General features: G+C 46.0%; 1 protein-coding gene across 2 annotated transcripts; it reads left to right on the forward strand.

The window, feature by feature from the left end:
- The first annotated feature begins 3,688 nt into the window (after nt 1-3,688).
- On the forward strand, nt 3,689-49,564 carry LOC119401794 (uncharacterized). Of its 2 annotated transcripts, XM_037668767.1 has the most exons (8): nt 3,689-3,843; nt 10,102-10,250; nt 20,118-20,180; nt 30,228-30,352; nt 41,978-42,006; nt 43,365-43,473; nt 47,513-47,578; nt 49,408-49,564. In XM_037668767.1, exons 1-8 carry the CDS (start codon nt 3,771-3,773, stop codon nt 49,493-49,495), a joined length of 702 nt encoding a protein of 233 aa, XP_037524695.1. In that variant the 5' UTR covers nt 3,689-3,770; the 3' UTR covers nt 49,496-49,564. The 2 variants fall into 2 exon arrangements, with proteins under 2 accessions (XP_037524695.1, XP_037524696.1); XM_037668768.1 differs by lacking the exon at nt 41,978-42,006 and having other exon boundaries at nt 20,118-20,197.
- The last annotated feature ends 22,525 nt before the right edge of the window (nt 49,565-72,089 follow it).

The following is a 72,089-nucleotide window of genomic DNA, read 5'->3' on the forward strand; positions in this document are numbered from 1 at the left end:
GAACGCTTTCACGGTTTTCGCCGAAGGTTTACCACACTCTTACCTTCAAAACAGGCGGACAGGGATGGAAGGGTATCATGAACATTTCATTCATTCACCCTTGCGCCACCACGCACATCTTGCGGCTAGTCGGAGAAGGAGCACCATGCACTCCCAAGGTGAAGCGGGCGATACGACTGGCATTGAGAAACGTCAATATAATTTCATGGTCTTGGATGGTACTGTATTCTACGGGGCCACACGTGAGTAGAAACTTTTATTACTAGGTATGCCGCACATATCTAGAATGGCGACTTTTTTGGCGAAATTTGTAAAAAAAATGGCGACTTTTGGCGACTTTTTGCTCGTCGTTTGGCGACATTTAATCGAAAGTCAGTGGCAACCCTGGGCACCATACCACAATATCAAGAATACTAAAATATAATACTGTTCTGATCCAAAACTCAAAGCGAGGAGTTGTTTGTATGTAAGTGCGTTCTATTGTTTTGCTTTGTTTTTCTATCTTGCTCTAGCCTATATATGCGGAAGGTGCTTCATAAGGGCAATCCTAACTTGAAAATTTTCTTATTTTACTTCAGAAATGCCGTGTTCCGCCTGACCCATTTATATTATAAACACTTTTTGACCACGTCAGCTTTATATAGAGAATCTAAGTTCACGTTTGGGCTCGACTCTCGCGCGGCCGAGCTATGCGTTACTAGGAATAGACGCTGCCGGCGGAGGTAGTTTCTCGCCGGATATGGCAGCGGAGGCGGCAAGGACACGTGCGCGCATGTGGTCCTCATTCTGCCCGGAGCTCTGCTAGTCAGCAATAGTTACGTTGTGACGCACCATAGATGCAATCCTAGAGCTTTGAGCATACGCGGAAGCGGGGCGCAGTGTTGTAGCGAAAGGAGACGCGCCGGGGATGTTCCCTGTTACAATAACAGCAGTGGCACAGCTCGACACTGCTTTGGAAGCCTATATTAACGCGATAGCGTTAGAGAGCTCGTGTCGCAGAAATTCCGGTGTCGGCGTCAGCACCGTTGGTAGTGAGCGAAAAATCGTCCGTGACCGAAAAATCGAGACAGAAGCAAATAAAACAAACAACAAAAATCTTCGGTTCCACTGAGGATCGAACCGGGGCCGTTCGCGTGGCAAGCAAGTATCCTACCACAAAGCCACCATGTAACTTGCAGCTGCTTCGGAAAAAAACACTACATAAATGCCATGTAGTGGAAGGAGTCTCCTTAGCGCATTTTGTTCGGCAGGTGTCACGACGAAAACGAGCCCATTCGGCGATTTGTAGGTGCATAGGCGAGGCCATCAAACTACGTCGAAAAAGGCCGGGATAGTGCAGCCATCGCCGCTAAAAACACACGCGAACTTTCAAACAGCTCTAAAGATGGACAACTATGTCCATCTAGCGGAAAACATTTCAAGCCAACGCCAGTTTCTAGAGGAGGCGTTGATCAAGAAAACAGCAAACGCTTGGTAATGTGCTGCCCTCTGTGAGGCATTGTGGGAAATATGCTCAACCCTTCATGGCTTCCGAGATGGCGGACATGCGGCGCATATCTTGGAGGCCATGCGTCTCGTGCTTTAGATCAAAAACTTGTACCATTCGCGCGCGCGCGCGCGTGTGTGTGCGTGTGTGTGTGTAACAATACACATTAATAAGTATGCACTTAGTGGTTGAAGTGCGCACTAGGGGCCGAATTTCGCTATCGCGTTCAACTCTTAAAGGCGAAGCTTAAGGGTCCCCCAATTTTTAATGGAAGAAGGCAAACAGTGATGTTCCGCACATGCGCGGCTGATCGCAAATTTTGTTGTGGCTGAAGGTTTGAGAACCAAAAGCTCCACAATGCGACGAGCTGAGTTGGAAATGAACAGCTAGACGACGCGAGTGGGTATTCTTGAGCTTGCAGACCTGTTTTGTCGATAAATTGCCATAACAGTAGTGCGAATGTTCAAAGAGGCCCAAGGAGTGAAGAGTTACGGTATTAGAGATGAGATTTGGGGTGCTTGGTACGAATTACTCACTTGATACATATCTAATGAGGGCAAAAAAGAAGTAAGCAAAAGGCAAAGGACGTAGCACGTATCGCTTCCGCCTGTATAGGCCCTTTTACTTGTCTTTTATTCTTTCTTGCGCTAATTAGATATGACGAGTGACGTTTTCCGTAAAACCTTAAAGACCCATACGAGTTGTTCTTCATGATTAAAATGACCTACGCTGATGACACAATGCTCTGACCGCGAGTGTTCCATAGGCACAAAGCGTTTACAAGCGGCCGAAAAGAACTCCAGAGGAAGCAATGCCCCGGAGTTGTTATTATAGATTAGAAATAACAACGGTCCAAGAACTGATCCTGGTATGGTGCACCTGATGACACAGAAACAGTTTTTGAAGTAGCGTATTCAAAGAATAGAAATTGTTTTTGATTAAGCAAAATGACCTTGATCCAACAGGTAAGTGGACTGTTACCTAAGACTGCTTCAAATGTTACAATTAATTTGTTATGGTATGCACTATCAAATGCTTTTGAGAAATCTATTTTAACCACTTCTGACTGCGGTTATTGAGGCTATATGTAAGTTCATGTACAACTTCAGTCAACTGTGTAATAGTTCATAAACCATTGCGAAATCCGTGCCCCGGTTGGGAGACAAAAATGTATTCTTTTAAGGAAAAGTGTGATGTCTTTAAAAATAATATGTTCTAGTAGTTTGGGTGATGTGCCTCCCAGAGATGTAGGCCTATAATTTGACACCACAACTCTTCCTCCGGATTTATGTATTGGCGTGGTTTTAGCTTTTTTCCAGTCCCATGGTATTTTAGCGAGCTGGGAAGACTTCATGAAAATTAGACCTAGATTTTTGCTATTCCATTCTAATTACCTTTTAATAAACTCGTTCGAAATGTTATCAGGACCACCAGATTTCCTAGGGTCAATTTTTAACTGAAGGTTCATGATACCGAGATCTCTATCATCAAGGCTTACGGTAATGCGTCAACTGACCGAGGATCCGTGGTTATTTTAAGTTGTGAATACTGAGTGAAAGAAACATCGTTGGAAGAATCAGCTCTTTGTTGTTTTTCTTCTACAGATAGATGTGTCACTGCTACCTTTCCACTGAAGTGTTTCCAAAACATACGAGGGTTATTTGCAAGGAAATTCGGTAGAGTTAAGTTAATGTACGTTGCCACCCTGGAAAACGATGTTTTTTTTTTTAAATTAAATTACACCATCTCTCACTAAAGGGAACCATGTAGGGATGCGAAGCAGCGCATGGGTCGACTTAAAGTTCCGTTCATCACGGGCACCTTGCCCGATGTTAACGCGTCCTTGCAAGTGGAGCACACCATGAATTCACTGTAGTTGCTGTTGCTGTTGCAGTCTGAAGGCGCGCCCTGAGCGTGCGTCAAGGGATCGCGGCGTCGCTCTGTTTGTACGACGAGAATGTTCCCTCACGCACATTGCTCTTTGCTCTGGAAAACAACTTTATCTTCTTAGGACGCTTCTGAAAGGACGCTAGCAGCAGAAAGAGAAACAAGTAAAAGTCAGTCGCAGTAAGCTCATTTATGTGTCTATCGAAAGCACTTGCTTGTATTCTCCTGTCGTTTTTAAAGGACAATATACCGGGTGTAGCTAACCAAAGAGCGGACGTGCGAAGAACTCTAGCATACGTTCTTTTATACCCTTTCAGTGTCTCACGTATAAATACGTGCCAATCACTTACAAGTATACTCACGCCTGGAGGCTCCCTGGATATACGCGTTCTACAGCATGTTTCGCCTGTGCGTTGTTCTCCTGTGTATTTTTTCGCAACAATGCATCGGCGAGAACTCATCGAAAAATGGTAAGCGACGTTTTCTTTATAAATAGACACGTGTATTTCTGACGGCGATCAGCATGTGTTGAAGCAGCGAAAATGCTGTTGACCTGTTACACATGAAGACATGGGTTCGGTCCGCTGCCATAGGGCCCCATTTTATAATGAGTCGAAAAAAATGTCCGTGCACTTAAATTTAGATAGAGTTACAACCTCCAGAAAATTGAGGTCATTCTAGAGTCCCTAACTAAACGAATCTCTAACTACAACGTGTCTCATAACAGTATTGTTTTCGGAGCTAATACTAGACTACCAATCTTGTTAAGATTCTGACGACTCACGGCTGAGCAATACCTAATTTAACATGATTGCTAAGACGTGTGCTACGTATATACCTGAAATATAGCTCTCCAATTTCGACATCTCTCAAAATCGGCAATTGTAAAAATGGAAAATGCATCTTAAGGTAAAATAATCGCAAGAAAACTCATCAATGGTGTCACAGACATACGACAGCACCGTTCACCTAATCATTTTTATTACGCACAATGTCTCGTAATTTTAAATGCATTATAAAATCTAATTTTTATTAACGCAGGCACTCCTTTGTGCAGAGGATCTACTTGAGATATTCATCATTTTTGTAAAATCAAACAGAAGTGATGTTGCAGATGTTCTGTTGAAAGATCCTGATGAATGCACCATGTTGGTCAAACGTTCCCAGGCCGCGCTCCCATAGGATACTGTGCAAAGAATTTTCGACTACCCCGGTACATCAAGTCGTCTATGTTGCGACACCTGATTCTATATATCCGCTTGGAGTGTCTTTTTGTTTATAATTGAAAATCCTGGCGGATGTGTAGCTTTTATATTGGATATCGAAGGCCTTCATTGCTCTCTTCCTCGTGGCGGGTTGTAAATTTCTGTTAAATATTCTTTTAATTAACAAGTGCAGCAGACGGTTTTCACACACAATCATCGTGCTTGAAAGAGTCTTCTTTGGCATTCTTTCAAATCACACGAAATCAACGCTGACTGAGGGAAATGGTGTCTGGACAGAAATGAACAACTTGCATTGCTTCTAGATCATATCCTTATTAATTTATTCCCTGGCAAGCTCGATAAAGACATAATGGGCGCTTGGGTTAGCTGGATCATTAGCGTATCTAGTCACACAGACGAATACAGAGACATGATACAAATATGTTTTGCACTCGGGAAGAACTTTAATTCATTGCTACTCCCGTGAGCGAAGTATGAGAAGGAAACACACGAGATCATAAGGTTAATAAAAAATAACATTAATAAAGGGTAAAATAATTTTGTGGTATTTACGTGACGTTTTAGGAGTACGGCCTGTGCATCATACTCCTCTAGAGTTTCAAAGCGGTTAATAAAATCTTCGTCTGTGTACTCTAATGCTGTAAAAATAGAATGGTCTTGTGTCTTAAGACAGCTCTCTCATTATCGCCTGCACAGGTTATGAGCGCCAACATCAATGAGCAGGTTACACGTTTCTTTGATGTACCTTCTCATCGGGTTGCAGCAACATTATTTTATGAGGATTTAAAACTGTCCAACACTTTGTCCAGTCCAGGCATGGTCTTATAAAGCAATAACAAGTAGAGAGTCGTAAGTATTCCTTACAGGAATTACTTATCCTAAAATACAGGAAATAGGCACCGCGTTGACTCTGCTTTCACGGCTGGCAAAAAGCTGAGGAATATATGGCCTAGGTTTCAGGAAAAAACGAGCTGGTTAAAGGCATGTAAATTGTATGTGAGAGTAAAACAATGAGGTGCTGTTCTAGCACCGGACCTCAATGCCACCTCCTTTTCTTTACTTTCTGAATGCCAGTGCAGTATGTGCTCTCACGCTGGTCGTGGCATGAACCATCCTTGCCACCTTTATTCGGGAGTTCGCGTTGATGCAGCAGCCGCTATATAGCTTTGTTTAACCATCTCATTGTGAACGTAAAAATGGTGACCAAGTTGAGGAAACTTCTGTGCTGACGCACAAATGATCAGGGTGCGCCAGAAAGGTGAAGCAGACGGGTGTAATGTCTTGAACTAGGATATCGGCCAACCACATTGCTCAATTGGGCGCGCGCTATTTAGTGAACTAAGAATCATTACCTTTGCGTGCGACGAATCCTGGCATCATCAAGCGGCGCAGGATGTGAACTTGGTGTTGCAGCGTTCACAGGACTCTAAGTGTCAGCAGGTAGGTTCTGGTCATCCCTAACTTGCTGGATGTCGGTCGATAATACCAATTTAGTCGAGAGAAACCTGATTTATCGGGGCTTGCGTGCCCACGACTCTCCACAAAGCGCATACGTCAAGAGTTTGTGATCCATGAAGATGTTGGAGGGCTGGCCCTCAACGATATGGCGAAAGTGTCGGGTGGTAACGTACATTCCAAGCAACTCTTGAACGAAAGTGATGTAGCCAGCCTGGATTTATACATTTCAGCGTCATCTGGAGTTGGGTAAGCAAACATTGAAAAAACAGCTCATGTGCGAGAAGCCTTGTCCGTGGTGGAGGCGAATAGGTCGACAAGATTAAACCGTCGTCGCAGTAACTGGCTTGGGCGTTCGTGGCCCGGCCTTTCAATTGTGAGAGAAACATTTGGATGCCGGATATATTGCTGAAAAACCAACAATAAATTGATCGTAAAAAAAGCAATAAAACATCCGTCAGGCCTGCGAACAACGCCCAGCATAGTCACAGCGTCAGGTGGCTGAGCCGTCATCATAAAGGCCGTTATAAACTTTCTTAGGGCGTCTACTGCAAGTATAGTAGCAAGGCGCCCACTACGCAACAAGTCGTCACCTTTTGCGAAGAAGCGAAGCACCCACTCGGTGTTTTTCTGCCAATATGCGCACCTGCGTATCTGCACACTGTTGTTTCTGTGGTGAATAATAATGAGGATGCTGAACTGAGGCCGAGCAGTTTGTAATGACTGGGAAGCTTTGGACTACCCATTCGTTATTCAATTTGTCTGGTGTAAGCCTTGGAGTGATTCTACTTTTCTGCCACGCAATATTACATCGGTTAACCTATTTACTAGTCATACATCACGCTTGTATAAGTTCTTTTTTCTAAAGAGATTCCAGCGTTCGGTTATCCACGTTTTCGTGACGTACAATCAGAAATAAATAAAAATAAAACTTGGAGGACGCTTGACCATCGCCTTCAAAAGTAGAACGCGATAGCTCAATCGGGCAGTGCGCACACCGCCTTGAGCCGTACCGCAACGAAAGGGACGTTTGTGCGCGTAACATTGTCAGTTTCAAACTATCCTAGAATGCACACTGCAAGTGGAGGTATGAAGTGTCGATAACGCCATAATTCTTCCTTTGCTAATTGTCGAAATACGCACTACGCATCTATAAGGTGCCACGCGCACCTACAAAGCTGCACACCTTGTAATGGGTGGGCATCTATAAACCATCCACTCTTTGTGCAATTCCCATTATTTGACGCCTGGTGATATTCTGAGATTCTGCCACGCCATATTACATTCGTTAACGAGACTCCTCCTAGCATATGACATTGTTATAGTGTTTTTTTTTTCCTTTTTTACGAAGCAATTTCAAGCACTGGCGTCGTTCTATGGTAGCACACCCGCTTGCCACGCAGAAAAACTCTGGTCTATTCTCACTAATTATTATTTATTTGCATCTATCTGGAATTTTCGCTCACGGACAACGCCGACTTTAAAAATGCTTCCGAAGCTCGGAATCGAACCAGCGACCGCTCGCTCCGCAGCGCGTGTCGCTAACCACTACGCCACAAAGCGCAGATTCTTCAGGTCGCTAACGGCGAGCGTTATATACACACCCTTTACCGCTGGCAGGACTCAGAGACGGCAGGCGCTTGTAAGCGTTTCTTTATTGCCAGCGAGATGGCGCGAGGAGCGCAACGGGCGCACTTAAAAATCGTCGGCCAGCTCGCTCGCTTCTTCGAATATTTGTGCAGGGAGAACCTTGCCCTTCCGCTGTCTGCTCGCGCGGTAGTTGCTGCCGGGGGGCAGATCTTTCTACAGCGTAGCAGCGCATCTATCCCGGGCCGCTTTCCTTGCTATTGCATTCATTGCTTCGCCATTGCGGCGAAACTGTTACTTTTTTTTTCTTTATCTGGGCGATAGCGCGGCGGCGATTGGCGTCTTTGGCGGCTGACAACTACGCCAAGAAAATGGGCTGTTGTTGTGAGCTCACAACAGCTGAAGCTGTAAAAAAAAGAAAAAGGAACATTCGCGCAGGCACGAACCGATCAGTGTCATAAAGTTTCCATGCGTAAATCGAGGAAGTCTCGTTTCAAAACTGCATGTACTGCATAGAACTAGCACGCGCAGTTCACAGCTGTTGCTTCAATAGGTGCCAAGACGACTTCATGTTCAGAATTGCTTGTCCCGCAAGCGAAATTCTCATTGCCAACTTCGTGATCCTCTTGGATAATTGTTGAATTAGCAGGTGAATGAGCGTGTGGAGTCCAGCGCGCGATTTTTCCCACAGTAGCTTCTTATGTAAGCGATGTTGTTTTATGGGTCAGCTATACTTGTTCATGGCGGAATGCGCAATTTAAGCCCGACATGAAGCATACACAGGCATCAACAAACGTAGGCATATGCACCAGCACAAAGGAAACGACATCACTTGACGAGCAGCCCAGGCCAAACCATTGCTTACGAAATATGACTTAAGCCAGCAAACTCGCATGCTTTTTTTTTACTTGCGCGACACTGATCAACACTATGTTCAGTTAGCGAACACGGTAAGAAATATATGAACGAAACTTTTTCATGCGAAACACCCACACTAATGCGCCACTGCCCTTTCATACGCGGCTGATCTGTCGCCTTCTCCTCACAGCGGCGCCTCTAGCAGCAGCTTTCGTCCCTATATACAACTGCGGCACTTGTTCCGTAAACAAAAGAATAGGGTTGAAAGACCCTGATCATACGAAGCCCCGAATGGCAGTTAGAGGCAATGCAGGGCGAAAGCAAGTGCGTGTTACCTTCATTTTTTAATAAAAATGCGTACTATCCCGTTTGGTCGTTGACATCTAACCGATGCAGGTTGCCGGTTTTGTACGTTGAAACACGAGTTCTTAGAGGCTTTTCACAGTAAACAAAATTAATTCATAAATAATATCTACATCTGATAAAGGCCAGGCTCTGAACGAAACGTTGACTAAATAAACAGTCTGCTTGAAGTGCCACCTCTCATATTATATATATATATATATATATATATATATATATATATATATATATATATATATATATATATATATATATATATATATATATATATATATATATATATAGGAAAAAGGTATACGCTTCTAAAACGTGTTCATTTGTCGACTAACATGACAGTTTCGGCGAGTTGGTAGTTCATCGTAAAGGAAATTTCAACAGCGCGGGAATAAACATGAATGCACGAAAAGAGTCCGTGTCAGCTCCCCGATTGCTTAAACCTAGTTGAACGTTAAAAAAACATAGGTAGTCGAAATTTATCGGGAGTGCCACGCTATGGCCTTCTACAAAATGAAATCGTAGATTTGCTACGTGCCAACCTCCGGCAAAGATTAATATTATTATTGTCTTTAAAAAATTCTCATGACTATCTCCGCTTTTTTTGGTTTTCACTTGCGACGCATATCCGCATACCAAGAGCTTGGGTACACAAGTATTCGCCGCACATGATTGGAAGAAAGGGTTTCATGACGTACACGACATCCACGTAATATTCATGTCGTGACCTCTACCTAATGTTCCTGATACACTCATGTGCTGCGATACCAATTTCGGTATGTACCAAGTTAGAGAGTCAATCGGGAGAACATCCATGCGAAGGTGGCCGAATAGATAGATAGATAGATAGATAGATAGATAGATAGATAGATAGATAGATAGATAGATAGATAGATAGATAGATAGATAGATAGATAGATAGATAGATAGATAGATAGATAGATAGATAGATAGATAGATAGATAGATAGATAGATAGATAGATAGATAGATAGATAGATAGATAGATAGATAGATAGATAGATAGATAGATAGATAGATAGATAGATAGATAGATAGATAGATAGATAGATAGAAACGACGAAAGTGGCTTTGGTTCGCTAAAACGCACTTAGATTTAGGTGTGCGTTAAAGTGCCCCAGGTGGTCGAAATTTCTGGAGCCCTCAACAACGGCGTCCCTCGTAATAATATCGTGGTTTTGGGATGTCAAAAGCCAACAATATATATTACAATGTATTTCTGAAGTTTCAGATACTCGCACCGCCAAAATTGGCAAAGGCGTTGAAGTAAAGGCATACGTTGTGTATGACACGGAGGAATATGGCAAAAAATACCAATCTCAAGAACCCCGGAAAAAGGGCGCAATGTGGTACTTCCTAGACCTGTTTGACGAGGTAAGACGTGTGACACCTTGTTCACGGCTGCCCGTTGTTTGCACTACAAATGTGTAACACTGAAGAAATTGTTTCCAGTATTCTTAAACGAAACGAATCCTGTTGCTAAATATTGGCTATGCGTCGTATGCGAATGCAACGCAACACGTTATCCTTAATCCAAAATTCAGGGCTTCACTATCAAACAAAAATCATAGTTTTACCTGAAGGGCGACGTAATGAATGCGACAGGAACAAATTCGAATGCTATACGAAGTTGGTCTAGCAGATAACTCTTTTTGTATCCCACCGGCTATACGCTGGCGTGGCGTAAGCAAACGACCGCTGCAGATAAAGAATACCCTCATGCTTGCAATCGCTTCAACGGAAACTAAGCGGCGAGAACACAGCACGTATGTGCAGTCGAGCGCGATTGGAAGGTTATCGCGCGAGCGTCGACCGGCCTGGCGTCCCCGGGGCCGAGCGGCGCGTTTTGGAACAGTGAAATCGAAGATTACACATTCTCCTCTCCCTCGTTGGGTCTTCCATGCTACAACAGTCGCCCCTACAATGAACACTGCACCCTCTCTCTTTGTTTTAAGATTTCCATTCGTTGCGATCAAGCGTATATATACTTCGTTGGTTCTTATCTCCGCGTACGACAGCAAAGTTCATAGGAAAGATATAGTATCTTGTCATTGCTTCATTTTAACGACTCGCTAAGCTGCACAAATTATGTTGTATTGTCACAAAAAAATGGAAATCCGCCTTCCTCAGACGGCCGTGATCGCAGCTTAAGGAACAGCAAAAAGAGTGAGTGAAGCTCGCTTGATACCTCCCTCTCCGCGAACGGGTATTCTGGGACGTGGCGCTGTCGTAGTTCTTGGTTGACGCTCGCGCGATAACCTTCAAATCGCGCTCGATTGTACATGAGCCGTCTACCTATGTACACGAGCACGTATGTACACCGTACCGTACGTATGTAGATGAGCCGTCAGCTGATCTCTGTTAAGATATTCAAAGTACGCTATTTCTGCCAGGTGCACACAGCACCAGCGAAGAAAGACAGCCGGCGCGTTTCCTCTCCTCTTGAACCGTGACTGTAGGTTACCGTCACGAGCTTTCACTCAAGAATAGAGGATGTGAGGTGCGGATAGTTGCTATCGCCCTTGAGACATATACGGAACCCCAAGGCGTCGCGGCAAACATACGCATGGAGTGTTCATATAATTGATATAGCAAAAAAAGAATAAAATTGACGTGGTTCTTCTTTGCAGTGAGCAACTCTGATGCCACAAGCGTCATTCCTTAACGCATCTACACTTCGGCCACTAGATATCTTGTGCGCTACTTACTTCCTAACTCGTATCGTCTAGACCTTACGAGTTAAAGGCCCAGCTCGCATGGTGTAGCTTGCGTGGTGTGGACCATACGAGCTCAAGGCACAGCAGCTGCTTGCTAACGTGTCCCCCTTATTGAAAAACTTTCAGCCGGTGGTCTTTGATAACGCTTTGTCGGCGTCATTTCTTTTAACCGCTGCTGTGCAAGTTCTCTCTGACTGCACGTGGCGGTCATGCTTTCTGTCCGTGTGGCTGCCGCGCACTGCTTCTCTTTCTTTTATACATTCTTCAAGCTTTCACGCAGCGCGTGCGCTATGTCAAGACGAACGTTCTAGCTCGCGTACTACACGTTCTATCCCCTCGCGCAGTGTTCAATGGTATCAGCCAACGCTGTGCAATGTGCACTCCGCGTGCATGCACCGCGGCTCGGCATTTTCCTCTGGCTGCCGTGAAGGCAGCACTGCTTCTCACCCTGCAACTCATTTTACATCATAGGACAGAATAGAGCGGGGGTAGATAAAAATATACACACTCTAATTTTGAGGACTAATTATGGCACGCATAGCAGCATCACAAAACAAGAGTACGTACAGCAAAGTGACCGACTCCATAATTCAGCTTCAAGGCTCTTCGGCTAGGCCGCGTGACATACCGGTTTTCTGCTAGTCTCAGACACGATTTAAACAATTCACCGACGATTACGATAGTGCCTCATGCGAATTCTGAGCGTAGCTTCGTGTTGGGGCAAGGTCAACTGTGTTTCAAGTTTTCGTTTTCCGCAGGGTTACGACTACACCATAAATCATAATTTTTGGGAAGTAGGACAACACCCACTACGCCATTATTCGTCTTTCTGTGGATATGGGAGGTACCCTCTACACATCTGTGAGGTATAATGGGCACTTTGTTGATGCTTCACGTGGCCGATGACGATGAAGAATTATGGCTGAGCACTTTGCAGTGAGTGGGAAGCATTAAACCAAACACTCGTAGTGCAATTAGCATTGTGTGATGACTGGTTGTTATTTACTCTTCTGCCATGCTGTATTACAAGGTTAACTCGATTGCTTGCCCAACATTGCGCCTGTATAGGGTCTTTTTACAAATGAATGTCAAGCGCCAGCGTGGCTGTGGCGTTGCTAAGGGCACACTCGATGGCTAACACAACGTGCAGTAGAACAGTGAGAGTTCTTCACATCGTGTTATACAGGGAAGGCGATGAGGCCGAGCACCTCACCAAGATGGTGTACCAGTCCGGTCTAAAGTCTAGGTCGTCATAAATGTCCTTTAGTGATAGCTATTCGAGCGAAGTGTATGCTTGAAGGAATGGTGTGTTCTGCGTTGCGGTCTTGCATACGTGTCTTCCATAAGCTATCCATGCCCATAAGGAAAAACGTATCATATGGCACTTCATCAAGCGATGTTGGTATAAGATAACGTATGGTGTGAGAATTATTGAGAGAGAGAGAGAGAATTAAACTTTATTGTCTGACCAGGCGCACGTTCTCTTCGCCCAAAGGTGGGTGACTTCCTTATTCCAGGTAGCCATGGCTTGCAGCTGATGCCAGAGCCCTGTAGTTAATGAAAAACTTTTTTTTTTCAGTGCTCGCTGAAGGACATCCCAGAACAGAATAGCGTCTTTGTAGCTAACAAAGCAATGTTCTATTGTTTCCGGCACATCACATAGACGGCAGCTTGAGCGCTCATTGTCGCTATGTGATTGTACTTTTGTTTGTTTTATTTGTGCTCTTATTGTGCATTGTAATACTCAGAGTAATAAATACCATAAAAGAAAGAAAAAAAAGAAAAAAAAGCCAGCGTGGCTCTGTGGCAGAATACTCAACTGCCACGCAGTAGGCCCGGGTTCAAATCCTATGCGATGCTGTTTTTTTCTCATTTTATTTTTTCATATCTATCGGTTGCGCCACCGACGGCGACGCCGCTCAACCCAGGAACGGGCACCTAAGCGCTGCGCTCTAAAAATATAGATCCCATTCACAGCGCGAAAAGTATGCTGGAATGTGTTACTACATTTCACTGTGTTTTCATTTCTGCCAGAGTCTAATGACACGTTTTGGCCAGTTGTCGACCCTTTTAAACAAACCTAGTGCCCTTGCCATTATCGGCATGTCATTGGTTGCCTGCAGCCGTTTGTCGTTAATAAAGAAGCACGCTTTAATTGGAAAGGAAGATTGCGTCTTTCTTGAGTATGCAGCATAAAAATATGAAACGGAACGGTGGGTTACTCTGTTTATTAGTCTTTTTACGCCCTGGTCACTGTTTCAGCATGGCGCAGTAGTAGAGTTCTCGGTTGGCTGTCCGGAGGTGGGGCGTTCGATTCTATTTCTATTTCGCTTTCTCAGCTCAATTATTTATGAATGGTAGGTACGCACTATATTTCAACGCTCTAGAGCCATTCTGCGCTCCGCCATCCAGCGCCTCCCATTTAGGCTCTGCTCCGGCGTCCCAGTATCCAGCGCGATACTGGGCCCATAAGCAACCATGGCCCTATACGCTGGTACCGATTGGCCCTGGGTTATGCAATGAGGGTAATGGACAGGGCTGTGCTATGCTCTACCTTACCCTTCCTCTTTGACCACCTCACCCTCACGTCACTCCTCCTAACCCTCACTTCTCTTTCCCACGCCTTGCTATACTGTACTAAACATGGCTGTGCTGTGCGTTGGCCTCCCCCTCCTCTTTTCAATACGCGCTGCCTTCTATGGCGAACCTACAGAGAAAAGCTGTTCTCCAGAAGGTTTACACTAAAGTGGATAACGTCCATATGATCAGCCAGGTAATTGCGAAATTTGCTGAGTACAACAAGCCCCTTCATAATGCATTCATAGACTATACGAAAAGCATTTAACTCGGTAGACACCAACAGTCTTGGAAGCCTTACGCCAGCAATGAATACTTGGGCTATCTATAAAAGCAATAAAATTGCAATAGAGAAACGCGTCAGACAACGAAATACGAGCTGGCGTTCCAAAGTGGATCCAGTGTTGGCCACTCCATTGCTCCTTAAGTGTTAAAACGGCTAGCTCAGGAAGAAATTTGAATGCAGTATAACAGCGTTGGTACGATCCCGTTTCGTACGTTTGCGATATTGTTATGAAGCGAAATTCGCAATGAGTTATTTTATTTCAATTCGTCCTTTTCATTTTCTTGTGCTGTCGTTTGCCGTTTTGGTAGGGGGCGGAGCGTTGCGGGGTGATCCGGGACAACTGTGATGACCAGAACAAAAGCCTTCGAGATCGAAAGGCTTGCGGGTACCCTACCACAGCGTTTCCCGACTTTCCCACTAGGGGAAAGGTGCATGTGCCGTGGCACCGTGAAAAAAGGCGGCTTGTACGTTTTCCCGGATAGTACGTTTGTCCCCACATTTTCTTCGTAAAGGTATGAACGCGTTCTACTTCAAAATTCGTGGAGAACATCCTACTAATCTACGAATCGCAGGTGATTTAATGCTCTTCGGCACTAATTGCGACAAATTACAAAAAAACAATACTTAGAACCTAAACCGACAAACCACTAAATTAGCGTTAATTATGAACGTGCAAAATACGATTATAGCAATTATCTGCCTAGCCCAACAACACGAATTCATGATTGGCAAACAACATCTGCAGTGTGTACTATTGGGCGCGAGGACATACCGTGGCGCCGCCATGCGGAGGCGTCCGTGTGACGTGCAAGGTTGGATTGCTCCGGCCGCCCTCTCCCGCGCAGCCTGCAGCCGCTTTGGCGTTTTCCTTCTTATTGTTGTTGTTGTACTTCACTTTGACGAAATTAGTAAAATACTGTTGTGGCTTCGTCACTGACTACGAAATGCGACAAAACTGCTCCGAAAAGAAATATTACGTTCCTCAAAATGACTGACACCACCTTGGCTGCCGGCGTCGTCTGCTACGGCCACCGATGTGGAAGCCACAGGAGGCGAGCGCGCTGCTTTTGTAAACGGTAAACAACCATATTGTGTTGAAACTTAGCATCTAATGCGCTTTAGCGTTTCCTTGAGACAAAGAAACATATATTCGCTCAAGAAATGCGTGAAACGTGGCCACCGTATAACTTGATTCAATGTGGGTTCGCATCTAAAGACGGGTCGCGGTTGGCACGAAAAAGAAATGGCATGAGCTAATTTGCACTGCTGTTTAATGCACATGGTCCTATAGTATAAAGCGTGACGCGAGCGGTTTGTCCGCTTTGTGGGAAGCATCCCAACATGCTTACTTCTGCATGCAGCCGCAGCCTTTCTCAAGGCATTGGAGACAAACGCACAAGAGCTATATGCACACGCGCGCCTCACTCAGGGTTGTAGCTAGATATTATTTTACGTAAGCACAGGTTTTTAAATGCGAAGCATTTCTTAGCGAACCTCAGGCACTTTGGGCGTTTCTATCTACGTATCTATCTATCTATCTATCTATCTATCTAGCCGCCTACGTCTGGGCGCTCTCCTGGTCGTCTCCATAACTTCTAATGAACCCAAATTGACATAGCAGGGGATCAGTGTATGACGAACACGATTCACTGGTCATGGCATGAATAACGCAAAATACCTGTTGCGTACGTCATGAAACCCTTTCTCTCAGTCACGTGTGGCACATACCCGCATACCAGAGTTTGTCATGCTGGTATGTGCCACAAGTGATACAAAGTCTCAACCAACTCAGTAAACGCGAACACACACAACGACACGCAAGGAAAGTGATAATAATAACAATTATTGGGGTTTTATGTCCCAAAACCACGATATAATTATGAGAGACGCCGTTGCGAAGGGCTCTGGAATTTTGACCATCTGGTATTCTTTAACGTGCACCGAGATCGCGCAGTACACGGGCATCTAGCATTTTGCATCTATCGAAATGCGACCGCCGCGGCCGGAATCGAACCCGCGACCTTCGGGTTAGCAGCCGAGCACCGTAACCGCTACACCACCGTGGCGGACATAAGGAAAGTGAGGAAGCTGAAGACAGAACACCACTCGGAGACGCTCAACTACCATGCACTCATTCACGTGGTTCCCAACGTGGACCACGTGGATTACGCGAAAGCCAGCGTCAATGCTTCCTACAATAAATCTGCTGAGAGAACTAGGCCTCTGATCATCACCGGTGACTTCTACATTGACTTATTAAGACCCAACAACGCCTGGTCCTTATACTGCGTGAAACGCGGCTTTAATGTAGACACGGCATCAAAAGACCTCGCTGCCACGTGTAGGACAGGAGGCGCCATATATCATTTCATCGCAACAGGCATCCAGGATCTTCACCAGCTGTGCTATACCTGGCACTTCACTACACTTAGACCCCTCGTAGCTGCGATCGCGAAAGGATCCGATTAACAAGCCCGGTCCAGCTGCTGGTGCTCACTGATCACGGTGATGATGACCTTGTTCAAGAACTGTCAAGGACCCCTTCTACACATACACACGGGTTAGTGAAACGCACGTGCATTCTCCGTCATAACGGACAAGTGCAAACATAACAACTGTAACGCAACTGTCATAACTGCATCTGTTACTGTAACGTACGTGCAGTGCGCCTGCGCGATCCACTCAGCTGCGTGTATATCCAGAGGAACTTTCCTGAATGAGGCTTAGTTGCGAGTAACGCCTGTCCTGTGCATTTGTGTTCCTTTGCGCTCTTCGGATTCGCGCTATCCAGTATTGAAGAATTTAAGCACTACATATCAGCCTACCGCGTATGGTGTTGGTAACACCAATATTGGTGTTGGCATCGTTACGCAACTGTAAACAACTGGTTATATAATACATATGCGACTCTTCAGTATATATGAGTGTGTTTATACCACTTCCACATTTCTCTAGCGTCATTTCGTAAACTTTCGCTCAACAAGAAAAATTATGCCACAATCACCACCCCGCGCATGCTTCGCATAACATCGATTCCCACGGTACGTGGGATCTGCCGAACTTTTTTTCGGCGGCACTATTTTAGTATTTATCTGTTACACCTTATTGTGCGAATTGTCTACGGTTTGGACACGATGCATTTTCGATCGCCATCGAACCAGATCGGGATGAAAACTTTCTACGATTTACTCCGTTCTGCAGTTGGCACAAAGGGGCCAATCGCGATCGAAATATACGGTCCCGATAGGGCTAAATTGAGAAGGTAAATGTACCGTGGGCCAGCCGGCCGCATTATATTTCGCTCATTTGAATGCACTAGCTTGCTGCGAGAGGTGGCTTACTGTGGCCTAGATGGAAATTTTATGCTTTTGAAGGACGAAAAACACAGGACGAAGCAGACATACACACAGGACAAACACTTGTCCTGTGTGTATCTCTGCTTCGTCTCCGTGTTTTTTTTTTTTCGTGCTTCATAAGCACGAACCCATTCCAACTAAATCAGATAGCTGTGTTCGCAATTTTATGTGTTAGTTAAAATACCAGTGTCCAGCATTTACAACTTAATACATAAGCAGTATGACACTTCGCGGCTGCTGTTAGAAGGTGAATCAATGCATGAGGCCCGTGTACTCGAATTTAGGTACTCGTACGGGTCTCAAGCTCAATTTCGACTCCATGGAGGTGTTCGAAATTTATATCAATCATATTGCGGTTTTGGGACGTGAAACCACAACAATTGTAGAAGGTGTATCAGTGTTTGAACCTAGGCATGTAAAAAGAACCTAGGCATGTTTTTATGCACGCAACATAAAAAGAAGTCACCCTGGATGGGCTCATTCTACAGACATCCTCTGTAAGCAAGTAACCCCATGAGCTGAAAATAATAATAAAGGAATGTCAGGTAGAAGCGGTATCACGCTCTTGCAAAGGAGGGTAACGATGAAAGTGAAAGCTCACACTAGGCTCGCACTGTGGCACGGAGCAGTATAAAGTACCATGCCACCGATAACTCTGACTGGACTTCCCACATTGTGTAGCCTCAAGATGTCAGCACACATGAAGTGAAGCGGGAAGCGGAAAACGCCAGAAATCGCGGTTAAAAGCAGCGCGTTCAACCGTCCGCTTCCCTTCGCCGGAGCAACGTGAGATCACGTGATCCAACCCTGCACATCACAACGATCGCAGCGCCCGCATCTCCAGTGGTGGGCCTTGCCTCCAATAGTATGTATACCAATCGCAATTGCTGAGAGAGGAGCCAGTCCGCGAAAAGGAAATCTAGCGAACAATAACAATGGGCTGGAGCGCTTGCTGTAGATATTTACAAATAATTACAGGCAACTTGCCGCTGTTCCTACAACAGAATGTGTGCAACCGTTGTATATCGCCAGTTCTAGAGTACGGGATATAGATTGGTGTGTAACAAAGAAATCCGAGAAGAGCCGTGCAACGTGCAATGGAACGAAAAATAGCAGACATAATATTGACAGACAGGAAGAAAGCAGAGTGGCTTAGAGAAGAAACAGGGGTAGCAGATGTTCTAGCTTACGTTATGAAGAAAAAGTGCAGCTGGGCAAGTCACGTACTGCGAAGGAAAGATAACAGATGGGCACTTAGAGCGACAGAATGGATACCAAGGCATGACAAACGTCGCCGAGAATAGTAGAGGGCCAGATGGAGTTTAAAAAAGTCACAGTTTCGCCGCAAGGGCGAAGCAATGATTGCGATAGCAAGAAAAGCGGCCCGTGATGGACGCGCTGCAACTACCGTGCGTCCATCCCTACCCGGCAGCTACTAGACAGTTTTAATTTCACGTACGTTGGGACTTCACGTACGCAAACGTGAAAAGTACACGTACGTTACGTGCCCGACATCTGAAACGCTTTTAGCTACACGTACGAGACGCGCGGTGAGAGCTACCACGTAGCTCCATCTGCTGGGAATCATGAACACTGCGGTAGTTTGTTCGAGCGCCCGCGCGAGCAGACAGCGGAGCGCAAATATTAGAAGCGAGAGAGCTGGCCGACGCCTTTAAGTGCGCCCGTCGCGCTCCAAGCGCCATCTCGCTGGTAATGAAGAAACGCTTATAAGCGCCTGCCGTCTCGGAGGACTGTAAACGGTAAAGGGTGTGTATATAACGCTCGCCGTTAGCTACCTGGGGGATCTGCGCTGTGTGGAGTAGTGCTTTGCGCACCGCGCTGCGAAGTGAGAGGTCACTGGTTCGATTCCGCGCTTCGGAAGCATTTTTCTGATTTCTTTTTCTTTGGGATATTGATGTATATATACATACTTATACATATACGGCGACGGCAAAAACGAGCCGAGACTGTCCATATAATTGCTATCGCAATAAAATCATAAAGCCCACAGGCGTAACCTTGAACGAGCTCACACAAGGCAGAGTAATTTGGAGATTATTGGGAGAGGCTTTCATTCTTCAGTGGACAAAAGACAGGCGGAAAATGATTATGACGGCGATTCTTGGGCACATAATCACACGACTATTGGTTTTCAATTCTATAAAAGCATAGATTGTATAAAATTTTCCTTTGAAAGAAATAGATGGCCACACAGAAAAACACTAAGATTTCTGTAATATACATAATGAACAAACTACCTCAGAAATGCTCAGCTGAGCTTTCTTGTTCATTTATCTCTTCTTAGGTTGAAAGGTACTTCCACAGTCGGAATGTAATGGTAAACTTTAGCGTCATAGCCGTTGAACAGGTAAGTATTGCCAAATGGTATGTGCCTTTTTGTCAAAAAGCGTATTTCAAGCAGAATCGCTACGAACATTTACTTTCAACTAAACCTCGAACGTTGAAAGGCAAAGTGCATTAGCGCACTCTCTTGAATGTAGTGACCGTTACGAGAAGAATCATTAGTTCATGCAAATGACATGTGCTTGAAAATTGTGAGCTTCCACTTCTTAAATTATTTGAATGACCACTGCCGATGGCTTGAATTGTAAAATTTTTTTATTAAAAAACACAATATTCTTGGTAAAAATGTCTTGTCTTAGAAAACATTTTTTACAAAATATGTGCAGCACAAAGCCACAAGGAAATCGGTGTGAATTTCTTTTTAGCTTTGTCCTACAACACAGATGGCTATCAATGTTTCCTTTGAAAATGTCTTTTTTTTTGTCACGGGGATATTTTCTGTTACATCGACATTACCTGGGAGCAACGCGAACGAAAACGACAATCCCTCGTCAAGACATTGTGTTGGTTACTACGACGCTTGCATGTGCACTTTTCGGCAGTTCGGTCTCCATGACGGCGCAAGACTTATTGTAGTGTCCATTGGTTCATTTTACGTAGTGTCTCTGTTAGCTTAGCAGACATTACCACGCCCCATGTTTGAGTACAGTACACTATGGCATGTATAAAGAGTCGTTGACACAATTGCTTGTGACACACGGTCAGCAATAAACTGTTTCACTTTGGCGTCCACACAAGCTATGCGCACGGAGACAACGAATGGAACTGCCTGTCTGCAGGGCGGCTCTGGATGCCCATCTGGAGCTATCTAGCACGTCCAATGCGACTTTCGGCGCGCCGCTACAATGTAAGCAAACGTTAGCCAAAATTGGGGCTTTTTCCGGCCCACTACCTCTGAAACTCCCTCGCTCCTAAAATTACTACCTCATGTTGGAGTAGAAGGTGACACATGACATAGTTTTACCACCACCTCTGAGGAACGTAGTAAAAAGATGTCACAATTCAATTTTACTACGTGGGGAGCTTTCTGTTACGGGATTTTTAAAGGGACCCTGAAAAGGTTTTGACGATTTTCGTCGAACACATTGGGCCGGTAGAGCAAGCCCTAAGGGTCCTTTACAGACCGATTTAAGCTGGGTGCGTAAACTGTGTAATTTATTACAACGCTTTAAAGGTGCGAATCGTCACCGATCACAGCGGCTCAGCCAAACGCGTTTTCAAACCGCCCACTTCCAGTGCGCATCGTCTTGGAAGCGCGACGTCACGCAGGTGGCTGATCTGATTGGATATGTCCAGTCCACGTCATTGAACCTCCTGTGGTCAGCGAGCGTCGTCTGCCTGTGTTTCAACGTGCTCCGTGTTGACGTGAGCTGAGCGACAATGTTTATCTGTACGTGTGGTATTGTATGGTATCTGTATCGTATGTGTGGTATGTGGTACATATGTCACGATTGCTACATATGTGGTACACAGCACGGCTAGGGCCGTGCTGTGTACCACATATGTAGCAATTGGTGACTTGTAAAGCTGCGACATCGTGCAATGTTTGTGACGCACTGGTGAGCGGAAACCCTTCAGCTCGTCGCTGCAATGAGCGTCGCGCTCTCGCTATCCTTTCAACGCCAAGATCCACGTGTCTGCGGCTGTAACTTCACCCCTGAAGACACAACCACATTGCCCGAGTTTACGCTTATCGGCGATCGTTACGGAATTCTTTTTGTTTGTCCGCATACTTTTGCGAGTGTCGCCGTACAGGAGAATAAAAGAAAATCTGGTGGTAGGGTGGCGCCACTTGTTGGAGCAGATTTCGACCACTGCGCGAGCTTCGTCTTTGTTGCCAGACGGCGTGCTGCCGGGCACACTGGGCCTCCGAGATTGCGCGCAACCTGTCGGCGCGCAATATTGGAGGCCATGACTGAGCGAGCTCAAACCGTCGAGTGCGCTCATGAGAGCGCTGCGATCGCCGGCGATGCCAGCGTGTCTGTGAGTTGAGGGTGCAAGGCATTGGTGAGGAGGAGGGTATAGCTATAATTGACCGTAGCTGCCTTGGTACGCGGTGCGTCGCTTAGTTTCTGGTGCGAGTGATTTGGGGATGCTCCTGCCTAAATGCTGACAAAACTTCAAAAAAGCCGTTTCAGGGTCCCTTTAACCATCGTTTCAGAGTTTATTACCATGTGACATCAAGCTCCCCCCACTCCCCCTCCTTCGGCGGCTTTTGTCCGCCGATGAGTGCCCTTCCAGTTCCAGTTAAGGTGTGCGAACATCACAATTATTTTGTTTCTTTTTTCAAAGCTGGTATGGCATTGTCGCGCCTCACGTTTGACCCACAGGCTACGCACTTTCACTGAAACTGCAGCTGCAGAGGCACAACGAGTGAGACAAGCAGCCTGTGAACGAAAGGGCTTGCTCGAAGAAAAAAAAACCTGCCGGAAAGCCGCATTGCAGATTTTCGCGTATCGCTGGCGTATGTTGTCTAGTGGCCCTGGAGACAGGCGAATGTAAGAAGCTTGCGCTGTATATGTCTGGTTGCGGTGATGGCAAGTTCAACTCACGCCGGCGTCTGGCTGCGCACGGCAGGATGGATTTCAGGTGCTTCTATCATCGAGTGGCCGTGCGCGTACGAGCTCAAGCCTCCGAGCATGGACGCCGCGGATACCTCACTTCCGTGCCGAATCGCGAAAAGCTACGAAGAACACTCCCAGCGGCAACAAAATCAAGCTGGTGTGATCGTCCGTGGCTTCTTCTGGAGTGTGACCGGCTGCAACTTCGAAGCGATAAGAAGGCTTCGCTACGTCGTCGGCACCGAGCCGACCAGCGGCCGGTGTGAGGGCGTCGCCGGAGAAGGTGAAAGAAGCGTCGCGTAAATTTTGTTTCACAGAAAACAATGTTTCCTGGAACAAAGTGTAGTCCGAACTGTGTATTTCGCTCCATGCGGCCACCGCTGTGAAAGATCTAGCTCGAAGGCGAGCCCCGATACGAGGCAGACGGAACCAACGTGCGGCCGCCGGTGCACTGCGGGTACGAGCACCGTGAAGATCGGAGCTGCGAACCGTCTCGTTCGTTGTAAGTGCATCACTCCGTAAGACGCCGCGAATAGCGGACGCGTATATTAAATTTGTGTCTAAACCAACGACGACGAAAATTGCACAGGGGATGCATTCTGTGATCGCCAGCTGTCGCTCATCGCACAGCCGTGCTCCTCGAAAAGGCCCAGCGACGCCGTTGGTAAGAAGCCGGTACAGGCGCGGCGCCGCTCTTCTTCACCGGTCTTCCTGTATCTGTGCTGCTACTGTGTTTGCGAACCGTTGCTAAATGAAAAAAATTGGCCGCGTATCTGCGTGCTTCGCTGCAAATGTCGTCGAAAGACGACAGTCGCCTCCGGCCGCACTACATGAGTCCTGGTCTCATCCGCGGCCACCCGTGACGCTGTTCCCACGGCCCCTGCCAAGTGGCAGCACCATTTCATCGGCAGAGGGCTTTTTCGTGCTTAGCGTATGTGCAATGCGCCTGCGCGCGCCACTCGTCTGTGTATATATCTACGGATCCTTTCCTGAATAAAGCTTAGTTGCGAGTAGCGCCTATCTTGTTCATCTGTGATCCTTGGTAGCCCTGGTCGATTTCACGCTATCCAATTTTGAAGAAGGTTGATACGTGTAACAGGGAAGAAACAGCTCCCAATTCTTACGGTACACAAGACGAACAAGGGACAGCAACACTGCTGACGTAAAACTAATTGTATTTTTCGTCATGTCGGCACATATACACCATGACAGTAAAAAAATATATAGAGAACCCTAACATTTTTGGTGCCCCTATCCCTCGTCCACATGTATCACAACTAACGTAAAATATCGCCACGAAGCGACGTTGGCGCAACTACCATGTGTGTAGCTTGCGTATGGTCAAAGTTCTTCTTATAAATGACTCCATTCCTGAAAGAAAAGGTAAACTGGATTTGCGCCCTTCGAGCTAGTCAATAAGCGGGCAGAGCTCCAATTCGTCGAGCGATTGAGGCAAATCGGTCGCTGAACAGAGGAAAGAAAAGCATTGTGCTCTTCGCGGTCAGCGATGGCACTTCCGACTGGTGCACATAAGAGACCGTCAGCGTCGGTGTGCTTGCGTCCTAACTTGCGAACGATGGTAACGTCAAATTCTTGCAGCCGAAGGCTCCATCGTGCCAGACGACCTGAAGCATTCTTCAGATCGGCGAGCCAGCAGGAGAATTGTGGTCGCTGACTACCCTGAATGAGCGGCTGTACAAGTATTGCGGAAACTTTATGGCCCGAACAAGGGGCTAAGCGTTCGTTTTCTGCTGCAGAGTAGTTTTTCTCACCAAACGATAATATTCGGCTTACATAGGCAATCACATGCTGTACGCCATTTTGCCACTGAACAAATACAGCTCCAAGTCCGACGACGCTGGTGTTGGCGTTTAACTGTGTCATCGTTCCCGTCAAATTGACCAAGTGCCGGTGAAGCCTGGAGATTGTTTGGAAGGTATCGAAGGTATGACGCTTATCTTGACCCTAAACAAATGGGACGCCTTCTTTCGTAAGTTTGTTGAGGGCTTCAGTGATTTTGGAAAAGCCTTTTATAAAGCGTCGTTAGTATGCACAGAGCCCCAGGAATCGGCGTATATCGCGCTTGTTTGTTGGTAGGGAAATGTGGCGACGGCACTCGTTTCCTTGGGATATGTGCTGATACCAGTGTGGCCAAGCAATTTCAGTTCCTCATGCCCAAAATGACACTTCACAGGTTTGAAAGAAAGTCCATCTGTTGGAATCGGCTGAAGAACAGTCTGTGGCGCTGAATATGCAGCTCAAGCGTGTCCGAGAAAGCCACCATCGCTGTCTAGTTAGACATGATTGCCATTTCAGCCTAGAAAGAACCCTATCTATCATTCTTTGAAAAGTTGCTGGCGCCGAGCAAAACCCTAAATGAAGGACCTTAAACTCGTAGGGGTTGTCAGGAGTAATAAAAGTGATCTTTTCGCGGTCACGCTCGTCAGCTGCGATTTGCCAGTAGCCACTACGTAGGTTCATGGAAGAAAATGATCGCGTTCCCTGTAAGATCCAAGCAGTCATCTCTTCGGCGCAGACAATGAACATCTTTCTTCGTATTCTTGTTCAACTTTCGATATTCCACACAAAAACGCAAGTTACCATCTTTTTTTCTTTTAGTAACACAACTGAGGAAGAGGGACAGTTAGATGGCTGGATGGCGTCATCCTTGAGCATCTGCTCGACTTGGTGACGTATAGCGTCTTGTTCTTTTTGCGACACTATATAGGGATGTTGTCGAACGGGTCTCTCGGTGAGTTCGGCGATGATACGATGCTTGGCAAGCGGCATCTGGTTAACCTTCAAGGTCGTAGCGAAACAATCTCGAAATGAATCGAATATATCCAAAAGACGTTCCCATTGTTTGGAAGGTGCACTCTGGTTTACGTCGAGAATGCTCATGAACGCTGGCACGGCGAAAGGGCCGCTCTTGTTGACGGACCCGGGACGTCGGCAATATCCTTGAATTATGCAATGGCGGTGCATCTGTAAAATGACGATATTCCTCTGCGAAGTTCGCGACCAGTAGATGGGTTTGTCTCTTTCTAGGTTGAGTAAATCCTCGGGCAACGCAGATTTAATATGCAAGGAGGTACAAATTACCCTCCGCGATTACAGCGTCGGGGGACGCCTTGTTAGCATTGAACGCTGATAAAGAGGCTGCTGCTAGGAGGCACAGTCGTGGATTCAGCGGCAATGCATAGGGCTGTGTTCAATAATTGGGTGTTTTCATATTCAAAAGGAAAAGGGTCCTCGAACGACACCAGCAACTCACGTAGGTCAATTATTGCGCCGCAGTCCATGCCCAGGATGATTGGACGGGAGCACACAGGTAATACGGGGAAGTACGCCGTCATGTCGACGAGGGCAGTGACAGCACGATTATCAACGAATACGGTGATGTCGACAGAAACAATATTATCACTCTCGACAAATAACAAAAAATCAGAACTGACATCGTCGCATTGTTCGAGGGAGGCTTTTTGACACTTCGTCGGAAAGGGACTTAACCCGCAGAAGCCGCTGTTCTTAATGTCCCCTACGGGGACTCGGTGAGCGGCTCCTGAAAGGAGAATAAGACGAGGAGGGTAAGCTAGGTGACGTAGAGCGGCGATGCGATGGTGATCGCGATAGCCGGCACTGAACAATGGAAGTAATTTGCTGGCCCGTGAGGTGCGCTTTGATTCCACGAGGGCGCTCACCGTAGCGTGGGCACTGAGCATAAAGGTGGAGGCCACGGAGACCTAGTTCGCGGTACTGACAGGTGCGATACAGTTGACCCGCTTCGCCACAGTGGTAGCAGAGCGGACAGTTATCCAGCCTGCGCCACACGCTTGCCTTGCTAGCCTTCTGTTTTGAAACAGACGGCAGATATGTGTATGCGTTCGTAAACCTAGGTCTTAGGGGTGGACTCAAAGAGATGTCCTGAAATAGATGAGGAGCTTGGTCCATAATACGCATAGTGGGACCTGCAGCTGCTGGTGCAGGTGATAGCAGGGCCACCACACACGCCAGGACGAGGACTTTAGGGCCCGTATTCACAAACCAACCTTATCCTCATCTTTTGCCCTCCTTACCTTTTCGGCACCTTAACGCGTTTCATAAACAAACCTTATGCCACAATCTAACCTTTCCTTAACCTTATCGCCGTGAAAAGGTGGCGTTCGATAAGGTAGCCCGGCAGGTACCTTAAGGCGCCACTTATGCGGCGCGCAATGGCTGATTACGCAAGAAGCTTTGCAATGTCATTAAAGAAAAGGTGACGTATGCGATCGGCGTCCACATGTGCAATTAACGCTGCGAGTGCTCGGCAACCATCAACATTCCATGGAATAGTTCAGCGACGATGTTCTGCTGAGGAGATACCGCTTCTTGAAGCGAGGACTTGATGTCCCCGACCTTGCCGCTGGAAACGGCCCCCACTGCGTCGGTTTTCCCGTGCCACCGCTCCTTCAGCTGCTGGTGGTACTTTGTTTCTACGGCGCAGGCACTTTCCAAATTGTAAATGGCGACTTACACATTGCCCCGCATTATTAAACGTGTGAAAAAATCAGTCAGGGTACGGGGCGGAAGCCGACGCTTTTTCCTGCAGGATGGAATACTTTTTACCCATTTTGCACTCACGTTGCTGCTGCTCTGTGCGCAGCCGCACGTCGCTCTTGCTGCTTTGAGCAGCTCGCACTTTCTCGTGTTGTACCTTCACAAACACCGAGTGCTACCACAACTCAACGCTTTCACGTCGATGAGCAGCGCTGGATCTTCAGTGAAATTCAATTTTCGCGTTTCTGTCGCACTCAATAACAAGCCTATGTATGATCCACGTAAACAGCCACACACGCGGGCAGACGGGCAAAAGCCGCTCGCAACTTCGTGCGCCTGTCGGTGCTCAAACCAGCGCTTCGTGGACCGGCGCGTCTGACTCCGCATGTGCCGGCGCTTCTACGCGAGCCGCCGGTTGCTATGACAACGGAAAAAAAACGTTAACAAAGAAAAGGAGCAAACGGCGCGGCCAGACGAGGCGCGTTCGTACCGAAACTTGCGCGGGTATGCGTTCCTGGATTTTTCATATTGTTTTGAGGAGCATGCAGCTTTTGTTTTTTCTTGCTAATAAACCAACAATGAGCCAGTAAAAGTTCATAGCCTCGCTCCCATGCTCTTTCCTTATGACGACAAGGCCGCCTTCCGCAAGGCTACCTTAAAACCGAATTAGGCGAGCTTATGAAACGCACTGCGCCTTTTCTTATCCTTACACTTTTCCCTTCCTTACGAAAGGCCGCCTTATAGCGTTAAGATAAGGTTGGTTTGTGAATACGGGCCTAGGTCTTAGGCCCGTATTCACAAACCGACCTTATCCTTATCTTTTGCCCTCCTTACCTTTTCGGCACCTTAACGCGTTTCATAAACAAACCTTATGCCTCAATCCAGCCTTTCCTTAACCTTATCGCCGTGAAAAGGTGGTGTTCGATAAGCTAGCCCGGCAGGTACCTTGAGGTGCCACTTATGCGGCGCGCTATGGCTGATTACACAAGAAGCTTTACAATGTCATTAACGAAAAGGTGACGTACGCTGCCTGCATCCATATGTGCAATTTATGCTGCCAGTGCTTGAGAACCGTCACAATTCCATGGAAGAGTTCAGCGACGATGTGTTGCTGAGCAGATTCCGCTTATCGAAGCGAGCACTTCATGTCCCCGACGTTGCCGCTGGAAACGGCCCCCACTGCGTCGGTTTTCCCGTGCCACCGCTCCTTCAGCTGCTGGTGGCACTTTGTTTCTACGGCGCAGACACTTTTCAAATTGTGAATGGCGACTTCCACATTGCCCCGCATTATTAAACGTGTGAAAAAATCAGTCAGGGTACGGCGCGGAAGCCGACGCGTTTCACTGCAGGATGGAATACTTTTTACGCATTTTGCACTCACGTAGCTGCTGCTCTGTGCGCAGCCGCACGTCGCTCTTGGTACTTTGAGCTGCTCCCACTTTCTCGTGTTATACCTTTACAAACTCCGAGTGCTACCACAACTCAACGCTTTCACGTCGATGAGCAGCGCTGGATCTTCAGTGAAATTCAATTTTCGCCTTTCTGTCGCACTCAATAACAAGCCTATGTATGATCCACGTAAACAGCCACACACACGGGCAGACGCACAAAAGCCGCTCGCAACTTCGTGCGCCTGTCGGTGCTCTCGTTGAAACCAGCGCTTCGCGTCTGACTCCGCATGTGCCGGCGCGTCTACGCGAGCCGCCGGTTGCTATGACAACGAAAAAAAAAACGTTAACAAAGAAAAGGAGCAAACGGCGCGGCCAGACGAGGCGCGTTCGTACCGAAACTTGCGCGGGTATGCGTTCCTGCATTTTTCTTATTGTTTTGAGGAGCATGCAGCTTTTTATTCTTGTTATAAACCAACAATGAGCCAGCAAAAGTTCATAGCCTCGCTCCCATGCTCGTTCCTCATGACGACAAGGCCGCCTTTCGTAAGGCTGCCTTAAAACCAAATAAGGCGAGTTTATGAAACGCACTGTGACCTTTTCTTATCCTTACACTTTTCCCTTCCTTACGAAAGGCCGCCTTATAGCGTTAAGATAAGGTTGATTTGTGAATACGGGCCTTAGTAGTGCGAGTGCTGTAACCGCCTCTCTGATTTCAATTCCGATGACATCCGCGAGTGCGGTCACAGGCGGTTGGGATCTCACTGCTTGGAGTTGTCGTAGCTCGTGTTGCATGACACTTCGTATGAAGTCTGTGAGGGCCTGCCTGTCTCTGTCAGACCAGATAGAGCATGCAGTGGCCGGGATGTTGTGGCCACATGCCATCATGTATGAGCCATCTGCCGTGACATTATTATTTGCTGCGCGAGAAAAGGTAATATTTCTATAAGGGGGCCTATAGAAAATGCACAATAACATTGGTAACAAGGGGGATCAGCTTTGGGCCATCCAGAGCGACCACGATGCGGCGGTCAGGCTAAGCCTTCCCGTCCCAACGTGGGAGAAGCCCACTGCGCGCTAGTCGCGTCTCTCAGGACTATATTTAATAAAGTTCCACCATCCATTGATAGCGTGAAACTTTAATGCTCAATTGCGAAGTCGATAACAAGATAACCGCTCACTCAGGGCAAAGAAATCACCGCTTCATCGAGCACTTTTGCTATCATTGCTAAAAACATGACGTCGTCGGCGCGTGTTGGCACCGACGACGTCATTAGTTATTGTATTCAGTGAATATGTCACCAAAAACCTTTCGCGATCTGTCGCAATTTTTGGTACGCGCGAAAACCGCCACGATACCATAAAACTTGAACGTGAAAGTTACGCATGCATAATAAAAAGTATTGCGATTTGTCTGGCTCATGAAAGACTGATTTGAATTTAGATTTGCGGGGTCGAATTATGTGATATCTAATTTTGTAAAAATTACAGCGATTCATCATCGGCAACACACACCAGCGGTCCGTCTAGGTATGTACTTGGAATGCTTGATATATTTTACAGGAAAAGAATATATGGGTCCGAACGAACGATACCCTCGACACAAATGCCACATTGGAGAAGCTGCAGAAGATGCACTCATCGAATTATAGTAGACCGAACGAGACCATTGTTTATCTATTCACAAAGTAAGAGTATGTTTCTTTTTTCTAATAGTATACTTTGAGACGCAGCAGGCTGTTTAACTCTCATTATTATGTATTGAACAGTGCTATCTTTTGCTTTTTCTACGTAGTTCAAGCTGAATATGCGTAGGAAAATTACTTTCAAGAGCTGTTCATGCGAAAATTTAATTACGATTGAATGTAATGTAGTGTCTGTAATCAAGGTTTCTAGAATAGCTCTCGTGGAATCGCATTTAAATAGTCAGCAATCGCTATGGTTTCGTTTCGGGCCTTAGTACTCATAAAGAGTCTGGAGATTTGATTAGGTATAAACCCCGCACACTATTTCGATAGTATCAATATTAGTGTTTGACTGATAGAAGCGAGAACGGCCGGGTTAGCAGTGTGGAATGTTTCTAAGTGTTATGTAAAACCAAATGAATGGAACAGACAATTAGGCCAATTGTTGTCTTCGCCATAAGTACACTACACTTAAAAAGAACAATTAACGTCATCTATGCTTTCACTGGCTTAATTGTCTGTTCGATTCATTTGGCTGTGTGTACCGTATGAACGAGCCCTTCGGAAAGGAAATCTCCGTTCTTAAGTGAGCCAGATAATAGCCCTACACTTGAGACATAAAATAAATGCATTTATTCACCTTTCTTACTGCGGCAAATGCATTCATCCACGAGATATTGCAGCTGGTCCAAACGCGCGCGACAAACTCCCGCGCAGAGAGAAACCTGCCGGTGGCTCCAACGGGAACTGCTCCGCCGAGTAGATGGTTGCGTCGGAGTCACTAAAACTTTTTCCAGTTGATTCTCAAGCATTACTCTATATGTAGCGACCACCTCAGGGTGGCGAAATTAGGTGTCTTGGCGGTGGAGGTGTTGAAAAGTAGTGGGAAAAATGAACCCTATGGGCTTTAAAGGGTTACCCACTGTGCTTAACATGGTGGGCAATAGAGATCGCTACCGCAGCTGGTGTTGTATGACACAAGGCGTCAAATTCCTCGATATTGCGTATAAAGAATGGGAGATATTGCACACGTAGTACGAGCAGTAAAAGAACTTAAATCTCTTTGGCTTTCGAATCAGATAACCCAAAAGACGTTTGACCTTACTATGCAATACTTCATTAGTAACCTGAAAGCGTCAGTGTATACTCGACGAGTTTTTTACAGCATAATATCTAATCTCCAGTGGTTTCATTTAGCTTGAGCTAAATATGTCTACAAATGTATCTGTTAGTAAAATTCGCTACATCATCTCCAAAAAGTAGGAAACAAGAGAATGAGGCACAAATTAACATACGCATATATTTATTTGCGTTATGGTACATTGTCGAACGTTCGTAATTGTCAGCGATAATCTCATCTTTCTATTTACGTACTTTTGGCGGGGCTATGAAAGCTTCCCGCCATCATTTTTGAGTCCTCGAATAAATTTATTTTGAAAGCGTAGCTGTTTGGGCCGCCGTTCCTTCGCAAATTTGAAGTTTGAAGTTTATTTCACCACAGTGTTACATTATTTACATTTTTACAGGCACGCATGCAGAAACTCGGGTGGGTATGTGCCACCGAACTTTGGCAAGCCCCACTACCGAGTACAGCAGGTGCTGAAGCACCGAGCCGGGAAGGAGGAGGGAGGCGAACGTTAAGCGAAAACTCTGCTCTTAGAAGTGGAGAGGAGGAAGGAAAGGAGTATAATAGGAGAAGTGGAGAGGAGAAAGGGAAAAACAAAGTCAACGAAATGAAAAAAATTACAGCATATCCCCGGGTGAAAGATGAAGAGCTTGGGCGAAGCTCCTGAAGCAATCGTGGTCTCGGGATCCGCTTCTGGTTGAGCCCGTTTCGCAGCGGCGTCCTTGGCGCACACCGTCTCGGGATCCGCCTGGCTGCCGCCGCCCGCCGCTGCGCTTCGTCCATGCTCCACCAACGATCCGACACGTACGGCGACGATCCAGGAGAATGAGAGAGGCGCTCGCTGCCCGCGCAGCCCGCGCAGCAGCCCAGCGGAGGGCAGCGTAGAGTGCCTCGATGTCCTCCTCGCCAGAGCGGTTGTCGAGGAGGACATTGAGGCACTCTAGAGCAGCGGCACTTCCAGCGCCATCTAGCGTCAATTCACACAAGCGCTATATTGCACACAGTTCTATTGAATCAACGCCATCTAGGAAATGAGACGAGAAATGGTGATGACGACACAGATTGTGTACAGCGCCATCTAGAATATCGTCCCTGAACTGCAGCTTGTATGTACTTCTAAGAGACAGCGCCATCTATTATACTGTTCGGGAGATACTGCCGGTTACGCCGGACGCATGACAAGGTTAGCCTAAGAGGAGCTACGCCCCTAAAATTAGCACACCTTGCACGAAGTCGCGCAAGGCTGGGTCTCAGCAGAGCTGGTGGGCATCTAGCTGGTCACTGCTTAGCTGAGCTGTTATCCTCTCATCTCTTTCCCATCTATTGCTATACTATACTATGCTATACATGACTGTGCTTACTCCTTTTTCTATTCTTTTTTAGTCCATGACTTTCTATCTCTTTTCTCTATGGCTTTCTATCTCTTATTCTTTCTCTTTGTTTTGCTCTATCTCTTCTCTTTCCTCATCTCTTTTTAGGGGCGTAGCTCCTCTTAGTCTAACCTTGTCACGTCTCCGTTGTCCGGCGTAAACGGATCTCCCGTATGATGCAATAGATGGCGCTGTCTCATAGAAGTACATACAAACTGCAGTTCAGGGACGATATTCTAGATGCGCTGTACACAATCTGTGTCGTCATCACCATTTCTCGTCTCATTTCCTAGATGGCGTTGGTCCAATAGAACTGTGTGCAATATGGCGCTTGTGTGAATCGACACTAGAGGGCGCTAGAATTGCCGCTGCTCTCCGATTGGCTGCTGCGTGGGCTGCGCGGGGATGCGCGGGGAGCGAGCGCCTCTCTCATTCTCCTGGATCGTCGCCGTACGTGTGGGATCGTTGGCGGAGCATGGACGATGCGCAGCGGCGGGCGCTCGCTCGGCGGCAGCCAGGCGGATCCCGTGACGGTGCGCGCCAAGGACGCCGCTGCGAAACAGGCTCAACGAGAAGCGAATCCCGAGATCATGATTGCTTCAGGAGCTTCGCCCAAGCTCTTCATCATTCACCCGTGGATATGCTGTAATTTTTTTACTTTATTTTTTCTTCCTATGTCTTTTTCTCTCTCTCTTTCTGTAGTCGTTCTCCCCTCCTACTTTCCCTCCTTCTCAGCTTCACATCTGCCCTTCTCACCCTCACTTACCTTTCCCATCCCCTTGCCCTACTATACTATAAAAGGCTATCCTATGCTCTGCTGGCGTGCCTAGATAGCTGAATGGTTACGACGATCGCCTTGGGATTGTTGGGATGCGGTTTCGAGTGCTGCCTCGCCGAGAAATATTTTTCGGCGAGAATTTCTCTACTTCTTGATTTTTCTCTTCCTTTTACTCTTTCTTTCTGTCTTTTTTCTCTCTCTCTCTCTGTACTCATTCTCTTGCCCATCATAGCTATTGCATTCCACGCCAGACAAATCGGCGCACATGTTCTGGGAAAGAAACAGAAGAGGCAAAAGAGGAAGGCGATGAAGAAGAGGTCAAATAGAGTGCGTGCCGGTTCATGATGATAACTTTTTATCTACGACACACGACAAACCCCGACCATAAGAGCTCTGCTGTAAAGTTCTTGCAGAGGCGGAACTCGAAACCGGGTGGCCATGGTTCGAAGGCGAGCGTCATGACCATTCGACCGTCCAGGCGCGGTAGCTGAACAAGTATTTATGGGGACCATAGGAATGCGTTGCTATGGACGTGAAAACGAGAAAAAGATGGAGAGAAAGAGAAATAAAGAATGAAAGACAGAAAGAAAGAGAAGCTTAGAGAGATAACTAGACAGCTATTGAAAGAAAGGGATAGGAATAAAAAGAGAAAGAAAGCATAGTATAGCCATGTACAGTATTGGGGGTGGGAAAAGGAAGTCATGATGAGAAGGAGGGAAAGGAGGAAGACAAGGCCACAAGCTCCGCTGCTACCACAGTTATTGAACCACCGGCGCGTAGTTGCCTCGTTTTTTTTTTTTTTGCGTGCTTCATTTATGTGGGTTAAAACATAAACCTTAACGAACAGAATCATGTTCGCACAAGACGTTCTTAGCAGACCCACATAATTCTTTTCCACTCTGCACTTTTCTTCCTTCCGCGGTCTGATTCGTACCTTGTCTCCTGTAGAATCTGAACTGAAGTCGAAGAGACCTCAATGACGAAATCAGGAGGGATACATAATTTCCACTAGTTAGTAGGGGCGGGAAGTGCTGGTCTTGTTTGGTGGTTTTTCTCTTCTTTGTTTTGTGCTGTTGGCTACTATAAATTAATGCAGCCTCGTTTTTTCGCCCCTAGCTCATGAATAGCTGCCGGGTGCGAAACCTTTATGAAAACCAGCAGATTATGATGCGAAGGAAGGTATAAGAAACGTTAACTGTATTATTTTAGGTGTATTGTAGTAATTATATATGTGAAGAAAGCAAAGTGGACGAAAAAAACTACTTGCCGCTGGCAGGAACCGTACTTGCAGCCTTCGGATAACGCGCCCGATGCTCTACCAATTGAGCTACGGCGGGGGTTGTCCCCTCAACCACTTTATCGGGCATTTATGTGCATTCAAACCTGGGAATGTTAGTCAGCACGGCTCGGAGCCATGACAGCCAGTGTGTAACACTTTTGATTGCGATAGCAATTATAGGGACAGTCTCGGCTGGATTTTGCCGTCGCTGTCGCCGTCGCCACCGTCATGCACTGTATATGTATAAGTATGCATATATATATATATATATGAAAGTCCCAAACAAAAAGAATTCAGAAAAATGCTTCCGAAGCGCGAAATCGAACCAGCGACCTACCGTTCCGCAGCGCGTGGCGCTAACCACTTCGCCAGAAAGCGCAGATACTTCAGGTAGCTAACGACGAGCGTTATATACACACCCATTACCGATGGCAGGAATCAGAGACGACAGGCGCTTATAAGCGTTTCTTCGTTACCAGCGAGATGGCGCGAGGAGCGCGTCGGCGAGCTCGCTCGCTTCTTATATTTGCGCAGGGCGAACCTTGCCCTTCCGCTGTCCGCTAGTACGGTTTTCTCGTGGTGAGGGGAAGCGGGATGTTTCACGCTTTCACCGTGATGTCCGCGCTCATGTTACGGAGCGTACGAAAGTCACTCGAGCTCAAGGGACGCCTAAACGAAGCAACAGAAGATTAGCGCGAAATATCAAGTGTCACAGCTCGACACTTGAAGCACGCTAGTTTCCTTCGCTGCTTCGGCCGCCTTTGCAACAGGATGGCTGTTCAAACTGAGAGTATCCATTGGCGAGCATCATTTCATAATGTATTACAGTGAAACCTCGGTGATACGAATCTCATGGGACCACAAAAAATATTCGTATCATCCGAAATTCGTATCACCAGAAAGCATGAAAAATTAGCATGCAACAAAAGAAAGCTGGCGTAAATTTTCATTTATTGTTTTTCAGGGCAGCAGCAAACGTCAGGAAGAATCCTGAATGATTTTCAGTTAAATTTTTAGATGTTCGTCATCATACTACGCTCGGAAAGATACGGCACGTAGGCGCGTATTTACTTTATGAACCAGGTGCGTTGTGACCCGCGACAGCAGTAGCCCCTTCCAAATTTTTAGTATGTCTTTTTGCATGACACGGAGTCTTTGGAACCACGGTCCTGTGTTATGAATTTGTTATTGCGTAGGTGTTGGGGATGATTTTTGGGAGATTTACGACCGTGCCAGCACAACTGCGACCTCAACAGTCGCGCATGTTCACGTTGTGAGGCCTGACTGCTTCGCCAAGACCGCCCTCGCCTTCTTTCGGTTATTGTCCACCTTTAGAAGAGTGTTTTTCTTAAACCGCGATTCTGGCAATTTCGCGGTGCGGCCCGCATGCCCGCGCTTGCGTTCCCGCGCTCGCACGTGCTTGGCGCGTCTTTGCGACAGCGCGGACAGCACCTCTTCGTACCTGGGCGGTAGCGTATGTTCATATCAAACGTCGCTGGGTGAAAATCGATTCGCAACAACCATACTCGATTACATTGCAGGCCAATGGGCCTTGGCCGGGACCAACGAAAAATTCGTATCACCCTGAAATTCGTATGAGTTGTGATCGTATCACCGAGGTTTCACTGTAGTTTCTTGCTATCGCATTCATTGCTTTGTCCATGCGGCGAAACTGTGACTTTTTTGTTGTTTCTACTGTGGCTGTGGGGGGACCAGAACTACATGTTCTTGGGGACGCTCTTGATTTAATCCCCCGTCGTTTTGGTTGGAAGGTGTGTCCACCTGCGGCCTGTAGTCCTCATATCTGGTCGCTGCACCTGCCGGGGAGAGCGTGTGTGAGACAGGGCTGGGCAGTATCGCGATACAAGAGTATCGCTATCGCGATACAAGAGTATCGCGATAGTATTTCGGAGATACTTTTGAGTATCTGTACTTCTGTATCGAGATACATTTGAAAAATGTATTTGTATCTCAGTAGTGAAATACTTTTACGATGTATCGCTTGTATGGCGATACAATGCAGGACACGGGTATCTCGTTACATTTTCTTTTTGTCGGAAATGAGTTGACGCGTGTTTCTAAGGGGGTATGACGTTTTTTTTTTTTTTCATTTGTTTTTGTACCAAGACCAGCAAAGGCGCGCCGCCGGTCGCCGACAGAAAGGGCAACGATGGTTTCCCCTCAAGCACAGAATGGCCCATGTGGTAAAGCGCGCGACGCCGCAGACGGCAGAATCGCGGAGGCAGTGTTGTCGGCCTCTGCCGACGAAAGTCGATGTCTCTCAAGGCCAGTGTAGCTCGCCTAGTTTTTTTTCGGGTGGCAAACCATTACTTCGTGACCACCCGCGCGGATACCGCCTTGGAATAGAGGCCTTGCAATGCTTCGCGGACTTTCAGTTCTCAAAGCGGTGGCACTTCTAAAAGCAGTTCCCATAGTCACGGCGGAAGCGACTAGAAGATGGCTATCTTTGTCGCGCTTTCAGCCACCTGTCCAGCGTGTCAGGGTGCATTCCTAGTTGATCCCAAGCGTGAAACGGTCTTTTGTGGTACCAGGCTCCGCCACCGCCGGAGACGACTTCGCCTGTTGTGGCTTGCTGAAATGGGTGCTGGTAGCGTCGGTGGTGGTGACACCTTTATTGAAGAGTGACCCTTTCGGCCCAGGCGACGAGTGCTTGCTGTAGTTTCTGATGGCGTGCTCTGAGCAGCTGTCCCTGATTCCACGTCTGTTTAGAGAGCTTCCAGGAGCGCCTTGAGAGGGCTTACACCCTCTCACCCCCAAAGAACGTGATTTTAGTAAGCCAATTTTCGGATTGTGCAGTTTCGACATATTGGGCTCCATTGCGCGTATGTAATTATGACCGGTCTATATGGGCAGCGGAATCATGATTCGCCTGACCCTGCGCCGACCGGGCCAGATGGCTGAGGATTCTGAAGATGGGGGCCTACTTGGGCTTCTGAGCGGTCAGAACAACCCACGTTAGGGAGGAAGTGTTTCGGTATCTTGATGGCCCGAGAAGAGATGTTGGCACGCTCTAGGGCTATCCGGCTATGAAGGCGGTATTTATTCACTATAACACGAATTTGTGCCCATCTGAAGCACTAGATAGACTTTTTTCTTTCGCGAGTCTTGTGCTGAGGCCGAATCGACGCTGTCTAGAAGACAGCCTGCTTCAGAAGCTCACACAGCAACCTACTCAGCAAAGCCGATCTTATGTGCAAAGTAAATGTATACTTTTTCTCAATTCACCGGTGTTCATTAGTGATTTGAGTGATTTGCTTACACTATGCTATTTCTAGCATTGCTCATTTAGTTGTCACCAAGCATGTCGATGTCGGTTCCCAATGCTTGTTAGTGTTGCTGTGAAATAGAGTACTTTTTAATGCGATTGATATGTGTAATTATGTCATTATTACTAACTATGTACTTTGTAAGCCGCCACCCTCCCTCTGTGATGTCTTAATGGCACTGAGGGTACTATAATAAACAAATAAACTAAAAGTTTCACTGCACTGCAACTTTATTTACACCATTATGCTGCACTTATAAATGTCCTTGCGTAATACGAGCATCTTTGAAATAAAAAAAGAAGTCTTTTAGTATCTGTATTGCAGTATCTGTATTCCTGAATACTTTTTTCGTCATTTTGCAAAAGTATCTCCAAAATATCCCGTTACGCTAAATGCAAATGTATCTCAGTATCTGTATTTTCGGCTTCCGCTCCATGTATTTCGATATCTGTATTCCGGAATACTTTTCCGAGTATCTCTGCCCAGCCCTGGTGTGAGATTTCTATTTAGTGTTTGTGTTATCATTACGTTGTGTTTGTGCGTTGCTTTCCGTTAGCGCCGAGTGAACGAGTGGCGCCGACGTTGACGTTAGAACTTGAAAAAACAGCGCAAAGACAGGACGAAGGAAAGTGATACGAGGACCGTTGACGGCCTGTCTTTGCACTGCTTTTTCAAGTTTTCATTTATATAGAAATTGCCCGCCTTTCGCCACTTCTCCAGTTGACGTTAGAACTCATCTCAACGGGAGCGAAGCGAGAATGGCGGAAGCCGACCGAGCGCACGCGCTTATATACACATGAAATGGGGGAGGGAGAGGAGAGAGTGGGTTAGAGGTAAGGTGAACTAGGATTACTCTAGTGGCACGACCGGCCGGGCTCCCGCGTCCTCTTTTTACACGGATGCCGCGAGATGGCGCCACTGATGCATTTCCTAGCAGCTTTGGCTGCGTTGACGGGCCGTCGCGGGCCCCTTCAGAGTTGTAGCTGCGCTTAATTCTAACGCGTGTTTGCTTTCTGGTTCTTGCAAGCATACAACAGCCAGATTGCTCACTGCATGGCTCAGCGGCTTTATTTTGGCCAAGTACACACACTTTTTTTTTCATATTTACCGCACGCGCCCAGAACATTCGCTACACAGCGATCGCTCATTATGTGCATACGGCCCTATTTCATTATAGTTGTGGTGCAGGCTTATTATATAGGAGTTCATGGTAGAGGACACAGTGCTGAGATCGGAAATAAAAATGCACAGCTATTTATTAATTGCGATGATTAAAAGATGCCTAAAAGATTACAGGAGGAGGTCCCGAAGTCAAAGACTGGAATGGAACATTATTTTCAAACTATACATAAAAACTATGCTACAGCAGTTTATATACGCCGAGTACAAAGCACAATAGCTCGTTTTTTGACATAAATAATATAATTGGGGAATATAAAATGTGCAAATAATAAAGATACAGGAAGCGTTGCGCGATAGTGAAGATTTATAAACAGTGCAAAAATGACATGAAGTACAAAAATTAATTTAGAAATGCATATGAATGACGGATAAAATAACAGTATAAATCATGTGGCATACATATACGGGAAAGGACATTTCCATGACAAGGATTGTAAACAATGTAAAGTTTTACAAAACAAAGAGGTTAAATCAGACTAGAGTAAATTATAGGACACTGAAAGTATAGTAATTAATATATGGGCTACGCATTAGTATTGGACAAAAGAATTTTTTTAGCCAATGGCGTCGTCAGTGGGGTGCAAAAGGGGCACTTTCACCCCCACCCCTCCTCTGCCCCCTGAAAGCTGCACCAGCGGTTCCCCTACCCCACCCCTATCCAACACGGGCTCGCACCCCCCACGGAAAAATGCTTCGGACGTCTATGCTTTTAGGTGTTTCTCGAATTCATGGATTATAAGTGCTTTGATGTCCACAAGAAACGTGTTCCAGAAAGCGACAAGTGAGAAATGGGCGCGCTGAAGAGAAATGAGGAGATGAGGAATAGACGGATGCAGGGTACCTGCGGATCACTGGTGTCAAGAACGGCAAACTAGTCAGCATTAGATACAGCTTCTAACAGTGAGTTGTTATAGAAACCAGAGTGTAAGATCTGGAATAAGAATAATGGACAGATGTGTAGTGCGCGCAATGGCGGGGAAATGGTCAGTAATGTCAATTTGTCAAGACTCCAACGTGAGATGGACAACAAAAGATTAGACAATGCACGATCGATTACAGTGCTGGAGCCGCCAAGAAAGAGCAAGCAGGGATATTAATAAGACATTCGTAACTAAAACCATGAAATCAAGATGAATAACTAACAGAGTTCAGGGATGAGTCCATTAATTTATGTATATAACCCATGCTTATCATTTTTTTGTTATCTGAAGATAACCTCGCTGTTATTTATTCGTGAGAAACATAAAAATGTGAACTTGAAGAAAAAAGTGATCGGTAAAGGCAACCAAACATGAAATTTCCGTTATCGATGTTGAGAAAGTTAGATTATATAAAATTTCAACCAAACTGATTCGCAGCTTTGAATATTTAACGCGAGGTCATGTCTTTGTTTGAGCGGGTTACCCCACAAGATACAGACAGCTGCTCCACTATGGTCCGTGCGAGAAAATGCAACAGAACACTCCGGTACTGGTAAAGTAATCAAATTGTAGCCGCCGACGAAGCGATTTGCGAGATCTGGGCAGCCGCGCTGTAGCGAACCACTGTGCTAGGTGACACGTGCCGCGCGGCCGCTCCGCCGCGCCTAGGAAAATGCGCAGTGGCGCCACGAGAAATCCTAGCGGCGGTCCGTGGCGTTTCGGACCGCCGAGAGAGGCGGCGCGGCCTGCCGGTCGGTGAGTTCACTATAGTTAGAGGCGTATTTGGCTGCGGCGCGGCTGCATCACGTGGGAGGAGAGGCTGCGCCGCGGCTGTAGCGCGGGGGAGGACAGGCGAGAAGGCGACCGAACACCTGCGTAAAGAAGAAGAGTGGGAGAGAGAGTAGGCGCATGCACAGGGGAGCGTGGACGCCACCACCGCCGCCGGACTCAGCCCCGAGCAAAAGCTGCTTGGCGTCTAATAAACGAGCCCTCAATATTTACTCCTTTCATTCATTCATAGCGATGGTCTCGTTCCTGCAGACTTGATACCTTCAGGTGGTATGCGAGGGCCTATTGGTGAGCTGTCAGCTCGCTCAAGCATCACGTGCTACGTGACTCCAGCTCGCAAGAGAAAGAGAATTCCACACTCGCTGCCATGGCTGCGAGCGGCGCTGACTGACACTCCCAGGGTTTGCATCCACAATGTTGCCCAACCCAACATGCCATGAGTCGGCATGTTGGGTTAGGCAACATGCCGACTCTTGGCATAGGATAGGCGCATTGAATAGGGACCTCCAGTCTTGTGTCATGTCATCATGTAGGTCAATCTTCAATCCTGGGTCATATGGCGACCTAGGATTGAAGAATGCTTTCTACCGACATGTACACAGATAGGCTTATTAGGGTAGAGAAACAAGTCTTCACAGCCTACAGACTGTGGTTGATAGATAAGGAAAAGTATTGCTACGGTTCGATTGAGGTTAAATGTGTTTATTTACAGATGAAGTCAGGCAATGATAGGCGGTGATGGCTTCCATAGGTAGAACCAGCTGAACCTCCTCTTCTTCTCTCGTGGCTCATACCCTGATCCGGCTCATACCGTAGCAGTATATTCTCACTGCACTGAAGCATGAAGGGACGCCATTTTTATAGCTAAAATATTGTAATAATAGCTTTTTTTTGCAGCAAGACACTACCTGTCCCAGGACAAACTGGTAAGAAATCTTCCGTTAAGCAAAATCAAAATGAGGGACTTCAGATTTCATGGTGCAGCTACTTCACTTTCAATGCTAAGCAATATATCCTCCTCAATCAAAGTATCTCTAAGTATGCGTAAGCAGCATACTTTAGTGGGACAGCAGTTAAGTGCTCGCACATGATTTTGTCTTATGCCCACAGAATTGGTCGTCACTGACGAGAAAACCACTACAATTTTTTCGCTAGTCAGGGCAGCTTGTCACACCTAGTTGAGCGATTGCACCGGCGCCAAAAAAATAAAAATAAAAAAAGAAACACCAGGCATGCACGGAGCATGCAGCACAGTCACAGCCAAAGCTGCAAGAGTGGCCTTTCTAGAGCCCGTTGTAAACTTTGTTGGGCAAACTAATACAAGTACATATGCAATGTATTCAAGCCACAAATCATAATTTTTGTGAAGTAGGGAAGCCCTCACTATGCCATTATTTGGCTTTCTCCTTATGAGCGACGTATACCTACGCATCTGCAAGGCATTATGTGCACTCTGCTGATCCTGCATGTGGATGATGATAATAAAGAATTATGGTCGAGCACTTTGTAGTGGGTTGGAAGCTTGAAACCACACACTCGTAGCGCATTTAGTGTTGTGTGACGCCTGGTTGTTATTTTACACTTCTGCCACGCTACATAGTTCCTTGCCCGACATGACGCCTGTACAGGGTCTCTTTGTAAATGAGTTTCAAGCACCAGCGTGGCTCTGTGGTAGAATACCCGACTGCTGCGCAGAGGGCCTGGGTTAACATCCCATTTATTTCATTTTCTCTTATTTCGCGCTAAATTGCTTACGGGCACCGGCGGCGGCGGCAACGGACTGTTACCCCATTGCCGTTGTGATGTAATGTCAGCTTTCGTTGTAAAACCAGAAGACTCCTAATTACTGCTTCAATAGTCTTAATTACAGAAAATAATCGGTTAAACAGTGTTACCGTTGCTTTCCTAGTACATAACGCTTGATGGAGTTTGACGTGTCAAACCACGATGTGATTATGAGGCACGGTGTTGTGAAGTAAACCGCAAATATTGATCAGCGAGGTTTTTTTCACGTGCACCTAAGTCTATATACACGGGATGAAGTCTATTATTTAACCTCCATCGACATGCGGCCGCCGTGGCCTGGATCGAAACCGCGACTTTCGAGTCAGGAGCCGAGCACCTATTCTTTGTCTACAGAAGTCGCTGTCACTGTATATGTCTCGATATGTGTATATGTCTATGTGTCTATAAATATGACTATCAGTGTGTGTCTTTGAGTATGAGACGTGTGGGACAATGTCAGTGAGTTGATGTGAAACAAGCGATAACAATTTCTATGCAGAAACCGCCACGTTCGCAACTTTTTGCACTCCCAACGTTAGCGCAGCAATAGTAGTACAGCCACCCGGAAACATGAGTTACACATCAACTGTTGAAGCTACGTCAGTAGTGTAAGTATACGTTTCTTCGTATCCAATTACTATACTATAAACTCATACTAAAAGATCAGTAGCGTAGAAGTAACGCACATTGGTCAGTAAGCTGGGCAATTACTGAGATCAAAGAACTCTTAAAACGGGGCAGTTTGTCTTGCCTCCTTTTCTGTCTCGCATTCTAAATTTGCAGTAGAGAATGGACCTGGGATTCCTTGAAAGAAGCAAAAGCGCTTAACCTGAAATGAGTATTCGCATTGGCATTTTCTGAGACCAACAGTATTGCGGCTTTTTTGGGTCATATTTAGTAGTTGTTTAGAGCTATGAAAGATGAAATATAAACACGACAGATAAAAACGGCTTAGTAATTTAAGCTGATTGCAAGCAAAGGCGGATTAGAAATCGTTCGTTATAAATAGGCAGACAACAATTTGTAGTCTAAGCAATGAACGAAAAAGGGGGGAATTGTATCCGTTTTTGTTGCTAAAAACAAATAAACTTAAAGCAAACAAATAATGAATCCATGTAAAGCATTTTCATCTTTCTGTCTATGTATGAAACTCTGAGTGTGTGACGGGACGTAACTTGTTGCCCTGGCGGCGAATGTGAAACAACATCTTAACGGATAGCGTCATATACCACGTAACCTTTACGAGATGACAGCTCACAGACGCGAAGGCAGAGGTCCGGTAGAAGTCGAGCCCCTCGCAGTGAAATAAAAAAGAGAATTACTTTAAATGAAACTAAATAAATCCAATCGGTGATGAAGCCAAACAAAGCATAGGTGACTCTATTTGCAGTTTTTCCTTTTCATTTCTGCGTAGTTATCTTCAGATTAGTGTAAAGGGATGCGGAGTGCGGAAAAAAAAAACTTGCAGCAACCAGTGAGGGAGAGGGACAGAGAGAGAAAGAGATGAAAAGAAGAAAGGCAGGGAGGTTAACCTGGTAGTAATAACCGGTTTGCTACCCTACACAGGGGTGGATTATTAGGGGTCGGAAAGAGTACGGAGAAAGATAAAATAAAAAAATAATAAACAGTACGCAAACATGAACGCACATGTAGGACGTTCCAATCAGAGCCGTTCTGATAGACCGGTTCAACACAGAAAGCCTTCGAATTCCTCGAGGACTTCGCCGAGGTGACGCTACCCTTCTGTACAGGTTATGGTTGGGTGCCGCATTTACCTATGCGTGCGCGTTCCTCATAGGAATGGCCGACATTGCAGCTTGCGACCACTGCGGAAGTGTTGAGACGATTCAGCATATTCTGTGCGACTGTCCACAGTACTGTTTGCAGAGAAAGCAGCTTTGCAACGCGCTCATCTGTTTCGGAAGAAAGCATCCTGCGCCATCTACAGGACTTAACTTCACAGAAGAACCGCTGAGGGAACCTGCAACTGTAGTATTACGCGCGCAATGCGGAGCTCGATGTTACGATTTTTTTCCTAACACAGAATGCAGCCGGTTGGCCTTGAAAAACCGGTAAGATCAGCACGGTGACGTCTAGCTTTGGAAGGGACAGCGTTATGAAAATTTTTCTTTCAAGAAACGTACAGATTCATTACACCTGAAATTCATCAAGAGCATCCTGTTTAACGTGTCAGACGAGCTAACCGCACACGTGTGACGTAACAAAGCATGATGAAAAATTGCTGCGGTTGTATTTGGTTAAACGTAATTTTTGAGTGATTCACCGTGAGATTGGGCTACAGGTGGCAGCACTGTGTCTGCATTAGTGTGAATAGGCGGTCGGTGGCATGCATCCATATATAGGCAGCGGAGCTTCACTGTGAGCGGTCTGAGCCGATTGTCGACAAATAAAGCGCGTTGACTGCTAATGGTGGTATATACGCCCTCCATTGCTACATTGGTGCACGTAGCCGGCCTAACGTTCCTATTACGTATGAGAGAAGCGCAATCTGCCAATCAGTGGGATGTTGGCCTTCGCTGACAGTCATGTCTTGCCCTGCGTTCGATGTTTTTCTTGTTTTATTTTTAGAGCTTTAGGTTGTGTTCTCTCTATGCTACAATATAAATGGTGTTGCGCGATTGAGCCAATTAAGTATTTACTTCTTGCCCTAGCGGCTACAAAAAAAGCCTGTATTTTCGCGTAATTAGTTGAAGTAGAACTTTGTGCACACTGCTTTTCTGTTTGCACGAATACGTGTAAAGCTATAGCAGTACGTTGCTTAAGGTTTTTTTACCGCTAAACGGCATTTGCAGAGGCTAGTTCATGCTTTGCGATATCACAAGAATTTCGAAATCGCCAATACTCACGAGATGGTGTCGCTAAAAGCATTCACAACTCGACATTTAGTACTTTCGTTTAGGACGACACAAAATTTTATAGAAATTTTATACGATGTGCTTGAACGACAACGTGGCCCCCACATTGAAATCATTTTGGCGAATGGACAGTACGATGATTATACCTAGCGCCATATGGACACTTGCATGTACTTACTTGTTAGAGTGCTTACACGCCTCGTAAGGCGAAATGCTTGTGTATATATCGTGTAGGCATACGTACAAGCGTTTGATACTGTGTTAGCACAACGTAATAGGCTGCCCCCTGAAGACGTACACGACGTTCGCACACATGCGAGCATGGTGTGGCTAGCAGACTACGAAAGGAGCTATCCACACTGCGGGGTTTCGTCCGCTCCTCGCTAGTTGCCGACTCGGTTCGATCTCGAGGCCAATATATCATATGAGCCGTATGGCTCGACGGCTCTGCTTCTTGTGCTTCCTTCATTCCTGGTTTTCGCCAAGCGGCTGTGAGACAGCCTCATTGACCGGCGCTGCAGTGACACGCAATGCATGGGGAACCAAGCTCGTGACCAATGCACTCCTAGGCCGGAGATACATCGGCGAGAAATTATCGAAGAGAACTTCGCGCCACATTGCGGTCTTGCTTTAGGCAAGATAGACCAGAAATCTACAAGTTTCGACTTTACGTCGCTGCAAGGGTGTGAACATGTCACACTACAAGACGATACAAAGAGGTTCCTCGGCGCCACGAACTCGCGGTGAACTTGCATGCAGCCAGCGTCTCTGGCGGTGGCGGCATGAAAGACGGACTCTCAGCCGCAGTTAGTTTTCGCGAACGAGCCGCATTAATGTTTCACTGTAGCCTTTCGCTAGCGTTGACCTAGGGTGAGCTTGAAGGCCACATTCATCTAGAGGGCCGTTTGCTGGGTTTGAGCCAGGAGGTGCAGAACTATCAAAACAGGCCAACGAAAGTTTGAGGTTACTCTAACAAAAGTGTGATGCTGTAAATACGGATGTGATCCCTAAAGGTAGCATGAGCTTATAGCCTTTAAGGAATGCCAGCTGAACAACACTTCATGCATAATCGCATTTATGCATGAAAACCGATTAATTCATAAATACTTTTATTCGATCATTCTAGGAGTATGTATCTCGACATTCTGCTCATCAGCAGGATTTTAAAGTGAACTTATTTTTGCATTCACCCTGCTTCTATTCCTAATGTCCAGTATCCGCAGCAACGCAGTGATTTAAACTTTCTTCAGCCTTGTTTCATAATATTTGAAGCGGCATTTTAAATGGCTACCTAAACGTTGTCTACGTTCTGATAACATTCAACTAGAGCCTATCAAAGTAAAGGAGGCCACAAGACGTTCGCAATTCTGGACAACTCTCGAAAAACACCTCTACATTGAAGTTAACATGCTCGCAACGTGTGCCGTTAACATGCTCACAACGTCATTTAATTTTTTATAACAATATCTGGGATTTAACGTCCCGAAAGCACGATATCATTATGAGAGACGCTGTAGTGGAGGACTCCGGAAATTTTGACCACCTGGGATTCTTTTACGTGCACCTAAATCTAAGTACACTGACCTCAAACATTTTCGCCTCTATCGAAAATGCAGTCGCAGCGGCCGGCATTCGATCTCGCGACCTTTGTCATTTATTTGTCACTTAATTAAATGTCATTTCACTTTTATTGACACAGTAGTTCACACTTCGATTTTTTGGTTGGATGTATGCTTCTCATAAAATTTGTCTCATTTTTCTTGCCTTCTAGATTTGGAGCAAGTGGTTCAGCGAATTTTACCAAAGAAGACGTTGAGAAAATGAACGAAACTTTCTCGTACGAGCCTATTCTTTATTCTGCATGCACATTAGCAATATTTAGACAGTGGCAGTCTTATTTGCTAAGCATAATTGTGGCATTTATGAAGCCTGCACTTTACCAATACCTTTATTATTCCGATCTTTTGCAACTCCCTATTGCACAGAGAGAGAGAAAGGTTAAGTGAACGGCAGGGAGGTTAACCAGGAGTTTTTCGGTTTGCTACCCTGCACTGGGGAAAGGGTAAGGGGGATAGAAAGGTAAGGAAGAGAAAAAAAGTAAGGAAAAAGGGGGGAAAACGCACACACTCTAGCACGGGAGCATTATAGTCGTTTAACGAGGTCGGTTGAGCGGAGAAACTTCACCAACGCCTTCGTCGCTTTCTGGTTGGAAGCTAGAACGTTCCGGCACTCCAATATTGATTGTTCCGAAAGCTGCTGGTCATCGAGGCGTGCTAGCGTTGCTGAGAGCAATTGCATACGTTCTAAATGCAGTAACAGGGGTGAGACCGGCTTCTTTATTGAGCGATATGACGATGATTCAATTCCACAGCTTTTTCGTTCCATGTGCTCCATAGCAAGTTGAAGCACTAGCCTCGCTTCGCTATGCTCATTGCATATTTAACATAATTCAATAACAATATCAGGACGAGCCTTGTTATAGGCAATATATCTTTGAAACGCACAAAACCGCGAATAAAACCTAGAGCGATTCCTTCCATTTTATGTAACTATGTACCCTAAGCTAAAATGCAGAATTGTGTTAACACGTTATTACTGAATGAATTCTTTCGCTTTCACGTAATGCCGGATATAACTGATAATCCATGTACAGTGATGGCACCTGGGCCCGCTTGAAGCCTTTGTGAGAGTTCTGTAATAACATATATGTATAAGGAGTATTGTACGATACTGATGTCGTTATATCACTGAATTTCAACGAATATATCATAATGACAGATTTGAAGTCTGTTGCATCGGCTAGAGTTAAAGGTGGAGGGTGTAAAACAGCGCAACACAAGGAGAAAAACGAATGACCGCTGCGCTTTTCTACTTGTGTCCCCGCGTTTGCGTGGTGTGTACCCTCCACCAAGTTCACCAATCCTAATTCATACACAGTACATTGTTACACAGTATATCTCTCACAAGAATGGATTCTCACTCATTACTTTGTTACTCTCAGCCCAGAGTCGAAACCTCGCGACGGGTTGTGAGCTTTCTCGTATGTATTCTATGAAATGGTGATACAAGCATTTTATGGTTGTATCATAAGTTTTATGGTTGCTTTAAACATTTTAAGGTGGGGTCCATGTTTCCAAAATTATGAAAAAATTATCGCAGTGCGTGTCAGTAGTGAGACTTTCTGGATCGAATTTCGTTCGGCGTTGCACTGTACTGTAAGCGGGCTGTGGTAACGGAGATTAGAAGATAAGTGTCCGCTAGCACAACGTGTTCCTGGCGGACATTTCAGAAAAGAGTTCAGAATTCAATAGAAACTTTTCCTAGTCTTAGTTGAACAGTCATTAGCGTTGCCTATACGTCCTTCATGTATTATTGTAATATTGCTGCAGGCCTTTTTAAATTGAATATTGTTTTTGTACTTCACCAATTAGATAGAAAGAATTGTAGGGAAAATGATCAATTAGTCTCTGCAAAATGTGTTTGTTTTCTGTGGTTCCGGTAAATTTTTGAAGCAGCGGTTAATTAAAACAAATCGAATTGTCATGACCAGCCATGTATCTGAAGTTTACGCAGTCCGTCTTTCGATGGGAAACCTTCAAAAATGTAGTTGTACACTCAGCGGGAGGCGCTCCTTTTCTCATGTTCTTTTCTTTCATTGCATTGCAGACACTGTCACATCAAGCGGAGATATAAAACTACAAAGACAACAACAACTACATCAACCACGGTTGTCATGAATGCTAGCGTCAACTAGTATTATAATCGTACCGCACTAAAACCGTGCGTTCAAGAAGAAAATGAACTCGCAAATATATGCAATGATACTTTCCTAACCTTATCTCTGACTTCTTTAGGAACGGAGGCCCCTGTCCTTTTCGTAACAAATTGTGGAAATGGAGGTCTCACATCCCCGCCTCAATGAAACATAGTCGAAACAAGCGTGTGTGGCCCTTCTACGCGTCCATCGCTGTGCTCTCCCTTTCGGGCGCGTTTTTTTTTTTCTGTTGCTGACCATACTGACCGCAGGTACAGATCTCCAAATGTATACGAGTTCTTGAAGAGCGAAATTTTCAAGCAGGTTGGAATAAGATTCTTAGTAAAATATGGCCATCGGAAAAGGGATGGAAAAAAACGAAACAAAACAATTCAGGGGCCTGCTTCATTACAGATCTTTTTACATAGGCACGCCATGTCTCGAAAGCCACATCAGATAATACGCCCAACAAGATTAAAATTAATTATACATGATAGACTGAAATACGGTAAATTAATGGTAGGCAAAGGTGCATCCTAATTGGATAATAATAATATTATCTGGCGTTTAACGTCCCAAAACCGCCATATGATTATGAGAGACGCCGTAGGGGAGGGCTCCGGAAATTTCGACCATCTAGGGTTCTTTAACGTGCCCCTAAATCTAAGTACACGGGCCTCGAACATTTTCGCCTCCATCGAAAATCCAGCCGTCGCGGCCAGGATTCGATCGCGCGACCTTCGGGTCAGCAGTCAAGCGCTATAACCACTAGACCACCGTGGAGGGGCGCATCTGAAATGGAGTGCAGTGCTTGCTGAGTTAATGATTACAGTAACGTGCATCATTTTGTAACAACGAAAACATGTCGACATTGGTGACGTGGTAAGTCCATTACGCCACAATGAGACAGCGAACTATACGACATTAAGTATGTACAGTACAGAGCAAGCAGACGACCAGAAAATGACAACGCCTCGACATCGCGGACATTTGGAGGGCAACGACGATGGATATCGCTAAGCCAGTTCATTGTTATCTGTTAGTAAACACATGGGCTGCAAGATCGTGCAATGAACTCGGCCATATCTCTTCCGCATGTCGCGAGGGTAAAGAATGCAAAATCCTCCCTCGCCTCGACCACCCCTTTTCTGACTACTCAAGTAAGAAAGCGCCAGTTATTCACTTTAAGTGCGGTGCACTTTAGGGGACGGCCTGTCGTATGCTGTCGTAGCTTGGCGTAACGCAGTCAAAACTACGAATAGCATAGCCATCCGTGGCATAGTGAGCGCGCGCTCGTGCCAAGGAGAAGTATTCTTCCTCTTGATCTTCGAGTGCCTTGATGATAATAAGTGACTCACTCCAAGGAAGAAAACTTTTTCTTGTTCTTCAAGCGCCTTGATGATGATGAGTGCGGAGCACTTTAGGTGCCCTGGCTGTCGTATGATGTCGTCGCTTGTCGTAACGAAGGAGAAACCACGTATAGAAATAGAAAAAAAAAGCGGAAGCAAGCGATAAATAGAAAGAGAGAGAAAGAACGGGAAAAAGTATGAAGAAAAGTAGAAATAGCAAGAAGGAGAAAGAAATATCTGAACAGAGAGGAAGTAATAAATAGAAATAAAGACAGAAAAAACGACAGAAATAAGGGAAAAAGAGAAAAAGAAAGAAGAGAGGTGAAAGGAAAGAGAAAACCGAAGAGAAACAAAGAAAGCTGCCCAGCTCTCCACAGGAATTGGGCTCCCTGGTGAGTAATCTGGCCAGCTACTCCCAAGTGAATGTCGCTATTCAACCTCATTCCTCATACTCCAGCAGCTGCCGAACATCTGACCCCGACAGTGGTCGGACATGTGAAGCAGCGGAGGGTAATAATAATCTCTGGACTCGAATAGGCCGCTACTGGAAGCTGAAGCTGGGGGCGTTCAACAAAAGGACCCTTTGAAGCGAAGCTCAACTAGCAGATTTACTGAAGGCGTCAGAAAACGTTAACTAGGATTTCTATTAGTCTCAGTGGTGCTGGGAGAACCGGAGAAGATTACACGGTACAACTGAAAGGTTGCGTCATTTGCTCCAGAAGACTCCCTGACAAGAAAAATGCGGCATGGGTTTTCTAAACCACGAAAATATTGCAGGTAACGCTGAGTACTTATTGCGCTTCAGTGAAAGGGAGCGAGCCTCGCGATAACTCTATACAAGAGACATCAACTTGTAGCGTAATCGTCATTTCCTGTCATCATCATCATTTTGCCACGAAAGAGCTGCGCCTCTCAGCCAGCTCAGGCGAAGTGCTCGATGCACGTGCCCGACAAAAAACGCGCTCACGCTCCTGGCTGGTCTGGACGCCTGCAGCCACCGCCGCTGCGCTTCAGTGTTTCTCTTCTCAATAAAGTGACGCGATTACGATACGGCCACGTCGTCCGCCGCCACGTCTCTCTCGTCTCTCGCTACAAACTCAAAGCATAACAGGTTTCGCCCCAACGTTCATTCATGACAATGCAGAAGTAGAACTATCCCAGGCTAGCAAATTAGCAATCAAACATGGTCGTGCCCAATGCACCATTTTCATGGAAGACTTTAATGCTAAAATGAAAAGAAAACAGAAAGAGGAAGAAAAGATTGGTAACTTTGATCGACTTTAGGAATAGCAGAGGACACATGCTAGAGGAATTTGCAGAATGAAATTGTGTCCGCGTGTCGAACACCTTCTTCTGCGAGCATAAAAATAGTAAGTGGATATGGAAAAGCCCTAAAAATAAAGAAAGTACGAAATGGTTTTTCTTTTCTATCGGCAATCAGGCCTAGTAGAGGATGTAGATTTCATGAACAAGGTAAACTGCAGTGACCACAGGTCAGTGCGGGCAAGGATAGCCCTTAATCTAATCTAACTAAACATCAATCACTATAAATAGTACAACCTAGACATAGTCAGAATATAATCAAAATTTCTTTGAACTGCTTTTGAGAAATATAGGGTGATTTAAAACAAGAAAGTACTGCCCTAAGATGAATGAACGGAACAGTAACTAGAGTGATCCCGGAAGCAGCGATCGAAGTTAGGCGTAAAGCGCCAAGGCAACGAGTAAGTAAATTCTGCGAAAGCAAGAAAGAGTTAATAACGACACGGGAACATACAAAAATCATCAGCCTAAAAAGTAAAATAGAAGTCGCTGGGTTAAGAAAGCTGATCAACGAAAAGAAAGTCAGTGACAAAAACTACGACGTCAATTAGAGGCAGAAGTAAGAAAAAGCAGCAGCATGAGAATAGCGTAAAGAAAGCGTTTTATAGGAAGGTCCAAATGTGCGCTCTATAGGCAGGGCCCCATTTTCAACAATTTCCATGGCATAGTAAGGGTGCCAGTGGCATTCCATTTGCAGACGAGTCAGCCACCTTTGAGCGAAAGCAAAGTAGAGAAGGAGGTGGAAGTTCTATACGTGTCTACCGACGAAGTGAAAAAGGCCATCAGCGATATGCGCCGCGGAAAAGCTGCCGGAGATGACAAAATAGCAGCCGGTTTTATTACTAATAGAGACGTATTGTATGGAAGAAACTTGCGACCCTTTACATTCAGTGCCTCAAAACATCAAAAGGTCCAGCGAGGTGAAAAAATGTTATATAAAAAACATTATATTAACGCACGAGAAAGGAGACATAAACGACTTGAGCAAGTCTAGGTCCATCTGCTAACTTTTGATGATATACAAAATTCTTACGAAGGTAATTTCAAACACGATAAGAGGAACACTTGACTGTACCCAACCTACAGAGCAAGCCCGTTACAGGAAATGATACTTTACGAGGCACCACAGTCATGCGATCAATAAAGTGACTGAGAATTCTGTCAAATACAACTCCTTTATTAAGCTTCGATAAACTGCGAGAAGGCCTTCGACTCCGTTGAGGCACCGGTAGTCCTGAGAGCACTTATACACTAAGATGTACCAGCAACACACAAAGAAACATTCGCCCACATCAACAAAAACTCCACCGCTACATTACGCCTTCACAAAAATAGGTCTTCACAAAATAGGATAATAAAGGTCTGACAAGGAGATACAATCGGATTTTCTTTATCACACGCTTAAAAGTATCTAAACAACTGGACTGGGCAGATACATGAAAAAAAGTGACAGGGTCCCTTATCCATTCACTTAAGACGACACGAAGTCAAAAGCCATCTTTTTTTTCTTCTCAACTCATTCTGTTGATCCTGCCTCGCCATCACCTGAAAAACTTTCTGCACCTAACGTTGCTTTGAACTGCCTCCAGGATCGAAGGCAGCTCATCTGGTTCTGCACTGCGACCGTGATCGGCCCACCTTTGACCAGGCTATGATTTTATGCGATCACATCATGATGTGACTTACGTCACGTGACGTCACTGTGACGTCACCATGACGTCACAAATCTTGGCGATCTGTGACGTATGATGACGTCGAATGGTGACGTCTTCACATGGCGATTTTTTTTATTTCCTAGACCTTCACGCCGCGGGACCGCGACGGTCAATTTTGGCGTTTGATGAGGCATCTAACGCTTTCGCCTTAATAAAGATTAACGGAGAATAACGCAGCAACCTGCGATTTGCAGATGACTAGTGCTCTTCAGCAACGATGGCTACGAATCGCAAAAAATGGAAAATTTATAGCCAGAAGGGATAAACACGGCTAAAAATGAATATGCTGAAGACAAAGATAACGCCAAATAGCCTAGCGAATAGGGTACCGATATGGGCTTGTTGGTACATCTTGAACAGGCTAGTAGCATAGCGCGGGAAGACACACGGACAAAGAAGAGGTACGATACGAACACAAGCGCTAACTTTCAACAACGGAAATTTTATTTTCAGGATCGGTCATATATACACACACATGAAATCACGCGACCGCAGTGAGATATTTTCGTTTACACCTGATAGCACATGGAAAATTGCGTTCAATCTTATCCGTCACACAGCGTTTAAACATGACAACCAACCTTAACTATCGGGCATGCGTAAATATTCAATTTCTTTGGTGGATAATGACAGTGACACCTTGCTGATACAGTGGTCGCCGGCGGAAAGAATGCGATCTGTCTCTATTATCAGTCGTACAGGCTCCGATTTACTTCTTGAAAGAATGGCAGTATTCTCTAGTACCGGGTGGCATGCACACGTTTTGCAGTGAAGTGCTAAAAAACCGTCACCTGACACGCCTTTTACCTTATTTCGGTGTTCCCTCTACCGGTCATTAATGCATCTTCCGGTCTGGCCTATGTAACAATTGCCGCACGAGAGGGGAATGCGATAAACAACGCCAACAGCGCATGGGACAAACTGATCCTTGTGTTTCTTATCACAGACCGACCGGGTAGTCATTACAGGATTAGTAGCTCTACATAGGGTGCTCAACTTGTTCGGAGCTGAAAAGACCACGTTTATGTTTTCTCGCCCTCCTATTTTCTTCAAACTGTGAGATAACTGATGTATGTAAGGTATTACAGCTGTTCTCTTAGGTTCACGCCCGTTACCTTCACCGTTTGTCGGGGGGCACCTGTTCCAGCGTTCCTGCTTTAGCACCTTTTCCGCTACTGACACTAACACATGTTTAGGATAGCCGGCGTCTTCCAGACGTGTCACCTGTTGATGAAAACTTGCCTTCATTAGGTGAGGGCACGACTTTTTGAGGGCATTTTTGAAGCACAGGTTAGTTATGCCCCTCTTCACCAGCTTGGAATGAGCCGAATGATACTGGAGAAGAGGTTTGTTAGCTCTTGGGCTGTAGGACCAGCAGGTCAGATTGTCAGTGAACATGAGGTGAACATCGAGAAACCGTAGTGAACCATCGACTGGCATTTCAAAAGTCACGTCAAGAGGTTTTAAACACTCGCGAACAGTTATGAACGCATCGTCACACTCCTTTTTAAAACTCATGCTAGGGCAGTCAAGAACAACCAAAAAATCATCAACAAACCTAAAGGCTTTTCTAAAGACGGTTACTCTCGTGAGGGCGTTCACACATGGTGTTTCTACTGAAGGGTTTTTAGAATTGCTGCGTTTTTACCTGTCATCAACCTTTATCCAGTGGGACAACAAGCCTTATCTACAGAAAAAGGGGATTTGCATCGGTTCGTGCCTTGCTCCAGTGCTTAGTAACTTGTTTTTAGCGAAATTAGACGGAGCCATGTGTGAACGCCTCACGAGAGTAACCGTCTTTAGAAAAGCCTTTAGGTTTGTTGATGATTTTTTGGTTGTTCTTGACTGCCCTAGCATGAGTTTTAAAAAGGACTGTGACGATGCGTTCATAACTGTTCGCGAGTGTTTAAAACCTCTTGACGTGACTTTTGAAATGCCAGTCGATGGTTCACTACGGTTTCTCGATGTTCACCTCATGTTCACTGACAATCTGACCTGCTGGTCCTACAGCCCAAGAGCTAACAAACCTCTTCTCCAGTATCATTCGGCTCATTCCAAGCTGGTGAAGAGGGGCATAACTAACCTGTGCTTCAAAAATGCCCTCAAAAAGTCGTGCCCTCACCTAATGAAGGCAAGTTTTCATCAACAGGTGACACGTCTGGAAGACGCCGGCTATCCTAAACATGTGTTAGTGTCAGTAGCGGAAAAGGTGCTAAAGCAGGAACGCTCGAACAGGTGCCCCCCGACAAACGGTGAAGGTAACGGGCGTGAACCTAAGAGAACAGCTGTAATACCTTACATACATCAGTTATCTCACAGTTTGAAGAAAATAGGAGGGCGAGAAAACATAAACGTGGTCTTTTCAGCTCCGAACAAGTTGAGCACCCTATGTAGAGCTACTAATCCTGTAATGACTACCCGGTCGGTCTGTGATAAGAAACACAAGGATCAGTTTGTCCCATGCGCTGTTGGCGTTGTTTATCGCATTCCCCTCTCGTGCGGCAATTGTTACATAGGCCAGACCGGAAGATGCATTAATGACCGGTAGAGGGAACACCGAAATAAGGTAAAAGGCGTGTCAGGTGACGGTTTTTTAGCACTTCACTGCAAAACGTGTGCATGCCACCCGGTACTAGAGAATACTGCCATTCTTTCAAGAAGTAAATCGGAGCCTGTACGACTGATAATAGAGACAGATCGCATTCTTTCCGCCGGCAACCACTGTATCAGCAAGGTGTCACTGTCATTATCCACCAAAGAAATTGAATATTTACGCATGCCCGATAGTTAAGGTTGGTTGTCATGTTTAAACGCTGTGTGACGGATAAGATTGAACGCAATTTTCCATGTGCTATCAGGTGTAAACGAAAATATCTCACTGCGGTCGCGTGATTTCATGTGTGTGTATATATGACCGATCCTGAAAATAAAATTTCCGTTGTTGAAAGTTAGCGCTTGTGTTCGTATCGTACCTCTTCTTTGTCCGTGTGTCTTCCCGCGCTATGCTACTAGCGCTATGCCACTAGCCTGTTCAAGATGTACCAACAAGCCCATATCGGTACCCTAGTCGACTTTATTTCTAGTACAACGGGCCCCTTTCTCTGTGGAAATCAGGACCCCGGTCGTATAGTCGCACTCATCGCCACGACAACAAGCTACGCGAGAGCGCTAGGCTTTTGCATTCGAAAGAAGCATGTCCCATCGGAGGTTACGGCATTGTTTGGTGGCTTTACGCCATCGTTTGGCCATGGAAAAAGGATTCTGAAGATTCTACGCGGCGAGCGACTTCGACAGGTGCGCCTACTGAAAGACTGCCTGAGTGTGCGGTTGTTTGACCAGTATGAGCCATGTGTCGCAAAGAATCTTCTGCGGAAGCACCTGGGCTTAGCTGACCGGATGACTGAACTTCTTTGGCAAGTTCAGCTAAGGCAACTTCGAGGTCAAGTGAACAGGAACTGTCGGAAGGTTGTGTGTGACGTCCACGTCCCCGAAGGTTTCGAACTTCCCGGTAGTGTTCGTGAAGTGCTGGGGCTTGGTCCCAAGTTTGCCCAGACCACCAAGAGGACCAAACCGGAGCTTCTGTCCGTCGTCCGTGAAGTCTCGAAGAGAGCCCCCGAAATAGATGCCGCGAGGATGAATTCGGAAGGCCTGGATGCTCTGGTACGTTGCAAGCAGCAATCCTCAAAATTGCCTGTAAAACGCGTAGAGTCCTACTTGAAGAACAATTCTATGTGTGTCATACCGGTAGATAAAGAGGGTGGATTCGCCGTTTTTTCCCACAAATGTTTCTCTGAAAAAGCCGGTGAAGCAATATCGGCTGTATTCAACGAGCGTAAGGACATAGTACCTACGAAAGTAACAGCAAAAGCTATTCAACTATGCAAGAAGTTGAACCTTCAAAGACTAGGGAAAGATGTACTAAAGTCTGACAAGAAGCTACTAGAGGTTTTTTTCAGCGCTAAAACCCACAAGGTCGGTGTCCCTTTCCGCGTTATAGTTTCTGAGAGAGGTACTTGGCAGAAGGAAGTTGCGCGCTATTTGCTCTCGAAGTTAAACGTTCTTGACATATGTGACCCTTTTCTCGTGAAAAGTTCGGATGACGTTATCGAGTTTTTTAAAAGTAACGCTGAAGGGGGTCTAAAGGCCTTCTCAGCAGATATTAAAGATTTGTATTATTCCATTCCGCACAGTGAACTTCTCCACTGTGTCGAAGAATGTATTGACAGTTATGGCGCCGTTAGGTTTTCCCATGAAACAGGTGTTTCTACTGAAGGGTTTTTAGAATTGCTGCGTTTTTACCTGTCATCAACCTTTATCCAGTGGGACAACAAGCCTTATCTACAGAAAAAGGGGATTTGCATCGGTTCGTGCCTTGCTCCAGTGCTTAGTAACTTGTTTTTAGCGAAATTAGACGGAGCCATGTGTGAACGCCTCACGAGAGTAACCGTCTTTAGAAAAGCCTTTAGGTTTGTTGATGATTTTTTGGTTGTTCTTGACTGCCCTAGCATGAGTTTTAAAAAGGAGTGTGACGATGCGTTCATAACTGTTCGCGAGTGTTTAAAACCTCTTGACGTGACTTTTGAAATGCCAGTCGATGGTTCACTACGGTTTCTCGATGTTCACCTCATGTTCACTGACAATCTGACCTGCTGGTCCTACAGCCCAAGAGCTAACAAACCTCTTCTCCAGTATCATTCGGCTCATTCCAAGCTGGTGAAGAGGGGCATAACTAACCTGTGCTTCAAAAATGCCCTCAAAAAGTCGTGCCCTCACCTAATGAAGGCAAGTTTTCATCAACAGGTGACACGTCTGGAAGACGCCGGCTATCCTAAACATGTGTTAGTGTCAGTAGCGGAAAAGGTGCTAAAGCAGGAACGCTCGAACAGGTGCCCCCCGACAAACGGTGAAGGTAACGGGCGTGAACCTAAGAGAACAGCTGTAATACCTTACATACATCAGTTATCTCACAGTTTGAAGAAAATAGGAGGGCGAGAAAACATAAACGTGGTCTTTTCAGCTCCGAACAAGTTGAGCACCCTATGTAGAGCTACTAATCCTGTAATGACTACCCGGTCGGTCTGTGATAAGAAACACAAGGATCAGTTTGTCCCATGCGCTGTTGGCGTTGTTTATCGCATTCCCCTCTCGTGCGGCAATTGTTACATAGGCCAGACCGGAAGATGCATTAATGACCGGTTGAGGGAACACCGAAATAAGGTAAAAGGCGTGTCAGGTGACGGTTTTTTAGCACTTCACTGCAAAACGTGTGCATGCCACCCGGTACTAGAGAATACTGCCATTCTTTCAAGAAGTAAATCGGAGCCTGTACGACTGATAATAGAGACAGATCGCATTCTTTCCGCCGGCGACCACTGTATCAGCAAGGTGTCACTGTCATTATCCACCAAAGAAATTGAATATTTACGCATGCCCGATAGTTAAGGTTGGTTGTCATGTTTAAACGCTGTGTGACGGATAAGATTGAACGCAATTTTCCATGTGCTATCAGGTGTAAACGAAAATATCTCACTGCGGTCGCGTGATTTCATGTGTGTGTATATATGACCGATCCTGAAAATAAAATTTCCGTTGTTGAAAGTTAGCGCTTGTGTTCGTATCGTACCTCTTCTTTGTCCGTGTGTCTTCCCGCGCTATGCTACTAGCCTAGCGAAAGCGAAAAAGTTCACAATTGATAACCAATAATGAGCGTGTGTACGAACAGGGAAGCCGCTTCACGAATTGGAAATTCCCATGACAATAAGAATGGGCTGGGTCGCATTCGGCAGGCACTCGCCACTAATTACCGGCAAGTCGTCAATGTCCTTAAAGCGAAAAGTTTACAATTACTGTATACTGCCAGTTGTTACATGTGGGGTTGAATGATGGAGGACAGAAAAGCAACAAGAAAAGTTGAGAACCATGCAGCGTGCAATGGAAAGAAAAATGGTAGCCGTAACATTGCAAGGTTGGATGATGGCAGAATGGGTCAGGCAGCAGGCAAGGGTAGGGTATGTTCTAGATGAAATCGGGAGAATAAAAAGGACTTGGGCTGACAACGTAATGCGTACGGCAGACAGCCGGTGGTCAGCTAGTTGAAAATAAGGCTTACTAAGCAATGGGAAACGCACTTGTGGAACAGAGCGTGTTACCTAAACTGACAGTATAAGGAAGCTCGCAGAGATAGAATGGAATCAGCTTGCTAATGATAGAGGGAAGTGGGGATCAATGATAGGAGCCTTAGTACCACAGTGCAATTAAATAGGCTGAAAATATGAGGGCCGTTCATAAAGGTCGTATTATCAGTGTGATAGATTTATAAAAGGCACGATAGGCATCAAACTGAGTGTGCCCCTGTCTAGCTTTAGCGCAATATAAAACTTCTGTTCTATATTATACCGCTCAATACCGCTAGAGCACCTAAAGAAAAAGATGGTTGATCCCTCCGTCACAGGAATCGGAATAACACGAAAGTAAAGTGTGCCCTTACAGAAGTAACTGAATGTTTACTGTACATTGACATAAGAGAGTTTGCACAATGTATATTGATGTCTGGCAGCTATAGCACCGTTTAACGTGGATGCACCCACTTTGATGATTGGTGGTACATCTCAATTCCGATGACTAACGTCCATGTTAAATGATTACACAAAACCTTGTGGTAGCTGTAGTAGTTAACGGTGAAAGCGTAATCAGAGAACGAGGTGTGATAGCCAGAAGAGCGTTGCATATCGGACGCAGAACTTGGTCACCATCCCGCGGCATGTTAAAATGTGATTGAACATCACGGCCGGACAAGAGGGAAGCGCAAAGCGCGTCGTGCCGCCGCCCTACCGCCATTTTTCTCGGGGCGAGTGCGTGAGCGGTGAACGCGGTGTAACAGCCAGGTGAGGCAGGCGCGCGTCGCAGACTTATTTTTGGTTTGGATTAGCGTGATGCTATGGGCGACGCCGAAATAAAAGTTTATCCAATCCAAAAAATAAAAGTTTATCCAATCCAATCCAATGGGCGACGCCGACGCTTTTACGACGCTTGGGCTAAGATCGCCACCTCGCGGTGTGTTAAGGCATTAACAAAATTGAACTTCTATTAAAACGCGCCGAATGGGACGGACGTGTAACGCGTTGCAGGTGTTGATCGCGGAGACCACAGTAATGACGAATTGCTTTACTTTACCGCTCCAACAGCGCAACACCACCCCGCCGACCGGGAGAGTGGTAGATATAAAAGGCGCGTTTGTAAAGCCTCTAGAGTCTGTGACCGTGGCGCAGTGGATAGCGTGCCCAGCATCTGTTGTTGCGGACCGAGCGCTCGTGGGTTCTATGCCCGTTGACGGAACTTTTTTCTTGGCCATCTGATCGTGTATATTTTTCCGACGTCATTTCCGTGACGGAAATACGTCACTGAAGTCTTGGTGGACCCTGGCATAAAACACTTTCGTGTTAAAAATGTCCGCACCCGTCGGGAAAGTCCGGCTCACAAAACACAGGTAACGTTGACGCATGCAGCCTCCTTATGCTACGAAATTTGGCCTCACCAACCATATTCGCCTGACCTCGCACCAAGTGAGTTCTCTTCCCTCGCATGAAGAGCACAATGCGCGGGAAACATTTTCGGGACGACGAAGAAGACATCCCTCAATTCAATGTCTTCCTGAATTTCCAAAATGAAGAGTTCTGTTGCAATGACCTACGGCAGCTCATGCATCACTGGCAGAAGTGCGTGATCTTGGAAGGAAATTATCTAGAAAAAGAACAAACTTCCACTATAATTTCATCTCTTTGTCTTTATCTTTTTCATGCCAGTAACATGAATCATGAACGTCCCTCGTAATGATGATGATGATACAGGGGATACATGCATGGCCCCTTCACAGTGAGTCATTCCCTGGAATCCGCAATAAGAGTATAAAGGGTATGATGAACTATGGGTCTCGGTGCACTCATTACAACAAAATATGGTGCGCCACAGTATAATTCGTGTTGTTGCTGGTACTCAGACAGCAACTTCACTTATATATAGTGGAACTAGGATGGATTGCTGGACTGCATAAGATAATCGCCTTATCGCTTGCATTGGTCTTGAGATGGGTTTTCCAGAGCATTTATTATTACCTGCGGGCTCATCTTGTCAGCTGCATCGAACGTATATGTATATACTGCTCATCCACTTCAAATAAAAAAAGTTCCAGTTTCGCTGCAACGCCGAAGCAATGAATGCGTTAGCAACAAATTGGAATGTCACGCGAAGAACGGAAAGCAGCTCGAAATTTCTAGCGCCTCGCTCAAGCGCAAAGGACGCACGAAAATAACACACACACGACGAGCGCGAACTATCAAGTGCACAGCTCAACACTCAAAGCACGCTGCTCAAACATAAAGAAGAACGCACGAAACTAACGCACAGGTATGCACAGGACGAGCGCGAACTAACAGCTGGCACAGTTGTGACTTATTTTTGTTTTAACAGTGCGCTCCTTTCGCAAACGCAGCTGCTGCAGAGAGCGAAGTGACCTACATACGCTCCGCCGCGTGCTGCGGAGCGAGAGGTCGCCCGTTCGATTCTGCGCTGCGGACAAAATGCTTCTGCTGAATAATTTTCTTTGCGGCTTATATATATATATATATATATATATATATATATATATATATATATATATATATATATATATATCGGACATGACGGCGATGGCAAAAGTCAGCCGAGAGTGTCCATATAATTGCAATCGCAATAAAAATATTTTGAAAACCTTTCACCAAACTACGCCCGTGTTGATGTATCATTGGTTGTCATACCAAATAAATCTTGCTAGATCTTAGCAGACGGCACAAGTTCACTTATGTTCCATTTACACAGCAACCCCTGTCCTGCGCCTGTTTATGCAAAATTTACTTTCGATTTTAAGTGTTTCTCTATATCAAGTTTTGTGTGACTGTAATGTTAACTGAGTGATTTATGGGGCAATGGCCAGGCAAGAAATAAAACGCCATTGATATAGAGTGCTCGTAAATGCGGCCAAATGTAATGCTGTATATCAAGGGTCTGAAACACGCGGTGCGCCGGCTGCATGTGGCCCGGCTTGCACGAGACTTCTGTCCCACAGTTTTATTTCTTAATAAGTATGTTTATGAGCATTTATCCGGCAATGGACAGCTGTGCGCATTGGAAAGAAACTAGGCGGACAAGGTGTACGGACGGGTTTCTCTTGGAGTGGGTTTGGCACAAGAGGTGATGAGTCCAATGTAATTATCAGAATGATAGCAGTTACTCCGGACACCCTCAATGTGGGCCGCCGTTCTACGCAGCTGAGGCCTCGGCATCCCTGCGTGGGCAGTCCAGCAAGCCCGTGAGGTGGTATTGAGGCAAGTCCTTGGTGTTCCTCAGTGGGAGACCTAATCCTGAGTCTCGTTAAAACTTACAGCAGAAGTTCAATAAAGTTATATTCATCCATCCAAGAAGTGATTTTGTAGTGGCCGAAGGCCTCCTGCTCCGAAATAGTGGATTTCCGTCCCATCCCCCTTCGGGAGAACGAAGGGAAAGAAGCCGACGAGAAGAGAGAAACGGCTGGTATCGATATGTTTCTAGAATCCAGAGGAAAAATGCTGTTCACAAATGAACCATATATGAGTTATGAGAACAAAAATAATTCATTCTGTTTAAACTCCTCCGCCCCCCCGCTCCAAGCTTCGCCACTCCCCTGGCCCTCACAGGACTAAATTTTGCGAACCCGGCCCACTGGTTGAGGCAAGTTCAAGACATCCACTCTATGTGGTCGACTAAGGACACACTATATTATATCCTCCGACAGTATCCTCCGACAGTGCCCCACTGCAAACCGGGAAGCAGACCTGGGCCGGCACAGATTATCTTTTAATATCACTTAAAACTCATTTACTATTTCCAACACCCACAGGTTAATCACATCAAGCGATTAGCGGTCACAGACTTATCATATAGAACGTGTAAATGTTAGAGACTTATCACAACAACGTACCTGACTGCCTACCGTGACCTAAATAATAACGGACGTCATTTAGGCTTTCGAGGTCGCTTTGCTGTCGTCAATACAACATTCGCAGCTGTACTGCTGTGATCAAAATATCATAAAGTGTTGATGTAGTGAAAACTGGTTTTAACACGAAAGTGTTTTATGCCGGGGTCCACCAAGTACATCCGTCACGGATGTGACGTTGATAAAATGGACGCCAACGGGTGAGAAAGAAAAAAACCAAGAAAAAGATACCCCGTTGGGAATCGAACCCACGACGTTGCGGCCGCGACGGCAAGCGCCCGACGCTCTACCGACTAAGCCAACTCGGGAGATGCTAGGCAAGGCGCGAACGCGCCTTATATCTTTCACACCTTCTCTTTCGCGGCGGGCGGAGCGGGGCGGTGCCGCCGTCTGTGAGAGGTGAAAAGAAGTAATGCTTCACGATCGACACTTACTAGCGCTTACTCCGAGATTGCACGTGATATCGGAGGTCATGGTTAAAGCGTCTCGATACCAGAGAGGTAGACTGGCCGCGCTGGCGTCGCCGAGGCACCCTTGACGCAGTTACGTTCTTTGCCTTTGGATTCGTGTTAGCGTGCGTCGGCTCATCGGAGTAGTGCAGCTTCCACGTGCACGAACGGGATTTCTCTGCCGCCGACTGCTTCAATTGCGAGAGCACCGACTAACAAAACTGCTGCAATATGCGTTGCAGAAAGGACGCGATTTCGACGGGCGAATGTCGTGCCTTGGTGGAGCGAGAGCAGCGCCTGCGAGACAGATGCCAGCGGGACGCACGCGTTTGCGGCTCACGCTACGAACCTCTACCTCCCGCGTTGCTGAAGTGCAGTGTGTGTTATGTATGCATGAGCACAGGCGTCGGCTACCCATTACTAGAAAGCGCACACCGTGCCGTTTCTCTCCTTAATTGACGACGCTTTGGAGAAGCGCATACCGGGTACCAGTGTTGATTATGAGCTTGTTGATATCATCCTTACGCGGGATTCACGATTCGCTGTGTCCAAATATATGTTCGCACCGTCAGCTACCACAATGGTTTAATCATGATCACGGGCGTTAGTCGTCGCGTAGAGACATGCTGTCAACATGGGTGCATCCACGTCAAACGGTGCTATAGCTGCCAAACACGAATAGACATTGTACAAGCTCTCATATATCATAAGCACTACTTCTGTGAAGACACGGTTCACTTTCGTGTTATACCGATTCCTATGACGGAGGGATCAGCCATGTTTTTTTTAAGAATACTCCACATATCACGAAAACATATTGCGCGTTACGTAGCTCGGACTGCTCAGTAATCATTCATTCTAACCAAAATATTTTCACACTTGTAGTGTTTTCAGTTATTTCAGTTTTTAATTAGTGCTCAAGCACATGCAGGAAACTAAAGTATAAAAATTCTGGCAAAGTACACCATAGATTGCAGAGGCGTACATTCCCACCGCCTCACCCGAAATTAAGCAAGAAACAGTCTGTCGAATGGCGGCAGTTACAAACCCGATCCTACCCGAGTCCAGCTATCATGCATGTAATACACCCAGACTTATACACGACAGACAAGTGTAGGCATTGCGACTCTAGAGCCACCTTAGAGCACATACTATGGGGATGTCCAGACATAATAAACAATAGCTGTGATGCAGCCTTAAACAGCGACAGCCTCCGCGCGCGCTGGGAGTCTGCGTTGCTCAGCTCGGACCTGGAGCAACAACTCTGGGCCGTCCAGCGAGCCGAGGAAGCCGCCAAGGGCCAGCAACCCTTGGCCGAAGCCTAGGCGGGATCCAGGCCCATCCCACCAATTCGCAGGGCAATCAATAAAGTTAATTCATCATCATCAAGACCCATTCAGGATATTCAACGTGGATCATAGTTTTCATGTGCGACACATTTGAAATCCTAAGGCAACTAGTGACTCATGTAAAGCATTTCGCTCATCAAGAAGTACACGAACTGGTGTCCTGGTTGCGAGATGACACGAAAATTGCATATCTTGCAAACACTGCACTTCAGGAGAGTAAAATAGGTTTACCAGTGTGAGAAGACGAAACACTTAAGAAGGAACATACACTTGAATGGAATCTACGCAACTGTCATAACAATCTCTGACCATAGATATCATAACACCTGATAACAATCTGACAGATCACTAAATATCTCTGAGATGTCTCTAGATATCTGACAGATATCCGTCATGCAGTGACCCTAGACGTGAATGCTTACACTGCGTATGAAACGTCAGGAATATTTTCCTTTCTTCATATGTGCCAGGATGACATACTCATTCTGTTGGAGCAAGCAATATCAGGGACTTTTAGCTTGTACGTATACTTTTTAACGTTACCATGTTATCGAAATACCCGGTTGCGTTTACCGTGTTACCGGAACGCATGTTTTAGAAAAGTTTTAGCTCGCCATACGTAAACATTTACGTACGTACGTAAACGTATACCTTTACGTTTGCGCAAACCACTAAATGGTGGTGATAACTCCATTGAATCTACATTAATTTATACATTATTGAATTCCGTTGCGGCAAAATCATAAGAGAGTTTTTTAGCGTGTGCAGTATCCTGGTATTCGCAAAGGGGTGTAGCAATACCGGGTCACCGGACGATGATGTCAACATCTTGTGAAGCTTCGTGCAAACGCAGTCAGGGACACGTTTTTTTTCGCTTAAAGTTTTTGAGAGAAAAATGATTAAAAAGGCAACTCATTCGTAATTATGACGCTACAAGGCATTTACATTGGAAGTAGAATTCCCGATGTTTCTGCAATAACAATTTTGTGCTTGTCTGGTTCACCTTGGCCCCGCTAGATGTCGCCACCTATCCAGCCTGTCGGGGCCTTTAGGCCTCTCACGTTTGCGGATTTGGTATTCTAGGTCGCTCTAGCCTCGGTAATCCGGTTGAAACAAAGTAATCGTAAGTGGCGCTGGCACTTCAGCTTATTTTGACTCGGCGGCTGGAGTGTCCGTAAAGCGGATATCGCAAGTAGCCACGAACGAAAGTGGATTCGCGAGATAGGGCCGTCAGCGTAAAGCCTATCCAGCGAGTAGTTTACGTTCCGTAATCGTTTACGTTCCGCAAAGGTTAGCGCATGCGCGGATTCCATCCGATATGCGGTAACACGGTAACGTAAAGAGGTATACGTACAAGCTAAAAGTCCCTATTACATACGCACAACCAAAGTTCAGAAAAGGTAAAGAGAGCGTGTCAACACAAACCAAGAGGAAATATAATAGCACGGCGAGTGTGCTGACAGCCAAATTAAAACATTGTCAAAACGTGTGTTGTATACTCACACATGTCAAGGAACGCTTCCCTTCCCCTAGGGAACAATAATACCCCTGTCACACGGGCAAATTTAGGAAGTGCACTTCGCCACTAGTGTCATTCGCACGCTGTCACACGGGAATGCTTAGTGATTGTAGTAGGAGACTATTTTCTGCAAAGGAAAATGAAACGGAAGAAGACGATGGAGCGCGCATTAGAGAGGCCAACGCGAAGCGCGTGAGCTTCAGAACGGCGACGGGCAGAGCATGCGTAGTCAGCGAGATAGAAGCAGCATGTTCGATCCATGAGGTGGGGCCATCAGACCAGGCGGGACGAGCCTGGCGTTTCCTGCAGTGAACGGGTGTCCCAGAGCAGGCCTCGCAGCGTGTTACTGCGGTGGACGTTCGAGCGGGCCAGGCCAAGCTACTGATCGCGTGCCAGATGGTGTGTCGGAGACCAACCAGCTACCGAGTCGGACCATGGTGCTGAGGCTGAGGACGTGGTCCTGGTGCCACGTATGTTCCGGTCCGGTACTACCGACTGCTGAGTGGACTCGGTGTTACGCCGGGTGCATCGTGGCGCGGTGCTGGCCTGAGCGAGCAGCTCTGGAACTGGTTCTACCACTTCGACGGCTCATCGTGCCTCTCCTGCTGAGAGCGTGCGTCAGCCACGGGGTCGTCGGTGCCGTGAGTGGCATCTACGGAACAATAGACTCCGTACTAGGCAGGACGCGCGTAGGCGTACAGGATTGTAAGGAGCAGCGGTGTCCCGTTCGTTCCTTTTGTGCCTGTCGTCGTGCGCTGCTTCATATATAATCATGAACTTTCACCAACTCGCCCAACTTTCGACATTACTGAGGATTGTAAGGGCTGAAGCTTAGAGGAAAAGACATTGTGTATACTAGTGTGCAACAAGTGTATGTGTGTGTATTTGTCAGGGGCGTAGCCAAGGGGGGGGTTGGGGGGGGGTTCAAACCCCCCCGAAATTTTTCAGTTTTGCTTGCGTATATATGCGCGCACACATACAAACACACGCACGAACATGCATAAAATATGGTTGACCCCCCCCCCCCCCCGAAAAAAATTTCTGGCTACGCCCCTGGTATTTGTCTTTTGATAAATGCTGTCTATAAATGTTTTATTGTCCCTGACTCTGCCTGTGTCTGAGAGCCCACGAACCAACTACAGTGACACTCGATGCAAAGCGCACTTGCCGGGGAATGTGTTCGCCAAACTCAATACGCTGCGACGAAGTGTTTAACCTCTGTAGCAGTGGTTCGAGAATAAATAAATTATTGTCCGAAGCTGAGCCCATAGCATTTCCTAAACTGCCGTTTCCACTATTAGGAATATTGTTATGCTTAATATATACTAGACCATAAAAAATTTCACAGACGATTATGATACTGTCTAATGCGAATTTTGAGCGCAGCTTCGTGTTGGGGCAACGCCAACTGTGTTTGAAGTTTTGGCTATGCGCAGTTGTAGCGATGTAACATTCAACACATATTACCACAGAAACTGCCAGCACTCGAGTGCTACGCACACCACTCTGTGCATTGCAGGCGTTGCGAACCAAGAGAAACACCGGCCACCCCGTTACGACAAGCGAATCCAGCCGCAGTGAATGTGTCAGCCCTGCATGTGCACGAGCTCCGACCGAGGGGCCAGCGCGAGTGACGGAGAAAGAAAGCGAGGTTCGAGGCCAGTTGCTGGTGATATCGACAGACACCGCGTTCGGTGTCTTTCGTACTCGTTCTCCCTACCGGTTATGCCACCGACACCGACGGTGACGCCACTCAACGCAGGAACGAGAAGAGCTGCGCTGTCGAAAGCACTTTGGCCATTCCCGCTCTCAGGCAGTTTACAGCCAGCGCCGCTAGAGTATGCCCAGCACACGTCGCGCAATGGCCGCATCTGCCGCGTTTCTACTTAAAATATATTTTAAGGGCTGCCTACAGCTATAACACAATATTACTTAAGAGACATTGCCTGAAATGACAAATATATATTGGGCCACTGCGCAATGAGTCGGTTGTCATGCACAACTGTAAATTTTGAGGATTATTCTAAAGATAGATTCGGGAAAAATAGACAAATAACACTGAAGCAAGCGGCACAATGCCGGCTTTTCTAAATAGGCTTCAATATCTCGTAAAATACCAAAACAGTGCCAATGCGAATATTTTCGCAGAAGCTCTGTGTCCTTGCGAACACTAACTGTTGTCATTCACGAGGCAAGTATAGTTGTGATTTCATTGCGAATATCTATACGGCTAGGGTTCCATGTATTTTTCGTGTCCTCACGTCTCTACGTCAAAGGTAGAGCAGGGTAGTCCAGCCTCACAGGGCGTATTGGGTGCCAATAGAAGACTGGGCTGATTGCGAATCCAGGGAAGATTCGTGTCGATCCCTAAAGCATTGAAGTCTACAGTAGTTATTCGCATTCTACCTACACTTTTTGGCATCGATTCGTATTAGCTAGTATGTCCAGGCATACCCTAGTCTCATATCGAGATGCTCATGACCATGTATTTCGCTTTGATGAGCCATGATGACGCTACCCCTATGATTATAGTTGGATACTTCACTGAGGGTAGTTCAGAATCAAACAAGAACTGCGTCCTCAATTTGTGCTGGAAGAGCTTGGTTTGAGATATCAGACCAATCAAATTGAATCCAATACTAAACAACAGTCGTGTATAAATTACCGTTTGTTCAAGAATTTGTTTAATGTTGTATGTGAACCATTGGCTGTATGGCACAGTAATCACAAAGTTATCGTCACTGTCTTTACCACATCAAGATAATGAATACATGTTTAACCCTGCGTGATATGTTACTAGTTCGTTGGACTTACGCCTTAACACAGTGGGATGGCTGCTATATATGCAGGACTATCTTTCCTTCATCTTGATTTTAACCAGCGAGTCAATAACCTTGCTGTTGACTTCACGCCTTTGAGAACACGTGGACGTCTTCTCTCTCCAGAGCACAGAAAGACTTACACCATACAGGAAGAGCTGGTGCACTCAGTATTGTTAGCGTCTCCTTGAAGTTCTAAAGGCCGCTGTACCTTTTTTGAGTCTTCACTAGCAATGCAAAAAGCGGTTTTCTTTATGTTGACGTCAGTAAGCAATTTATTTCGTAGATCTCACTTTGCAGCCTATGAATAAATTTTTACAATGAAGACAGAAAGATTAGTGTACTACAGAAACCCTTAAAAGAAGCACTCACTCGTACGGAGGAGCTAGGAGCCATAACGTGCGTGACTTCCCCATACGATGCGTCCGTACTTTCTCCTTTATTGCTTCGTATGCACCCGGTGCTTTCTGCTTAGTGCAACGGCAGAACCACGTATGTTATTTTCTTGCTTATTCAAGTCTTTGTATGTAGAATATGTAGGAATAATGAACAAGCTCTTGAAAGATAGCGCGAGAGGATGATCAAAAATGAAAATTGTGTGCCAGCCATTCTGGGTTCCGCGGTTTATTGCTGGGGACTGCTGAAAATATCTTGCCGGGGTAGCTCTGACAGAGGACGATATTGCTGTAGCCAATTCACCTGCGCTAAACAGAAGACGTTATGCGAACGACTCCATTCCTCAGAGAATCACATGCTGTACCACACGGTGACCGGAGTTCCAGCGAGCAACAAGCTTATGCTCCACCCCTCCCCCTCGAAGTCTTATATTTAATCAATGTACTGGGAATTACACTTATAGCAATATTGACAAATCGGAAAATTTTATTGCCACATAACAGGCACCGAAGGTATCACATCGTGTTTTTCAAGGCTCTGCCATTTTTACACTGAAGTTCAATATTTTGGTTGTTATCGGACTACATTGTATACATGCATTGTGTGCAATGCGCGCGCTACTCTGCGCACATCACCGCGTATACGCTGTCCTCCCTTTCAACGTAGAGTTAGGAGAAATACGCGGTTAGCATTGTATCGAATAGCTACTAAATCAGTTCTTAAGATTGCGCAGGGCAGCGTACTCTCTCTCTCTCTCTCTCTCTCTCTCTCTCTCTCTATATATATATATATATATATATATATATATATATATATATATATATATATATATATATATATATATATATATACATATATATATATATATATATATATATATATACATATGCGCGCACATCACACCTAGTCGATGACATTATCGGGAAATCTAGCGACGAGAAATAACTTATGATTAACCTCTCGCCTACATGGCATACCATACGCTTAGATTTCTGCCTCGTCTGTTGGAACGTGATGCTGCAGCCGCTGAATGCTTTTGATTAGGGCACGTACCGGTTCTTTCTCGACTGTTTCACAAGAACGTTCTGCGAATAATTTCACCACAAAAAGCCCATGCCTCCCACCCCCGAAGGAAGTACCGTAATGCTACGGCTACAACACTTCACTACATACAAACCACACATCGGGCAAAAACTTAACGCCGGGTCTTCAGATGTGCGAATGGGCAAACCAACGCAGCGAGCACACCGCTGGACGTCTGTTGTCTTGCTTGCCCAACACTGTCTGGTCCGCCCCATAAATTTGAAGTCACATCCGCATCGGTAGTACAGTGGTTACGGTGCTCGGCTGCTGACCTTAAAGTCGCGGGCCTGATTCCAGTCGTGGCGGTCAGATTTCGATGGAGGCGAAAAGGTAGAGGAGATGTCAGTACCCGCTAAAGAACACCAGGTGGTCGAAATTTCTGGAACCCTTCACTATGGAGTCCCTCATGATCATATCATAGTTCTGTGATGTAAAACCCGACATAATATAAGGTTCTGCCGCACACTTCGCAGTGCCTCATTTACGTAGTTGGTACTGGGGGATCCCCATTTAAGGTACTGCCAAATCCTTGTCAGTCAACTGTCGACCTGCAACCGCATGCCTAACTTAGCACAAACAAAAG

The sequence above is a fragment of the Rhipicephalus sanguineus genome, chromosome 8 (genome assembly GCF_013339695.2).
Source record: "Rhipicephalus sanguineus isolate Rsan-2018 chromosome 8, BIME_Rsan_1.4, whole genome shotgun sequence".
NCBI lineage: Eukaryota > Metazoa > Arthropoda > Arachnida > Ixodida > Ixodidae > Rhipicephalus > Rhipicephalus sanguineus.

What these genes read in the sequence shown, in the direction of transcription:
- LOC119401794 (XM_037668767.1), top strand. Translation starts at nt 3,771, where the DNA reads ATGTTTCGCCTGTGCGTTGTTCTCCTGTGTATTTTTTCGCAACAATGC. An exon ending in CGAGAACTCATCGAAAAATG is followed by an intron (nt 3,844 to 10,101) that starts GTAAGCGACGTT and finishes GTATTTCTGAAG; the next exon opens with TTTCAGATACTCGCACCGCC. An exon ending in AAAATGAACGAAACTTTCTC is followed by an intron (nt 47,579 to 49,407) that starts GTACGAGCCTAT and finishes ATTGCATTGCAG; the next exon opens with ACACTGTCACATCAAGCGGA.